General features: G+C 44.9%; 4 protein-coding genes across 9 annotated transcripts in view; 3 read left to right on the top strand and 1 right to left on the bottom strand.

Annotated features, from left to right (window-relative positions):
- PKD2L1 (polycystin 2 like 1, transient receptor potential cation channel) overlaps positions 1–4,334 on the top strand; it is a gene marked incomplete at both ends in the record, with an annotated part of 17,445 nt that extends 13,111 nt beyond the window's left edge. The window contains 7 exon segments of the mRNA XM_082311080.1: positions 365–463; positions 1,228–1,288; positions 1,291–1,348; positions 1,675–1,792; positions 2,037–2,173; positions 2,958–3,105; positions 4,122–4,334. Coding sequence (XP_082167206.1) covers positions 365–463; positions 1,228–1,288; positions 1,291–1,348; positions 1,675–1,792; positions 2,037–2,173; positions 2,958–3,105; positions 4,122–4,334 — 834 coding nt within the window.
- Positions 4,335–16,313: 11,979 nt separating this feature from the next.
- On the top strand, positions 16,314–36,237 carry LOC309589887 (broad substrate specificity ATP-binding cassette transporter ABCG2-like). Its single transcript, XM_082310594.1, has 16 exons — positions 16,314–16,643; positions 19,011–19,294; positions 19,873–19,932; positions 21,229–21,343; positions 23,733–23,885; positions 24,636–24,793; positions 25,892–26,043; positions 27,256–27,372; positions 28,220–28,485; positions 29,047–29,129; positions 29,513–29,602; positions 30,918–31,042; positions 31,410–31,564; positions 33,004–33,093; positions 34,343–34,455; positions 35,370–36,237. The coding sequence occupies exons 2-16, from the start codon at positions 19,011–19,013 to the stop codon at positions 35,515–35,517; spliced, it is 2,109 nt and encodes a 702-aa protein (XP_082166720.1). The 5' UTR covers positions 16,314–16,643; the 3' UTR covers positions 35,518–36,237.
- Positions 36,238–37,150: 913 nt separating this feature from the next.
- BLOC1S2 (biogenesis of lysosomal organelles complex 1 subunit 2) lies at positions 37,151–48,283 on the top strand. 6 transcript variants are annotated; one of them, XR_014228094.1, is made up of 7 exons: positions 37,151–37,256; positions 38,158–38,274; positions 39,152–39,271; positions 39,768–39,872; positions 40,417–40,565; positions 44,337–44,564; positions 48,187–48,283. XR_014228094.1 is itself a non-coding variant. In XM_082310950.1 (5 exons), the coding sequence occupies exons 1-5, from the start codon at positions 37,205–37,207 to the stop codon at positions 40,446–40,448; spliced, it is 426 nt and encodes a 141-aa protein (XP_082167076.1). In that variant the 5' UTR covers positions 37,151–37,204; the 3' UTR covers positions 40,449–41,010. The 6 variants fall into 6 exon arrangements, 2 of the variants coding, with proteins under 2 accessions (XP_082167076.1, XP_082167077.1); XR_014228095.1 differs by lacking the exon at positions 48,187–48,283 and adding an exon at positions 45,902–45,985; XR_014228097.1 differs by lacking the exon at positions 48,187–48,283 and adding an exon at positions 41,049–41,175 and having other exon boundaries at positions 40,417–40,524; positions 44,337–44,415.
- A 331-nt stretch (positions 48,284–48,614) lies between these two features.
- Positions 48,615–56,858, bottom strand: LOC309588943 (cytochrome P450 2H1-like; the record flags this gene model as incomplete). The annotated part of the gene is made up of 9 exons (XM_082308758.1): positions 48,615–48,816; positions 49,305–49,446; positions 49,930–50,117; positions 50,403–50,544; positions 50,980–51,156; positions 51,565–51,725; positions 53,554–53,703; positions 54,577–54,778; positions 56,814–56,858. The coding sequence occupies 9 exons, from the start codon at positions 56,856–56,858 to the stop codon at positions 48,635–48,637; spliced, it is 1,389 nt and encodes a 462-aa protein (XP_082164884.1). The 3' UTR covers positions 48,615–48,634.
- Positions 56,859–69,949: the final 13,091 nt, after the last annotated feature.

The following is a 69,949-nucleotide window of genomic DNA, read 5'->3' as shown; positions in this document are numbered from 1 at the left end:
GCTTTCTAGACAGTGGGTACAGAGGAATGCTCATAATGACCAGGTTAAATACCCAGTCCTAGGAATCCAAATGTAACCTAAGGTCTTGCAGGAGAGGCTACCAAAGACGGTATTTGAGCTTGGAACAAATGTACCTTCAGCCACTGCTTTAACTGCAGGGACCCCCTCCCCAGTAAGAAAGCACTGTGTGGCTGAAGTGGGCCTTCCCTTCAACCACTTTAATTTGTCCAAGGGATACCCCGTGTGGAAACAGCTCCTTGTTTAACTGAGCCCTGCACAGCTATGCCTGTCTCTTGCTGCTTCAGCTGCTGGAACAGGCAAGATGCCTCATGCTTATTCATCTCTTTTCTTCCCCTTTTTCTAGAACATGTTTCTGGCCATCATCAATGACACCTACTCAGAAGTCAAGGAGGAGCTTTCAAGCCAGAAGGATGAGCTGCAGCTCTCGGACATCTTGAAGCAGGTGATGAATAGTGAAAGCTGTGCTACTTTCTAGCTAAATTCTGAAGCATTTTCTGGAAGTCCCTGACCTACATGGAATTTACTAGAGAAAAACAGTGGCTGCCAGCTCCAGATCCACCTTCTTGGTGCACACAGGAGTCACAGTTCCTTTCTGGGATAAATCAAGCTCCCAGATCCTTTGGCAATGGGAAGATGAGAAGGGGGAATCCTGTTATTTGAGCATGTTGGTCATGTTTCTGAGAGACTTTTCTTCCTTGGACAGTCTCTGGACAAAGGTCTTTCAGTCCTTAATAGAATGTACTTTGATTAATAAAATGGCAGGTCCTATTTTGCTAAGCTGAGCATGTTACAGTGGTGCAAATGTAGTGGGTTACATCTGGGTTTCCCATGGGCAAATTCCAGAAAAGGTCCTGGAAGTTCACAACTCTGTGCTGTGGGACCAGATATTCTGCAAAGACTGGTATTTGAGACATTATCTTAAACAGCTGATGACTGGGAGCTCAGATAAAGGGAGAGTCAGGAGGAGAAAAGCAGAGGGCAATCTTTATCATGGAGACCCTGGCTACCACGCTGGTGTTGCTTTGATGGTGTGATCCTAGTTTAGAGATGGAGCTCATTCAGCAGTGTTGTATTTTTGCTTCTGGGAAGCTTAAAATCTCCCTGTGTTACTCAGAATCTGCTTACCCGTATTGCATTGTCCACACTGCCCTATTTTTCACTGTTCTGCCTGCATGATTCTGTGTCCGTTTGCACCTTTGGTAACAGAGCTACAACCGGACGCTCATGAGGCTGAAGCTGAAGAAGGAGCGTATTTCTGATGTGCAGAAAGCCTGCAGAATGGAACGAAAGAACTGGACTTTGAAGACTTCAAGAACAGCTTGAAGGAGTAAGTGAGTCAGCTTGAGGGATGCCCGCTTATTCCTTTCTCTTGGTCATACAGGTAATTTAAATTTTCTGGTTTTCAAGGCTGGGAGAGCAGTTAGCTCAGATCTGGGCAATGTAAGACTCCAAAAAAAAAAAGTTATAATCTTTCCTCACATGTTTAGTCTCCTGTTCTAAATGGGTTTGTGTTGCTCTCTTTCGCGTTTGGGATGTTTAGATTTGTCACTGGCAGAAGTAAACAATACACTGATTTCAAAAGGCATGCTCCCACAGTGTTAGAGCCTAACAGTGTAATTCTGTGCCTTGAGCTTTCTCCCTGTTCTTTTACAGACTGGGCCATGCAGACCATGAGATCACAGCAGCCTTCTCCAGGTTCGACAAAGATGGCAATCACATCCTTGATGAAGAGGAGCAACAGCAGATGAAGCACGACCTAGAGGCGAAAAGGGTAAAAAAAAAAGGGGGGGGGGGGGGGAGGAAGGAAACCCTCTGTTTGGTAGAGATCACTCCAAAGTGGCCTCAGGAATTTTTGAGTTTGTGATATAAACTAAGCAGGCAACTCAAACACAGCTCCAACTCTGCCTGGATAGCAGCTGAGTATATCACTGCCTGTGAAGGTCTGTGTTATTCACAGTGAAGCTGACACAGAGTTAGTACTCAACTTTTCAGGAGTTTCTTTATCTATCTTCTAGGCTGCTCTGAATACAGAGATTGAAAATTTGGGGAAATCCTATGCTGACAACAACCTGGATGAGAATCTGACCTATGTGGAAGCAAGGAATAACCATGCCAATAAGGCCAGCTGGGTCTCCAAAGAAGAGTTCCAAGTGTATGTTTGTGCTGGCAGTAGTTTAATCCCTCTGTAAATGAGGGGTCTGATACCCTGCTGCTTCCTTCCCTGATGTAACTGTTTACATTGGTGCTGAGCAGTTTCAGTAAGATCTTGTCCCTTTTTATCTTGCACACGTGTAAATGAGCAGGTCAGGAGAGAACTGGACAGTTCTTGTAATGTAGTTTGCTTGTCCCTATGAAAGATTGGGTTAAGAAATTTTGCTTTCTGCCTCTTGAATAACCCCTGCAGCTGTCAGCTGACCACAGGCAATATGCTGTCATGTTTCAGGTCAGAAGGTAGCCTGGATAACTGGGCCAGGGGAAGTTGATACCTTTACAGAAGGTCCTGTGGGAATAAATATCCTTATTTATAGCCTAGTTGGCCTTCATCCTCCAGGTCGGAGAACAACAATTGGCTGTTTCTTCCACAGCAGGAGCATGGGATAAACACAGCACAGAGAATCAGGAGATCCTGATTCTGCTCCTGAGAAACACTGAGCAATCCACAGAGGGCCATATCAAAGGAGAGGCAGGTGCAATATTTAATAATGGGATTATATTGTGATCCAAACTGGTTGGGATCCATCCTAAGCAGAATCACTAATTACAGATGAAAACATAGTGTACCAGGGAGTTATGTCTTCAGTGGGTACGAATCAGTTCTCCGATGTGGAGTATTCACTCCTGTTTGAGGTCTGGCCCATTGTCCATAAGATTTCTGCTGCAAATCCTGCTGTTCATCACAAGAGAAAGCTTGCAAATGCTCTCCATGTCTTCCTCAGCCTCCTGCAACGTGTGCTGCAGCTGGAACAGTCCATAAACAGCATTGGCTCCAAGATTGATGCAGTGGTGAACAAGCTAGATGTGCTGGAAAGAAACAAGCTGAAGAGGAAGGACCTGTTGGGCAAGCCGCTGGATAATGTTAGCAAGGTTGGTAGCCCTCCACCATGCATTTGAGCCAGCTTCAGGGTGGGTGACCAGCCCTGCTATGTGAATGGACCTGGTATCATCTTTGCTTTCCCAGTCCCCATTGACATAAGACAAAAAGGGTTAGGCAGGGTCAGCATTTCTTATGATCAAGCCTCTTCTGTTCAAGCACAGTGACAAAAAGCTTCTTGCTTTCATGTCCCCCCAGTTAACCATGGTACCCTTAAACACACCTTCCATCTCCTTTGAGGCCAAGCTCATTCCTGTGGCAGTGGATGCAATTCACTTGTCTTCAGTTTCTTTGCACCTACTTATCCTCAGACATCAAAAAAGATCATACTAACCTTTCCAGCAAGAGCAGCTCATGATAGTGTTGTGGACTATGATCTTAACATCTGGCCTGTGGATTATTTATCATACATGAGGTGGAAGATTGTTAGCGGTGTGCCCATAGCGCCTCATTGCAGGCTTGAGTCTTTTGCCACAGACTGCCTGTATTCAGTCAACCAGCATATTTTGGGTCTCCAGCTTTAAAGTCAAAGGCAGAAAGGCATACAGGAGCCATGTCATTGCTTCATGTCTTCATGGCTTTCATAACAAGAATAGTCCAACAGCACACAGTGACTTAGCTGAGTCAGAAAGAAGCCTCTCTCTTTTGCAGAGTAGTTTTGTGATCCCTTCCCATCTGAAAGAGTAGTTTGGAGGGTCCTACTTCTCATGTGAACGTGCCTGAAAGATTATGTGAGTGTCTGCTTGCAGCTTTGCTTTGCCCCGGAATTTCTGTGAATGTTCTTGTGGAGGGCGAAAAGGGATGACTGTCTAATGCTTAAATATACATTCATCAGTGTATTGCAGCAAACGGTATATTGGATCTTTAACAGACAGGCAGTTTGTACTAATTTCTGGAAGAATCTGGGAAGATATTTAGTATCATGCACTCCTTGTCTCTCTCCTGGAGTGTTGCTAGACTTCTTGGTAGCTTGCTAACGATACAGGTCACTCTTTCTTCTGGTTCACAGGAGGAAGAACCCAGTCAGGAAGAGCTGCTCTCCCAGAGCCTAGACCAGCTGGGGAAAGAAGAAGTAGAAAGCTGGGGAATGGAATGTGTACAGGAAAACAACCTGAGTGGCAACTGTTCCCAAAATGGGGTCTACACCATCTTGTCCAGGTCAAGTGTGCCGGGGTCGCAGGTGCCCAAAAACATCCAGCCACAGTCTGATGTGCGCTTCTAGTGAACAGTGCTCCCAGTCTGCCTCCCACAGTACTAAGCCACTGTTGGTTGTTTCCCCATTGTTAGAAAAATCAGGACAGCTGGATGCAGATACCACTATTGCCAGAAACCGGTGATGTGAAAAATCAGGAATGCTTTTTTCCAGTATAATGATGTGTAATGTCACAGAGCTAGAACTTCTCTGGAGTAGGCAGCAATTTGGAACCAGGTGTTGTATTAGTTTTCTGCCTCTGAACAGGCCAATGTAAAGTCTTTTATCTGTCCTTTCCCAAAAAGTAGAGACTCCAGAACTCTGTGAACACTTATGTCCAGAGTGGCACCTTGCAACTTGTTTCCAACACAGACAATTGTCTGCATGACAAAGATGTGGTAATCATGTAGACAAAGAAGAATGTAAATAATAATTAGTGTGAGATGCAAAGGAGAAATTCAGTTATTTGTGTCTACCTGGTTACCGGCAGTTTTGTTCTGTTGTAGTTTGTTTCCAGAACGCTTTGGTAACCCTCTCTGTACCTGAGATTCAGATGTTGAGAAAAGAGGATACTAACACCTCAGTCTGGATAACTAAAATGAGAGTTTGGGGGAGATCTGAAATATCATAAACAGAGAAGCAGTTGTTACTGGTAGAGTCCAATGTCTGAGTGTTAGGGAACAGACCTCTGGTTATACGGTTTCTAACACAGCTGTTGACACTAAGAAATCTCGTTATGTTGCCTATTTTCACATTCCTTAAATTGCATTTCAAGCTACTTCACAAAATCAGCACGACATATAGAAAGTTGTGACACTTCTCATTTTTGTCAAGGAACCAATTTTGTTTGCAGTTGTGGGTGCTGACACCATTTCATTTTAGGAATATCGTGAAAATGAGATGAAAGTTAGTTTTTCAATCACATGCAAAATACTTCTTTTCCAGGCATTCTTCACTTCGCTGAGACTTTTTCCTTGTAATTGGTGCAGACTATTGCAGCTATTACAGGACCACTGTAAATGTATTTCAAATATCTTAGTCACTGGTATTCTGCAGTAGTTAACTCCTAATAGGCTCTGTAGGCTTAAAGCCAATGGAAATGCAGGTTGTCCCAGACCACTGCTAACAGCTCATATTAATACTACACTGTTTGGTGTGCTATGCAGTGCAGTGATAGCTTTAGTGGGGACATTGTGCAGTGGGGTTTTGTATTGCCACCTTTTCAAGATGGATGTGTCACTGTGTTCTGGGGGAAAGCCTCCCTGGGAATGTCTGAAGGACCTCAGGATCAGCCCTGTCCCCAGATGGTCCAGGCTCCAGGGCTGTCACAGCTACAAGATATCATTGATAAACTGACGCAGAGGGTCATTCAGCTGCCAGAGCCTAGCAGGAGCTGTGAGACCTTGTCACCCAGCCCACAGGGAGCTTAGATTTCAGCCAACAGCTGTGGATGCAGGAACTGCAGGGTCTCACAGCTCACTTCCCATCAGCTGCTCCTGCTGTTGGGGATAAGACTTATCTGTAAGACATTGCCATGGTTCTTGACTCCTAGTTCCACTGAATTCAGAATTGAGCAAGAGCTTCTTACCTTCAACTTTTCCAGCTGAACTCAGAACAATAATGTTGCTTATTTCCTCCTTCAGTAGCATTGAGGCTATTGTCTTATTCAGAAGCAAACACCCTATGTCAGGAGAACTTACTGAAATAGGCCTTTTTTTTTGTGCAATTTTAATTAAACAGAAAATCCATATGCTAAGTTGTAATTGAACAGAGGAGTTACGTGCTCTCTAATGGGCTTGAAGAGTGCACACAGCCCCGTGCGGTTAATGAATCAGGTGCTCTGTGTGTTGAAAGGCACAGAGGAAGGTTCTTCCTTAAATTCATTTGTAAGACCTTGTTTTAGATCCTGGCTCAATAGCAGGCTATGGTTATTGAGGCCTAATTGCAAAATAAAAGATACAGGCTGGTCTTTTGAAGTCTCTGAAGGAGTGCCTGCCTTTTCCAGAGACTCAGAATATTGGGTGAGGTCCTGAGTCTGCGTTACTGCATAGATATCAAATACCTGGGATATTGATCTGTGAAGAACTAAGTCTGGCACCGTGGGAGAGATCCAAGCAGCAACTGTCTGTTTCAGGGAGTTGATCCTGTGCTGGTAGAGTCAGTGGAAGATATGTTGCTGGATCAGGCTTAGCTCCTAAACATAGCAACAACTGCTGTGAGGACAACAGGATCCTGAACTTGGGTCCTGCCAAGAAAATGAAGGTGAAAATGATTATCTGTAAGGCCTGGCTTTATAAAGCCTCAGATTTCTCACAGGGACAGTGTTGCTTGGTTGTTCTGCTCAACAGAAAAGGTGGCACAAGGCCTCCCTCTTTGCATTGCCCAGTGTTTCTGTCCCCTCCTCAGCTGTGCCAAACATCTGCAGGACCAGCCCAGCTGTGAACTCACCCACTGAGGCGGGGATGCTGCAGCCACTGCAGCACAGCACAAGAACCCCGCTGTCACTACACACCAGGAGGCAACCTCTACCACGCTGCTGCTTTCTGCACAGGGACCTCCATAAGTGTCAGGGGAGGCAGGTGAGGCGAGAGGGCAATGCTGGCAGCTGGGCTCAGATCCACAGGACAGTGACCATTAGCCTCAGGCAATCAGGTCACAGGCAATGTGGGACGGTCTTTAGGGCAGCAGGAGGAGCAAAACAGTTGTGTTTGTGCTGCAGGGTTTGTTCATGCCTGAATCCCGGGAAGCCACCTCTCCCCTGCAAAGGGAGAGCATGGAGTCCCCACGGCACCGTTGCAGCTGGGAGAGATGCCTGCCCCTCACTCTGCCTGTCTGTGGCGCAACCCCAGGAGCAGCAAGCCCAGCTTGCCAGGGCTCCCCCCTTCCCACTGACAAGAACAGCCTGGCAGCCTCCTCTCCTTTGGGGCGAGGGACAGCAGTCAGCTTGTCCTGCTGAGGAGCCCTGAACCAGCTCTGGCTGGGATCAGACAATAACCACAGGCTGCAGTGGTCTCCTGGGTGTCATCAACAGCCTGGTCAGTGAGCTCCTTTCCCCCTTTCTGGCAGAAAGACCAATCGCTTCACCCCCATGCTGTGATTTTGGTGGTGCCAGTGCTGCTCAGTGTAAAACACGTTCTGTCACTCAATATGCCTGTGCCTGCATTAGTGTCTTCTCTTACTTGTACACCTCCATACAGCTGTGCCTTGTCTGTTCCTTGTCAACATGCTGTCATGTATATGATGTGCCCTAGCGTAGGGCAAGGCAATTACTTGTCCCCAGCAATCGCTTGTGTGTAATTGTCAATCGTGTGTTCAAGATGGTTGAGAAATAACATAAATACACTGACTCTTTTCAGATGTGTGTTGTCAGGTCTCCCATCAGGAGCCGGCATTATTTAGATGGTATATGTCTCATGGCGAAAGTAAAGTATTTTTTCCTCAATAGCAGTTGCATGGCTGTGTTTTGTGCCAATTTGCCTTCCAAACTGCCACGTCTGCCTGGAAAGCCCCTGTCTTGCAGAAGACAGCTGTACCTTGAGGTGGTTAAAAATCTTCAGGAGGAAGTTTGGAAAAGTATAAGGTGCTCTGAAGAGATATCACCACCATGGTTATTTGTGTCAGCAGTCGCAGTGGCCAGGGTCCGAGCCCCACTGTGGGAGGTGCTGCATGTGCTCCAAAGGGGCTGCTTGCCTTAAGGAGCTCTTGGATCCAGCCAAGGGGGAAGAAAGCAGTGCCCTAACCACGGTGTCAAAGCACAAGTGTGGCACGGAGAGATTCACTGATGTGCGGAGGGAGGGGCACGGTAGAGATGTCTGAAAGCAGGCTCAGGCATCTGGCAAGGCGCAGCCCCAGCCAGCCGTGGCCATGAGTGCAGAAAGCTCCGGCAGTGTCCGGACTCCCCCCCCCCCCCCCCCCCCACCCGCCAAATACAGCCCAGCTTCTGGAGTTACCTTATCAACTGTGTTTATTTTACCAGTAGATGTCAGTCAGCACCACTCACAACCCTTCACATCTACAGACCCTTCTCTGTTCCCTTTTCAAACGAGGTCGGGAGCAGATCTCCCCTTTGTTTTACTGAGAGAAACTGAGACACAGAAGAATTACTTTCTCAGTGCCAAAAAGACAGAAGCAGAATCCAGGGTTTCCCAAACACGCTTTATGATACTAGATCCTTCTACCCAAATATTTGTTGCAAACTTTGCCCATCTCTGGCAAGTTACAGTTCTCCTGTCTCCAACCTTTCAACAGGGTTAGTACAGGTTTTGCTCATTTTTTGCAGTCTTGTGAAAAGCCCTTAATAAGTGCTAGTATTAGCCTACAGCTGCTGCTGGCCAGTCAGCATTTAGCACAGGAGATTGTTGGCTGGAGACCATCCTGCCCCTGCCTGTTTTACGAACACATCATAGCAGGAGTCACTTATAAAGAAAAGAGCAACATCAGGTAACAACTATCAGTATTCATAGAGTTTATCAGTAACTAGGAAAAAGGGAGGGGAGAAGCCAGCATCATCTGATGAGCCAGCTGATTACAAACCCAGATGAAATGCCATGCCATCCTTTTGCTGGTCACAGAAGCCCTAATTCAGGGCCTCCAAACCTGAAAGCAAGGAGCTCAGCACTGGGAGAGCAGTAGAAGTAGGTGGAATTTCAGTGGGTGCCAGGTCCAGCTCCTCTCCTGAGCTCAGAGGCCAAGGCATACATTTAAAAGAACATGCTAGGTTTTGGAGAGAGGTGGCAGAATTCAACGCTTGAGGAACTGACTAAGAAGTCTTGCTCGTGGCCTGGTTTCAGAGGTGGCAAATGCCAGGCGTAGCTCATTGCCAGCCAGCCATGCTGTGCACGTGCCAGGCACCTAAGCAGGTGGCAGAAGGGTGCCAGCCCCTGGGGTGCGGTGAGCCAAGGCCAAGCCCTGAACTGGGAGTGCTAAAGGAGGAATGTGAATGCTCAGCTAACAAAACAATGTGAGTGTTCGGTGATGGGTCTCCAGCCTGAGGTCACGCCAGGCTTTGCTGAGGCATGCCAGAGCAAGTTACCCAGAGAGCCTGTGCACCTGGCAGAGTGACAGGGCTCTGCAGCACAGGTTGTCCCAAACCAGCTCTGGATGGTGCTGTATCCCGACCACTGCTGTCCCCAGAAGATACCAGTCATTTCTTTGTGGGCATGCTCACCTCTAGGTGCCACAAGGCACAGTAGCAGCCTAAGAAACAGCCCGTCAGAGCAATCTGCAAGGCAGGAGCTTGAAGCCAGCTGTGCTTGTGCTGCCTGAGAAAGGGCTGACAAGCCATCCTGTCATTTCTGTTGGCTGTGACTACCTACAGGGTCCCCTTATGCAAAAAGCATCAGAAATAACAGCAAATGGCTAGCTCAGACATAGAAAAACTCCATATATGCATGCACACATTGCTGTAATGTGTTAAACCACCCAGGTAGTTCAGACATGTTTAGAGTTCACAAAGGAAAGCAAGCTTTGAACTCACATACAAAGATTTCTGAGACAAACAAAACAGCAGAGCTTTTCCTCAGTTTCCTATAGAATAGACAACTGTTACGGCAATGAGAGATGTCGGTCTTTCTGAATCCTTTCAGGAATACAGCCTCTTCTGCCTCAAAGGGTTTTATCCTGTAGAGGCCCAGAAGAAGCCATGCCAGCAGCCTGCTTTCTCCACCATGTATGTATGGAGACAAGGGCAGCGGACCAGCTGAAGTCCTGTAGCACCAGGGTCTGGTCCTTGAGCTGCTTACTGGGTCATATTGGGATGTGTGACTGGGAGTTTGCCTTCAAAAGAGGCAAACAGTGGTGGAAGGTCGCTTGTGACATCCTACACACGTCTAGACTTTCCAAGAGCAAGGTGGAAGGGAAGTACACTACAGCACTGAAAAAGCCTCCTTGATCAACCTCTGTTAGGTTTGGCAGGATTTGTGAGAGAGGGCTGGGAGACCTATCAGGAAGGAAAACCTCAGGGACTGTTGCATGCTTGCCTGTTTCTTGCACTAGGGAGGAGAAGGAAGGTCTTCTACAGGAGTGGCCCAACCTGGTGAACAGACCTGTGGGGCCCTGGCACTTCAATGGAAGGCAGTGGTCTGTGGGCCATGCTCTGGCCACAGAACTGGGCTATGGAGGTCTTTAGCACTAGTGTGAGACATGAGTGGCCTTGGTAAGGGCTGTGCTGCTGAGGAGCTGCTGAAAGTAGAGCAGAAGAGACAGCTGAATTGGACAGAGATCAGTGCAGAGGTGGGCAATGCAGGCACCAGGACCCGGGAAAAGAAAAGCAGCAAAGCTCAATGGTTACTTCAGTTTAAAACAGAGCCAATGGCACTCACTTCTGTTATCTTACCTGCGTACTCATGAGCACCAAGAGATGTGTCCAAATGGACGGCTCAGAATTTGGGCACCAAGGTCTGTGTCCAGGTGCTGTGGTCAGGGGTGCTTGCTATGATACAGAACAAGGAATACCAGTTACGGAGTTCTCATTTCTCAGTTCTCAGTTACGGAGTCTTCTGCATTCCTAGCCTGGTGACCATGGCTTGTTTTTGCACGTGCCTTTTCATACCTTTTAGAAGATGACAGTGCTCAGTTTCTTACACTGTCCCTCCCCTGTGAGTCATTAAGATTTACTTAATGTCCTTTCTTTCTCAGTCTGAGTGCCTGGAGGAGCTACCCCTAAATGTGTTGATGTCCTGGTGAGCTGCTAAGCTCAGCACCATCAACATCTGTCACTCCTGGTGTTCCACACCCAGGCTTTCATCTACTCTCCATTCAGATCTTAGCTTTTCTATTATGATTCTCTACTCCCCCTGCCTTTCCCGAATTACTGCCAACTGCCTCCTGCCATAGAACACCTAGCTGCCCTTCAGTGGTTCCTGGGTAGCTCTGGGCTCTCTCTGCCCCTTTTGCATGCACTAGTCATCCCCACTTACACAGCAGTTTCCAAATTAGAAGGGAAAAATTACATCTGGAGAGGAGCAGAGCAGCACTGTCAAAAAAACTTGAGAAGCCCTGGCCAAGGCAAAGACCAGGCAGTGGCTCTACTGAAAGAAATAGCTAAGTATTGATATGCACCTGGGACCTGGTGGAACATAACCAGTTGGGCAAGCTGGAAGGTGAGTACAAAGAGCTCTGGCGTAAGTAGCTTAGGAGTGTGGAGCTTTTTCTTGTGGCAATACTGGGTGAGCTGTGCAACCAAGTGCTTCCTTCTTGTTCTCCCCTTCATCTATGTTACTGCCTTCATCCTTAAGTCAAACATCTAGTGTGGCCTACTACTTTGGGGGTTTTTTTTATAACATTTGCTACCTGGTGATTCCCTGTCTTTTTACCTCAGTTTCCCCATTGGTGAATGTGATTTTCCTGCAGTCTGCATCAGAGTAGGGGACAGCTGATATTTCTGAGCCTTTGCACTTTGCCTTTTTCTTCCACCTACCATGATGCTCTGCCCTATTTTGGAAGGGCGTGGCATGGTCTGTCAAGGTCTTACAGCACTGTTAGGCACCTAGGAAGGCACAAAGGAAGGGGCAAGTTATGGATGAGACAGAGCTACTTTCTTATCTCTCCTTCTCCAGAATACAAGCTGTTTACTGTCACACTATCTCACGTTCTGCTGTTGTGCAGTGTCCCTTCGGGGAAGGGCACTCTGGGACTTGGTGTACAGCCACTACTGCAAGAAAAGCCTGAATCTGTTCGGGGCTGCCACAACAAATACTAATGGTAGCAGCTCAGGCCTTGGGAGTGGATAAAAGTTAAACAGTTTTTAGGAATGGCTGGGGCAGCAGCCTGGACTTTGCTCCTGAGGAAGGAGGTGAAATGTCTACATAACATTGCGTATGTCAACATTCATGTCTAGGGAGGGAGCTGATCTCTGGAGAGCTGAGTTGGGACAGATAAAACACACTTTAATCCTGTTAACCTCCTGCGGACACTGAGGCCCTCAAAAGGGAAGCAGAAAGATGGAGTGCCCATTCCTGACGTGCAAATAGCAATACAAACTGTGCTTGAGGGAGTCCTGTCCCAGGAGCTTGGGCTGAGCGTGGGAGAATCTGGCACTGGGGAACTTGTGTTGCTGCCCCAGCTTAGCCTGGTGCTACTTCTTAGTGGCAGTCCCAGGCTTTGTCCTAAAGGTGTAAGAGTATGGGGCTGTCACGGCTGGTGTGTCTCCAGGTCAGCTTTGTTAGAGAGGACATAGGAGCTTCCTTTCTCCTTAGCAGGCTCCTAAAGCTTACCTCCCTAGTAGCTGCTATAGAGTGTGGCTAAGGTGTATCCTTGGTCTAGGCCTCTATTCCCAGCTTTCTCATCAGACCTCACCGTTTCTGCTCCCTCTGCCTGTGTTAGCTCCCTCTCTTCGTCTATCTAGCTGGTGAGGGAAAGCAGTGTCTCTCTGTATTTTTATTGTACATCTTGTGGTAGTCCTAGGTTCTGTGTAACATTACTAACAAGAGCAAGCTGGAGCTGTAAATATCTGAGCACATTTATGATGTTAGCTTTTTAACTACTGAAGAACTGCAGTGGTGGTTTAGATGCGCTAGATACTTTAGAGTACAGATATTATATCCTTGTCTGATTACTTGCTTTACCCAGATAACACCTGTGTGTAGTTCTATTGATCCTATAGTTTAACTGTTCGTGATTTCTGTCAGTCAAGCCCATGATATGTCAGTGTAGCGCACTAGTTAAATATTGATTTCCTTTACTCTTAGACCTGCTTGAATCCCTTATCTTTAACCAATTAAGGATTTACTGCTACTATGAATTCAGATAATGGACTAAATGATTAACAAAACTTGACAAAGTCAGATTTCTTTGACATAATCTGCAAGTCTTGCAAAAGCCAACTTCCCCAAGGCAAGCAGCACTTTAACCAAGTAAGGGAGGCCTTGTCAGCACTAGCTTTGACATAATGAGCAATCAGGGTGGCAAAGGCATGATGAGATGGTTTTTTTGTGCCTAGGGTGGCCAATTTGTAGATGCAGCAGATTCAGCACATGTGTACACATCTGTACAGGGTGTGTCTTTTAGAATGGTTTACTGGACCTTTTGGAAAAGAAGAGCTGGAAAATATCTCTCACTCCTGCACCATGGCTGATATTGCTGTCTTCTGCATGGATCTCAGAGCTGCTTTTGTACAGAGAGCATTGAGATCTGCTTCTTGCTGCATTCGGTAGAGAAGGCAATAGTATGCAGTTCCTCCTGCACGTTTCTCATGCACTCCCTTGCTGGCTCAAGTCCCTGAAATATTTTACGAGCTTTACGAAATTCATCATGAGGCAGGATTAAAAAACAACCTGGATCCTCTGGGCAATGAAAGCAGCATCCCAAAGAAAGCAGTGGAAAAACAGATCTGAAAATTTTGTGCCTGGCAATTCTGCTAGACAAAGCCATGCCTGACTTGATCAAGTGGTGGCAAGTCTTGGTGCAAGTGGAAAGCCGGGCTAGAGAGAACCCACAGCACCCCCTTCAAACAGATGTTTCTGTGGTGCTGTGGCTCAGGCTGCAGGAAGACGGGAAGAAGAGGCCAGGACCTTCAGCAGAGAGTGGAACTCATAGTCCTCAGTAACTTCTTATCCACTCTGCGTGCTGGGGCACATGCGGGACACATCTAGGGTGACCAGAACCTGTAAGAAGGGAGCAATGTTCAAATTAGCTGCAAAGGAGAATGATGCTTTTCAGCAGGGCTCCTCAAAGCCTGACTTTCTGCTAGGTCCCTTCCGCTATGCCCAGCACAGTGTCATGGTCTCTCCTGCTCTGTGACGCTGTAGTGGCAGACAGATCAGAGGCTCAAGGCAGCAGGGGCTAAGGAGAAGAGCAAAGATCCCAAATCTGTGCTAAAACCTGCATGAGATCTCAAACATGATCCAGGTTGCTCTTGCCTTGCTATCACAGTGTATCAAGGCAAGGCCTGTAGCATTATTTGTTTAATGTCACTCAGTAAAAGCAACAGGGCTTTGTAGCTTGGTGCTTGTTGGAGCTTTACGCTGGGCCGCTGCCTTTGTTGTCTTTCTGTAAAGACTACATCTTTTAATCAGAAGCAAAGGCTGACAGTTTACAAGCTCCCTCTCTGTGGAGCTGCAGCAGAAAGCAGTGCTGGCACCCACCAACCTACAGAGTGGTGCAGTGAGGGAAAAGTACAGTGCATAACATCAGGCTCTCCTCAGGCTTGTTACGAGTATTCGTCTTAAAAAACCACATCCTGGCCACTGTTTTCTGCCCTCTTACTGACAGAAATCTTCCTCAGCAACAGTATGAGCTAAATCAAACGGATCAGTAGAATTACACAGTTGAAAAATACTCCCAACTGGGGTGGGAGATGGAACAGGCTGAGGATGAAAAGGCCCTTGAAGAAGCCCAGAAGACTGTTGCTTGAAGAATGGGCTAGAGGAAAGCCAGAGCCTCCAGACAGATGCTGTAGTTGGCAGATCTGGTTCCTCCCCATATCTCAGGTCTCTGTCTATTTCTTTGCCATCGGGATGTGCTTAGGCACAGGGGGTTGTCCATGAAGCGTGTGGGAGGAGCAGTGCTTTTTCCTGAAATTACCAGCATGAAGGCATCCATCACCTCTGTCTGAGGAGCAGCTGAGCAACTGAAACCAACTGTCAAGAGTAACCTGAACTTTTAATTGTGCTCCTTCAGCGAGTTGTTCTCCTGCACCACTGTGCAGGCACTATGTGGAGCAGCAAGTTCATGACTCAGAAAATGCTCACCTCTGCTCCCCAGAACACAGGCTTTTTTTTCTCACTGTCCCAGGCACATCATGAGAGGATTGTCACTGCAGCACATTGAGGGCTAGCGAGTATTTAAGGCTGAAATACGCTTGGAGACAGAGAGATGTGTGTGCTTGGTGAAATACTAGGGCAAAAGTCTTCAACGTAGGCAGATTTTCCTCAAAAGAGGAAGTTAAATCACAAATGAAACGTGAACTCAAGCCCACTTCTGACCCATAGGGTGACTGAAGATAACATTCTTATTCAGCAAGCCTGATCCTTGGGTGTACCTATGGCAAAACTTGCTCTCCTGACAGATCTCTAAGGCTATTTCAATATCCCCATAATCCCACCTGTTCCGGACTCCTGTCAGCTCTGTAGAGCAATGCAGCTGCATGAGATGTGAGTGTCTTCTGCTTAGTGCAGCAAATGCATCGAGTGCATTAGCATGCCTGGAGGGAGGCAGGTGTCAGAAAGGGGATAGGTGAACCTTTGGAGTTTTTATTATTGATATGGGTTGGGTAGCTAGAGGTGCGCTTTGGCTTAGCTGAGCCTTAAATTGATCTAGCAAGAGGTGTTGTTAGAAAAAAGCAGTGCTGTACAGAACTGCAGAGGGTAGTCAAACTGGATGCAATTAATATGGTGACTTGACAGCTCTGCTATAAATCATATTTATAAACCACAAAAGCGGGCTTTTCCTGCATTCACAACACCAAGGAGTCTGGGGAGAGCGAGCTTATTTCTAAAGACAATAGTGCTTGGGAACACGAGGCCAAGGAGAAGCCTTGACAACAAGCCGAAGGAAATCCTATCTTCCTGCTTTCACACATTCTCCTAGCTGGGAACACATGGCAGCACAGAGAGGCAGCCCGATGGACAACGGGTAACCCCAGCGGGCTGCTGTCACCCCCTTGGGCCCAGCGGGCAAACACCTGAGGGGCACACTGCCTCCGCAGGTGTGAGGTCAGTGTGGCAGTGTCACCCTTGGAGGGGCTCCCAGCACAGCCTCTGGCCTCAGCTGACCCAACTGGACTGGAACCGTCCCCTGGGTGTGGGGACCTTTCCAGAAGGTGGGAGGGCGGCAGACAGAGCGGGTGCTGCCTCCCGCCCCCCCGCTGTACCCCTCTGTGCCAGGGACCTGCAGGGGCCGCGGGCAGTTTTCTGGGCACCTCACGCCCGATGCCCGTTCCCCCCTCCGGGGGTTTGCAGCGCGAGAACAATGTCGCTGTCCCCCCCGCTCCTCCTCTGCCCGCCCCAGGAGGGCGGGGTAACGGCGGGGTAACGGCGCGGGGCAGCCCTCGGCATCCCCGCGGACGGGGGCTCGGCCGCGCCGCCACCCCGCCACCGGCCGGGGGAACCGGCTTCCCCCAGCGCGGGCCACGCAGCCGGGGGCGGCCCGGCTCGGCGTCGGCGGCGGCACCGCCCCGGGGGTCGCGCAGCCGCGGGCCGGGCCGCGCTGCCGGGCGGAGCGGGGCTCCATCGCCGCCGCCTCTGCCTGCGCCCCGGCGGGGTTTGCGTGACAGCGCCGGGCACTCCCCGCCGCCGGTTTATATAACCCGCCGCCCGGACCCGGTTATAAAACGCCGCTAAGGCAGCGCTGTCGCCGAGACCCTCGCCGCCGCCGCCGCCGGGAGCGCCGCGGCAGCCGGAGGTAACGGCGCGGCCCGGGGCGGGGTGCGGCGCAGCGCTCCGGAGCCCTCCGGCGGGCAGCGCTCCCGGGGCGCGGGGCTGCCGCGCTGGCGGGCGGGGGCCTGGGGAGCAGAGCGGAGCGCGGCCGGCCCCGTCGGTTCGCGGCTCCGGCTTAGTAGCGGAACCGGCCCGTGGGGCGAGGGTGGGGGACTGGAGGGGCGCTGCTTGTGAGGGGCTGCTGCTGCCTGATCCTACCTGTAGCCTCTGCTAAGCTTTTCTCATCCTCCCGTCATCCTTGCACGTACCCGCAGCAGTGGTTTAGCTTGCCAGTGCTAGTCAGTAGCTTTGCAAAAACACGTATAAAACGGTTCATGGTGTAATAAACTATAGAATCTATCCGGAACAGATGTGAGGTATACAAGACAGTCAAATGTTCAAAAGTCTAACCAGGTCTTTGCCCCTGGTGTCACTGCCATCCTGACTTTATTTTTCCTTCTGACTGTTGTGCAACCTTTCAAACATGTAAGCCTTCTCTTGCTGATGTAACCAGCGTATCCTTTCTTGTTTCCCATAAGCAAGGCTTTCCCAGGGGTGACCAGCCTTAGAGTTCAGGACGTGTCCAAGCTAAACAACCCTTCCTTCTCCCCACCACTTTTCCTTTACTTATATGGGAAAAAACTACTATATCTTCTTGAGCTTTAAGTGATAGGAAGAGGCAGAGAGGAAAGGGCAATTCCTGTTTCTTTAAATCTGGCTCTTGCAGTGCCAGTTTCTTAAAAGCATGACCACCTCTCTCCCTGAGAAATCCACTACTTCTGCGGTGGTGGATATTGTTGGTCCTACTGGTTATCACCCTCTCAGTCCTGGGAGGAAAGTACAGATAGTGGGAAAAGGGTGATTGGTAGCATACATCTACCTTCCCACAAAACTCAAGTAACCAGCAATGGATGTCTTTGTGGGCAGTTCTCTCTCCTTGCTCTCTTAGTTAGCCTGGTGACTGCCTTGGCTTTCCACAACATCACAGTAAATTTTTAGCTTTCCAACAAACACCGTCATGCCAGCAGCTAGAAGGGAAGGAAATGATTAGACTAACTTGTGTTAGTCTAACCTGTCGTGTTCAGTTTCTGGAAGGGGTATGTAGTAATTCCTCTCTTCCTTGCTGTAGTTCCCTGGAAAGGGGACAGGAAGGTTTGCAGCTGCAACGGCACCTGGCGAAAAGGCAGGGTACAAGTTATGCCCAGGCCTTGCACAGGCTGCAGAACTTGGGGACTGCAGGGTTTCCAAGTTCTTCACGTGCAACATCAAGGCAAGAACTTTGAACTTTTTTTTTTTAATGAGTGAAGGGATTCAAACTTGGTCTCCATCAGTTATAGCAACAGAAAGGAAAGCAGCCCCTTGACAAAAGAGCTCTGCTGCTGTGACTAATAAGTGAATCAATATTAATGGTTATACCCATATTGATATATTTCCTACTATGTAGGCCCTGATACGTGGACAGGGAGAACAGTTCCTTCCCTTTGCTGTTGACATGTCCTCCCTTTCAGGTGCTCCCATCCTGGGCTACAGAGACAGCTTATCTGCTTGAACCAGAATGCTTTATAACTTTGTGATTATAATAGATACCATATTTAATTTTGCTTAATGCACCAGTTTGTACCATGTTTTTCCTTACTGTGGGATGTCCCAGATAAACCCCTGTGGGCAGGGGAACTCCTACTGTTCTTCAGGCTAAATGATGCCTGCAGACAACCCCAAATTTCTCTTCCTATTTGTAGTCGTGAAGTGTCCTGATACTGGCGTGACTGAAACATGATAAGCAACATGTGTAATTGCTATTATAATCACATCGGTATCTCTGAGACAAACTTGTGCCAGCAAACAAGGTGCATGTGACTGGCCTTCATTTTCATAAGCACAACTGTTTTTCTTCCTGTGGTTCTCCATACAGGTTCATCAATAGGTTATCTCTGCTGGCTTTGTGGGGGTGTGAGGGGAGGTAAGCACGTTACACCTGGAGGAGGGGAGCTTGAGTCTCTCTAGCTTAAGTGGTAGCAGCTTGCGTTTGTAGTCCCTGCTGTGTTGAGCAAGATGGTGACCATCACAGATGGGCTTGATTCTTACCTCATTAGATGTTCTTTGAGCTAGCATCACTTCAAGAACATACATGTCTCCTTCTGAAAGGCTATGCGTATTGTTCTAAATTTGTGGGTTTCCGTGCCTTTGGGGACTACTGCATGTCTTCCAGCGCGGATGTCCATCCTTTTGGAAACTTGGCACATGTAAGGATTGGTGTGGTGTGCATGAACTTGTTTTTCCAAGACACTTTCTGCAGAAACCTTTGCTTGCATGTCTCCTTCCCTGAATGTTTTTGTGTTCTTTGTCTCAACAGATGGGAACTGCTCAAAACAACAGTGACCTCAAAAAACTCCATGCAGTGGAGCTTGACCTGTGTAACAAGGACATGATGGCAGATGCATTCGATCACAGTATTATTTCTGTTGGGGAAGAGGAAGGAGCAGGCAATTTCCAACGTTCTATTCCAACACGAGAGTCACTCCGGTCCCCTCGGGGCTCTGTTGTGAGTTTCCATAACATCCAGTACTCTGTTAAGCAGTCCAGTGGATTCCTATGTAAATGGAAAACTGTGGAAAAGAAGATCCTTCATAATGTCTAGTAAGTTCTTGCTTAAATAAAATACCAGAGGGTAGTAATTAATCTGCTGCTGTGAATTGATGACCTCAGGGGCACCTTCCAGATCCAGCTGTGCTGGTAGAGAAATGACTACCCTCCTGCCAGTCTGCAGTTCATGTGAGCGCTTTCTAATCTGCTTTTAGGCAAAATAGCCAGGATATAGCTGGAGCGGTTTCAATTATTGATTTGAGCAAATTAGGATCAAACTTGTCTGAACTCTTCTGCCAGAAGATCTGAGGGTTCCCTTAACTATGGTTCAAGCTGCAGTGGGAGGAAATAGGCAGCAGAGAGCAGTTGCTTATTCTTTTCAAGACCCAGCTCAGCTGGGAAGACACTTAATTTCTGACTTTTGTAGATTGCTTTTTATGTCCAGCTCTGGTTCTGTTCTGACTGGCAGTCTGGGACAAGAAAGGAAAAATGCTTATTGATTTCAGATCTAAGGAGAAGTTTTTAATAATCTCTAAGTTTTCCTTTCAACAGCATTTTGTTCACACCTTACCTCTACTATGAGCTGCATGTGAACAGTCCTCCATTTGGAAATAACTCTTTCCTTCTTCCAGTGGCATTATGAAGCCAGGCTTGAATGCTATCCTGGGGCCAACAGGGAGCGGTAAATCTTCGTGAGTACTTTCTTCTGCTCCTTCAAATGGACAGTCAGCTGTGCAAAGAGGATTTGGGACGCTGAGGGTTGGGGAAGATGTGAGGAATGTGCAGGCTCAGACCTTTGAGTGCCTGTGAGAAATCTGGTGATGCAGTCTGACCTCGTGGCCCTCTGCTGTCAGCTTTGCTGGAGCTCTTGCCCTGCAGCAGTGTCACACTCCTCATCTGCTCCAATTGGTGGTCCATATTACTGCAGTCACCTTTGGTGGTGGCCTGAGTTAAGAATACCAAGCTGAACTGGGGTGACTGGACCTCAGGTGTAGGCTCTGTCCTAGACCTGTCATGAGTTTGGGAAGGGGGGCAGGCTTCTTTGAGGGCAGGAGGGATGTTGTCCCCTGTGAAGGTGCTGCAGCAAGACTTCCTTGAAGATGCTAGGCCAAACCCCTCTCTGACAACTGACAGGAATACGGTGTAATGTCAGGCTGTAGGATGCTTTGGATCCTCAGCTCGACTTGGCTGTGGTCTGGTGGTGGGGGTGCACATGTGAGTTCTTTGGATGCAAGCACAGAGAAATACCATGCAGACTATCTCCAGCCAGTGCTGATGCTGATTTCTCTCCCGTATAACCATGGTAAGAGAGCTCTTTGTCACTCTCTGCCTTTGAGAATGTCAGAGACTGGCAAATACGGCCATTGTTCACACAGGTGTGTCTTTGTGGTGACCCTTGATCTTCCCCTCTGAGGAGACTGCTGGCTAATCAGCATGTTTTCAAGAGCAGCACTTCATCAGGGCAGTGTTTACTTAGCTAGCAGACAGGCTGGCCTCTGCATTGGCAGTAAGGAGAATCCAGTGATATGTTAAAACAAAATTACTTTATAGAATTAATCCTAACTCTAGTCTTTTTTATACCCATTTGGATTCATTTCCTTGAGATCAAAGTAGTTACTTCTGTGCTCCCCTGGCTGGAGAGCAGGCTGCAGCTACTTGGCGGGGTGCTTTTGTCTGTGTGCATTTGAGGTTAGCTGTTAATACAGAGACTGATTTTATGTCTGTAGGGGTTGACTGCTGTGAATTGTGAGGTTCTGTATACTACCATACTGCTGTGGCACACCTTGTGCTGGAAAATCCTGTATCTACACCAGGCTTTCTGTACAAAGAGCTAAAGCCCCCAGAGTAGAACAAGCCCATTTCTGTGCCCTTTGGTTTGCAGCATGCCATGAGCAGGCTGTAACTGCAGTCCTGACTGGTGGTACTTATCCAGTCAAAGGTAAAAGCAGCTGTTATGGTAAAACCTAATGCCTGATGTTTGTCTGAAGTCTCCTAGATGTGCTGGCGGCCAGAAAGGACCCAGCAGGCCTGTCTGGAGAAGTGCTTATAGATGGCATCCCACAACCTCCAAATTTCAAGTGCATCTCAGGATACGTTGTGCAGGTGAGTAACTGCCTTCAGTGGAGGCCTGGGAGCCCTTCGGAGGGAAGACCGCATAAGATGAGCAAAGCATGAACTACTAGGTTAGGTAATTTTCAGTGATCCCTGCAGAGTTTAATTTGATAACTCAGATGTTACAGTATTTAGTATTTTTCTGGGATATGGAAGACAAGAGCATCAAACTGTTACTCCAGCCGAGTCAAGCACAGAGGTGTTTGTCTTCCCAAAGCCACATGGATGCTCAAACCACTGGGCTACTGTGGCTTGTTCTTTGGGCTCTGCCCTGAAGTACTAGCAAGGGTTTAAAAAAAAAAAAGGTGAGGAAAAACCCACAACACCCAAAATCTCTTGTTGTAAAGCTCAGAAGCAGTTCTAGCTGGCAGAAGTACTTTCAAGCTATCAGGCAATAATTCTAGGAAGTAAATAGACCCCTGCTGTTCTTCCTCTGATTCTGGCTGGCTGGGACAGAGCTTCATTCCACTCAGAGACAGGAAAAGCCAGCTGAATCTGCGGAAGTGGGTGGAGGCCTGGACCAATAAATAGACCCTCAAAGCCCTGGGGGAGCAGAGGAGAAGGGGATTCTTGGCAGCAATATGAGCAGCCAAATCTGGAAACCATCCAGGCTTCTGACTGCAGGCAGATGTGAAATAGGCAGCTTTTCTGAAAGCTGCCAGCTGGGGGGCTCTGGGAGGATGCATCTGATGAGACTGATGCTGAGTCTTGATCCTGCAGGTCAAAGATCCCCAAATCCTCAGTGTTTCATGAATGGCCAGGAAGTTTCTTGCAAGTGGTCCCATTTTGAGATATCTGTCTCTCAAACGTCCAAAGCAACCAAACTTAACCTTAAAATGACAGGCAACTAGGTGAGAGATTAGTCTCTCTCCCCTCCCACCCCTGTGCAGTACTCCCTAGATCAATAACGATGGCCCAAAGACTACAAACAACACTTAAGGCCTAAATACATAAATACATACATACTTGTAGGGTCAGTTTTATGCAGATTGAGCATATAGACATGCTAAGTCATATGTTATCCCTATAAAACTGCTGGTGGCCTCTCCACTCATGCCTTGCAAGTGAGGGTGTCATGCCACAGTTTTTTACATTTGGTATTAAGGTAGCTTAAATTCACAGTTTAGTTTCCAATCAGATGACCCAACAGTTGTATTGGTGGATCTGAGGATGGGGAATGGGAGGCTAGGATGAGAGACTGAGGGTGTGCAGGAAGGGAAGTGATGGTAGGAAATTCCTAAACCACCTCTGGCAGCAAAGCCAGTTTATCATAACAATACACCCTGAGTAATCTGTCATATACTTCTAGCACAGCAGCACCTTCAGTCTTCCTCTGTTAAGTCCAGTGCCAAACATGGTTGGCTGGCACATCCTTTGTGCTGCTGATCAGCTACAACTGATGTGGAAGGATTCTTGCCAAAGCAGGCAAGAATCTGCTGCCCTGCAGCTTAGGAGCTGTGTCTTCCAAAAGGGCACTAGATTTGAAAGGTGCCTAATTAACAGGCATGTTTCTCAGCAGCTGCCCAGTGTTGCAGCCCTTCTCCCATCATATGGTGGGATGCAGAATTAGCTCGAATATCAAAGCAGGGGTAATGGAGAGGCATGGAGCTCTGGATGGACCTGACGTCAACTCTGTTTGGCTCATGGGTTGTTAGAGGTTGGTGCAGGCTGCCCAGATGTTTGTCAACTGGATAGATGTGATTCTTACTCAAAATGCACATGACTGTTGAAGCTTTTCTAAAGGGGTAGCCCTTAGAATAAGGTCTTGTGCCCAAGAGTTATAGATAGTTGAGACATGGAAAAAATCAGGAGCATCTTGGTGCAATACTCTTGTTTCTCTGAGGAGCTGCTGCCAGCGAGGAGCTGGGGAGAGCTCCTTCTTGGCAGCTGAACTTGGCAGGTGGTCTGGACCACAGCAAGATATGGCTTGCAACCGGGAACAGAGCTGACTTGGGTGATCCCCTGAGTGTCTCTACCTTGAACACTGAGCACTAGCAATGTCCATTGGCTTCAGCTAGACTGGCAGAAGTTTAACACTTTACAAAAACAGCTACCTGCTCTGCCTCCCTTTGACTGGTAAGGAAAACGCACATGCAGTACAAAATGGTACTGTCTGCACTTGAACTCCTGAGCCTGAAAGCAGGCAGAGGTGGTGCTTGGTGTAAGCTGGGAGCCTGCAGAGCTGCATTCTCCCCTTGAATGCTACTGAGTGACCTTGAATTTCATGTCATGTAAGTTTTGAAGCAGGGGTTGTCCCTCAGTCCAGTTTCCACTATGGTCCACAAACAGCTTATCCAGCAACTGCCACTACAGGGACTCTGGAGCCAAGTCAAGTAGCTGAGAAGGAGGCTTTCCAACTGTCCATATGTACTGCTTTCAGGATGATGTTGTCATGGGCACAATGACGGTGAGGGAGAACCTGCACTTCTCTGCTGCCCTGCGACTCCCCAGCTCCATCAGCGTTAACGAGAAGGAAGAGCGAGTCACCCAGATAATCAGTGAGCTGGGATTAAGCAAAGTGGCTGATGCTAAGGTGAGCAGTGAGAATACCTTTCTCAGAAATCATACTACCTCTGGAAACTGAACTAGTTGACTCTGCACAGTATGGCGTACATAGTGCATCTACTTAAGCTAAGCAGGAACCTGACTAAACCATACTGCACACAAGAAATCAGTCTCCAGCTCAGGAGGTAGCTTGGAAAGAGGTATGTGTATTTGCTACTAAAAGGGGAAGACTTTTGGACCATGTCCAACATGTTGTATAAGTTCAGAGGGGAAAAAGTTGCCTAGTCATAGCAGCTTGGAAAGCTGCTCAGCCCCTTCCTGGCTTTGTGGGACAAGACAGGGAATTGTTTTTACTGAGCTGAAAGCTGGCCTGTGATGGGGAAGTTCTGTGTAGAGCTTGTTCCTTCCAGCAACATTTTTACTCTTACTTTACTTTTACTTTACTTACCCCACTCTTGAGCAGCAAGTGAGCTACCAACAAAAGGCATCCCTGAACACCAATGCCACCTCTGACTGCTGTGGCGTCATTCTGGCTCTTCCTTGTCAGTGTCATCCTTGTTCCCTGAAGTCATAAGATGCTTGGTACCTCTGAAAATCAGGCTCTGCTTACTGCTGCACAGTCCCTCACACTGAGTCAGACCCATCATCTGCTGCTGGCCCTGGAGTTCACTAATGGGACTCTGAAAATGAAAAGGGCTGCTGGGCATGGAGAGCCCTGAACTCCAGAGCATGCACTGACCAGGTCTTGTTGCAAATACTTGATTTCTTCTGCTTGTAGGTAGGAACTGAATTGATCCGGGGAGTGTCTGGAGGGGAACGGAAGAGAACCAACATTGGGATGGAGCTCATCACAGAGCCACCCGTCCTTTTTCTGGATGAGCCAACAACTGGCCTTGATGCCAGCACAGCCAATGCAGTCCTCATCCTCTTGAAGAAGTAAGTCAGTTCTTCAGGGCTCTGCTGCAATTTTGTTGTCAGCTCATTAGTAAAAAAAGGAATGCTTTTATAACTGAGTGGCTACAGTGCTTTTTTTTTTTTAAAAAAAAAAAAAAAAGCTAGACAAGGAGACTCAGAAGTGGTAGTAAATTCTTTATTTGGGTCTTGTCCAAAGCCATTTGAAGTTGATGGGAATCCTTCCACAGCAAGCATTGGACTGGAGCCCAAAAAGCAGATGTAGCTTGGACAGCTTCCCTTTGCCACAGAGAGGGGTGGACTGGGAGGTCAGGCCTTGCAATCATAATTTCTTGGCCCTCCAGCTGAGTCTGTTACAAAGTCTCTTCTGCCACTCTGGCAATGGCCTTGAACTCAGATCAGACTTCACCTGCAGATTTACCCTCAGTGCCCCCTCTGTTTTGGAGATGAACTGTCTTCTGGTACAAAGAGGACCAAACAAGGCTTATTTAATGAGAATGAGTTCCTAACCCTCCTCCTGGGTTTGTAGCATGTTGTCTGGTTTGTCTTGGGGGGACATTTTGCTCTGCTGTTTGTGGATAGAGGTCTTTGATCAGCAAGGATACTTGTTGGGCATCAGTGCTAAAGCACTTGAAAGAGCGTCTGGCAAACCTGAAGGAAAACTAGTTTTGACTTTTCTAGACAGTAAACCTTCAGCAGAAGAGCTAGGAGAAATCTCAGCTGACCAGACTACCACAGCCTGTTATGTAAAGCCTGGTACTGCCATTGAGTGCAGTAGGACCATTCTGGTTAGTCAGGTTGGAGCCTGGTATAGAAAACATGTAAGTAGGGTTTATACACAGCTGTGGCCTCAACTTTTGCTAGCTACAGACAGCATTGTACTTTGTCTACCTGGACTGCAGTGACAGTCTGTTGTAATGATGGGTGCTGTCTTGAAGGTCTTGTAGCCAGCATCCAACACAGTGACAGAGAAGGGGGAACTAGAGCTTTTCTGGGTCGAGACCCTGAGAAGTTGACAAGTATTTGTCTTGGATTTGGATATGTATTTTTTGCTTGTGTTAACATGACCTTTCTGAAATGCAAAGTGTGGTGTATTTGAGAGATGTTTGGTTTCTATTTCAGGCTCTCAAGAAGAGGGCGAACCATCATATTTTCCATCCATCAGCCCCGCTATTCCATATTCAAGCTGTTTGACAGTCTGACATTACTAGCTTTGGGAAAGGTGCTGTACCATGGTCCTGCAAAGCAGGCCCTGGAGTACTTTAGTTCTATTGGTAAGTCTTCTGTGCCAAGAGCAAAGGCAACTGGCTAATGAGTTTAATCTGTGGGTAGATTCTCACCCTAGTACTGGGTAACAGTCCTGTGCTGTTTTATCACTAGGATACTAGAGGCTGCACACATACAGTCTGAACAGTGTTATGTTAGAACAGCAAAAAAAACCCAAAACGATAAAACTGAATTTTTCCAGACAACACAGAGCATAGCTCTCTCCTGCCTTTGTTTTGCCTTGCATCAGGACAAAAACCCAGAATTGCCTGGACATTTAGAAGTACGGTGCACAACAGACAAGATGATGCTTGTAGTTCTGCCAGGCCTAGGTGGCAGTCCCAGTGGGTTTTGAACCACAGCCTGCAGATTGGCAGGAATCTGTAGGGGCTGATCCAAGAATCTGCTCTAGTCTGAATGCCGGTGGGTTACCGAGAGGACAAAATCATGGTGTGTCTTAAGATGGGTTAATAATTGGTGGCTGCCCCTTCTCCAAGTAAGCAGGGTGAGGGTTTCTGACTATAATGGACAGAGAACATGGAGTGAATTTCCAATCTAGTCTAGATGCAGCCATGGACACATTGGATTGTAAGCTTTCCCTAGCTTTAAGGGAGATGCTTTAACCAATCTCACTACTTTTACTCCTCCTCTTAGTACCTCACCTCACTTCCTTTCTCACAGGAATGCTATAGAATAAGCATCCTTGCTTTTTGGTTTTTTTATTTCCTCCTTGTCCCATAGCTTGAACCATATTATAAGAAGCCACTCTTGGACAGCCCTTCCTCTTCCTTGTGACCAAGGAAACACAAGCAAGAGTTGAGCTTCTGGAGCAAGCATCTGAGGCTGTAGAGCAGACATCCAGCAGCCTCTACCGAGGAACTGTGTCTTTCAGAGTGGGATGTGGTTGAAATAGCACTGGGAAGGAGGCAAGAGTTGTCCATGCTGAGCTGTGTAGAAGCAAGTTACAGATTTCTTCTCACCTGAAATCAGGGGAGAATAAGCAACTTTGAAGCTCTGTATAGATACCTCAGATTCACCATCTCCTAAATCCTGTCCATTGTACTGCTGTAAACTAATGCTCATGGGCAACAGTGAAGTTTTCTTGCAACACGGTTGTGGAAGAGTGATATAGTATTAGACCTGACCTTCCAAGCTGTGTTCTGTGCAATACAAACATGTTGTGTGTGTGGTGTTTGTTTTTTTTTTTTTTTTTTTTTAAGGATATGAATGTGAACCCTTCAATAATCCAGCTGACTTCTTCCTTGATATCATAAATGGTGATTCAACGGCTGTGGCAGCAAGCAAGGAAGATCACGGACCTCTGGACACAGGAAAAGGTAAATTGTGCAGGAGAAATCCACTGTTGGCTGGTGTAGAAGGGAAGTTGTATGTGGTGATGGCAAACTTTTATTCTCTGGGTTTCCTCCAGTCTAAGGGTACTTCATTATCTTTTTATTTTTCCTACTAATAGATATACTTTGCTTTGGGCTTCTTTAAAGAGCTCAGAAAACTTTTAAAGGTATTTTTTTCTTCCTTCAGTAATATAGGAGAGCAGTGATAAATATCAGTAATTTACAAAACCTATGTGGGAAAGACTGAAAAAACAGAATTCCTTAGTCTCAGGAGACAGCTGAGAGAAGACAGAAGTTTTCAGTCACATAAGAGGCCGCTGCAGAGAAGACAGGGTAGATAGGCTAAGGAGTAATGGATTTACAGGGCAGTGAGAAAGACTGGAACTAGATTAGAGAACAAACTTTCTAACAATATAGTGAGTGAAATGTTGGGAAATCTTTGGGGATGCTGTAGCATATCCATGACTGAAGAACTATAAGGGAACAGTTTTCCTAATGGTGCTTTTTGGGGATGGGGAAATGGATCAGAGTAAACATTGATTTCCCCAAAATTCAGTGAAACAAAGGTTTTCTGGTGCCTCATTCTAAGAATATGGCCATTTTTGTGCTACAAAGAACAGGCAGATTAGCTAGGTTTGATTAAAACTGTAAGGAAACCCTCTCACTCAAGCTAGCCTCTTAAGCTCAGAGCTAAGGCTTGAACAATTAAAATTCTCTGGGCATTCCTGTTTTTTTTTATTCAGTCTCCAAAGTGGTTGAGCGTGTTGATGGGCCATGTCTGAAGGTAGGGTTCATGGGGAATCACAAGCCATATCTTGTCTTTCTCACTCAGAGGTGAGCAGTGAAAATGGAGTGGCAGAAGATAACGTGGACAGCAGTGTGGTAGATGTGCTGCACCAGAAATATCTTAACTCCAGCCTGTATCAGAGCACAAAGGAAGCACTGGGGAAAGTGGAGCTTGGACGGGGAAGCAGGCAGAGAGTCTCCAAGCAGGGACATAAGATCACCTATGCAAATGGATTCCTCACCCAGCTGTACTGGGTGTCCAAGCGATCCCTGAAAAACCTCATCAGGAACCCACAGGCCTCCGTTGCACAAGTAGGTAACAATTGCTAAAAGTCTCAGACTCCCTCTGCTCTCAGTCCTGCAATCTGCAGTTTGTAGGACAGACTTTTGTTTTCAAAGGCACCTGGGGAAACAGCAAAGTCCTGTGCTGCTGCCACTTAAGTGGAATGAGATGCCCAGCTACCTTTGTTGTCTTTGAAAAAAAGTCTCCATTTTAATTTAGTACAAGGACTACTGCACTGAAGGTTGGGGAGTGGGGGGAAATGCTCCATTCTCTGGTTCACATGGGGAGCTTTTAGGGTGATGTTAATTTTGTGCCTCACTTGAAATTTTAAGCTGGGTTATTCTTTGAGTGTGCTTCTACTAACCTTTCCCAGCCAAAGAAGATCAGAGGAAGGAGAAAAGTGAAGAGGATAAGCTTGGAAAATTTTCCATAAGGCTTATAATTGTGTGCGTCATAGGTATACATTGACTCACAACAGGAAAGTTGTAGGCAGGTGTGAATCTGAAACCCTGCATATGCCTTAATAATAAGTTTGTCCCTATTTACTTATCTGAAAGACTCCCTTCTCCCTTTCTTCTTTCCACTTCTAGATTGCAGTGACTGTAATTCTAGCCTTGGTTGTGGGTGCTATCTTTTTTGGTGTAAAATTGGATCGAAGTGGCATTCAGAATCGGTAAGTTGGAAAGCCACAGCTTTGCTCATTTTTGTATCTGTAGCAGACAGGTTTCAGCCAGAGGGAAGGCCTTGGGATCTACTTGGACCACAAAGGAGGCTTGGGTTCCCAAGCCTCAATGCACTGCAGCATGGTATTGCCAGAGGTCCTAAAGGGAATGCAGTTCTGTCAGGCTCACACATATGTACAAAGGAGATGTGAAAGGGAAGATAAAAGGAATAAACCTGGTTTTACAGCTAAGATCTACAGTGGCACAATGAAGTATCTCCATTCTGTGAACAGAGACAGAAAAGCACTGACTTGATGGTATGATGATGTCTGAGGCTGCCAGTGTTAATCTAGGCTGTTTCCTCACTTTTTGACTGTTCTGTTTTGCCTTCTAGGGTTGGATCCTTGTTTTTTGTCACCACAAACCAGTGTTTTTCCAGTGTCTCTGCAATTGAGCTGTTCATCAGAGACAAGAAACTATTTATGTAAGTAGTGAGGCACTTAGACTGTCTCAAACCCTGGAGTGAGGCGGAGGGGAGTATCTTACAGGCTAAACAAAATTATTTCCACCACAGACTTGATTGCTCCCTTGCAATATCGGATTGTAATAGTAATGCTAAACTGGTCTGTGGAGCACGGAGCTGAAATGCTAAGAGGTGGGGGAAGGAGGGGAGAAAGAAAATGCTTTCACATGCTTGCTGTGTCACAGTTTATTGAGAAGTGCTTTTCCTAGTCACTTTTGGTAACAGCTGTTTTTGAAGTCTGCGTGTGAATCCTGCAGTCTGTGAACCCTGCCTGCCCTCTTGCTGACAGGGTTGAAATGCTGTCTTGCCATGGTCCTAAAGTGGTAAGACTGTGCAAAGACGAAGGGAGAGTTCTTGGAAAAGCTTCGCAAGGGTTGCTCAGATGAAGAGGGCTGCTGGCTGACTTATAAGACCTCCCTAATAATCAAGCGCATCTCTCTATTTATCTATCTATATATGTATATGTATATATTATATACACACATGTATATATACATACATATTGAAAATGTAGTTTGGAATAGCCTCCAGCTCCTGGGATGAAAGGGCAAGAGACAGATCCTATGCAGTAAAGAAGAAATTGGAATTTGTGCCTGGAATGCACGTGTCCACCCACAAGTTGCTCAGAGCAGCTCCCTATTGCCCCTAACAGCTGCTCAGGAGTGAATCTCCCCCACACTGACATCTCTTGCCAGTCTGCCATGCTTACCAGCTTCGTTTACCAGCTGTGTCAATGGGCATTTTGGCACCTCACCAATTAATGCATCTTTTCATGAGCTCTATTAAGCAGCAAAACAATCATAATGGCATTTAATTGCCCTGTGAACTGGAGGTGAGTTGATGTCCTAAGGGTGTTTTCCTATTGCTGGGTATCATTCCTTCTCCCCTGGAAGGAGCTGTATGAGTTAGGTGTGGATGAAGTGTTTCTTCAGTTAATAGCAGTCTAATACTTTCCCATGCTCTTGTGTTAAGGATCATTCTCTTTTAAAAGAGATTTAGGAGCTTTTATCCAGTATGTTACTTAGCAGTCACATAGCCTTTCATTCACTTTCCTCGGAGAGCTCTCAGTATGACTGCAGGGCCTGTGAGATAGGTCAGCCCGTACTTGACAGAGTGGGAAGTGGTAGCACAGAGAAAATAAGCAACTTGCGTGTAGGGAAGGAGTCGGTGGCAGAGAGAACAGAAACCAATTCAGGATAAACCAGACACGTACGCTGAGCCTGCTTCGTAGATAACCTCTAAACCTGTACAACTCCCCTCCTTCCTGTCCTCGCAGCCATCAGTACACCAGTGGATATTACCGTGTGTCTGCCTACTTCCTGGCCTTGATGATAGGAGATCTGCTGCCCATGAGAACTGCTCCAGCCATCATATTCTCATGCATCAGTTACTGGATGATTGGTAAACAATTGATGCTTTCATTGAACCTGTCATCTTCCAACACATTTGATTTCTGACTTAGCCAGAGTTTAATTCCGGTATCTCTAACATGAAACTAATTGAACCTTCAACTGATTTAAGTGCTTGGCATCATAACTTCAGAGGACTCTGGGGCAGGGGCAGAGACACCAGCAATCTAAGACAGGGACCTGCTTGTCCACATCTTTCGGTAATGCTCTTTGGGCCTTTGGAGCATGCACAGTTCCTGCCAACTCCAAACTTAGTCTTTCTTCCTGCTTTCCCTGTTTTGTATAGGAGTCCAAGGGTACCTCTCTGGGATTCATAATGTGGTTGTTTACTGGACGCTTTCCTTTCTGTTTTTTGACAGGATACCAAGCTGTTGCTGGCCGGTTCTTCTTCTTCATGCTGACCCTGGTACTGGTGTCCTACACTGCCACGGCCATGTCTCTGGCTATCAGTGCTGGCATGGACGTCGTGGCTGTGGCCAATCTGCTCATCACTGTTTGTTTTGTCCTGATGCTTGTAAGTATATAAGGGTCTGTGTGCTCCTTTGGTGGAGGTGAGGAAGCAGCTGAGACAGGCTGAGAGGACTGGGTTGAGCCAGCCCTAAGCAGGCTGAGAATCCACAGTCCAGTAGCATGTCAGCCCCATGCCTGTGATTTTATTGTCGCTACAGTCAAAGATGTACTTCTGCCAACTTGTAATCTAAGGGTCAAGTCATCGCTCAGGTGCAATTTAGTAGGTGTGATGCCACCAGACCTTTGCAAACATTGTGCCCCAAAAAAGTGTTTTGGTTTTTTTTTAAATTGTCCTTAGAAAAATTGATTAAAAAAAATATCTTGCATTTCCAGTATTAGAAATCTAAGTGATCAACTGGATCATTTAAAAGGAAAAAATCTTGAAATAAACTTTAGATTGATTGATTGATTTTATTGCATTATTTTTTGTTGCCCAGTGGGATTAGCAGCAGCATACCCTGTCTTTACTTTAATTCAGTATTGCCCTTGGGTTTGAGAAATTACTTCAATACTCTTCTTCAAGGACTTCTAAGGAAGAGAGTAAGTGAGAGAGAAAGGAATTTTGACTACTCATAGATGAGGGATGTGAATTCTTTTTCAAAGAGATAATGTAAGTGATGAAACTTCTTGACTGTGAGGCCTACCAAGTTACCTTAGAGTAAAAAGTACCTTCTGTCAGGTGATTCCTGCTAGCTGCCTGTACATATTCTGAGCCCACAGTGCATCCCTTGTTCTTCGATTTGCAACTTAACCTGCTTTTGCAATAAGCTAAGTGATAACGTATCACTTCAAATGCTTGCTGTGGGTGAGAAGTGTGTGTAGTGAAGGGCAGTTAATGTACATTGACTTCAGTCACAGTATATAAGGAATGGCACATGCACATCCTGAAAGACAGCAGGGTGAGCACAAAAACACTTGTGATAAAGCACAGCCTGAAGCGTCATGTTTAGCTATCAGGTCCAATTGTGCTAAGAAGTAAAGGAGCAAACCTTGTTCCAGCCAGGAGAGAGCACACGTGTAGGTCAGAGGAGAAAGCTGAAACAGTAACAGCCCTTAAGGCTCCCCATGGTTTCCTTCTTGTTTCTCCACTTCCTCATCTCCCAGTCATCCTTCTTTAACCTCTGGCTAGCTCTACCATAGGACACAGTCCTCCAGAGCAAGAAGTTGTTAGCATGCATGCTTGTTAGCTGACATGTGGATGTAGAAAACCTTTCTGACCTCTTTGCAAGCAGTTCAACTGGAGTACTTGGGTGTGCTGTTGGGCCAGCTGGCTGGGAATGCTGCAAGGTTTGAACCTCATGCCTGTAGGCACAGGCATAGCGGCAGCAGGAGGTCCGTCTTCCCAGCACGCCTCTGCTGGGCAACTGCAGTATCTGTGCAGGAATGGCACTGTTTGCAATAAACAGAGCTTGTGACTCATTAGCCTCTTCTGTTCTATTTCAGATCTTTTCAGGCCTCTTGGTAAACCTCCCTTCTGTAATGGGCTGGCTGAACTGGCTTAAGTACTTCAGCATCCCCCGATATGGCCTCACTGTGAGTAGAAAGTAGCATCGGTCTTCTGTGTGTAATGTAGCCACACTGCTGCTTCCTGGAGAGGTTTTGAGTATAAATGAAGTTCTCTTAAAAGTCAGATTTGATTTCTTTCCTTGCATGAACATGGTGAAAGAAGAACAAACCAGCCAACCCCAAAAAGGAAGCAAAAGTTAATCTCTGTGTGAGAGGTGGAAGTCCCAGAGACTGAACAAATCCTTTGCGCCACAAAATTAGTGCCGCTTGGACAGCGGCAGAATGAGCTGTCCAGTGAGGCACTAATTCCTAGCCTGAGTAGTTGATCCCTATGGTTTAGAATAAAGTCAAAGATTGTATGGCCTCTCCAGAGACTGCTGTTTGGGTGGTCAGTCTGAGGTTAATGACTGTCCAACTGGTTAAAGGATTTACCATAATGCCTAAGTGTCTCAGTCTTCAGTGTGGCTTCCTCTGAAGTGAAATGTGACTTACTGCCATTTCTGAAGAATAAGGAGCTGGTGTACCAGAAAGCTGAGGGTGCAGCTGCTTGAAGCGCAGTAACTAGACATAGTAGGTCGCCCACTGGTCACAAGTGGGAGTTGTGCTTCCATCCCCTGTCTTCATCCTGGCCAAGCCTATTTGAAAGGAATAGTTTCCTACCTTTGTGTAAAAATGAGTGAAATGAATGCCGGAGCTGGTGCAGGGTGGTGTGGGCCGGACCATGTTGACTGGCAGTGGAAGAGAAAGGTAGGATCAGGGAGGGGGGGAGATGTGTGAGACCTCCCCTGTTTGGATATCACTGACATATTTTATCAGTGTTGCTGAATATGGAAGTGTCCCCTGAGATTGCGGTTAGCCCAGGATGCCAGTGCAAGGGAACCCTTCCCCTCTTGCCTTGGCTGACTGTGCCATCTGCTTCAGTGTGCTGGTGCTGGGGTGTTTGCATGCAGCCACGTGGTTTTCTGGGTCAGTAAATTGACCCGGATGAAAGTGGATGAACAGGAACTTGTAGCTGGCAAGACAGAAACCCATGGCTAAATCACTGAAATGCAACTTTGGAGCCAAAGACTCAGACGCCAAACCATCCTGCATGTAGAACTTGGAGCAGTTCCTCAGAAAGGCGGTGATTAAGAGCCTCAAAATAAAAAGGAACATAAACATACGATTCCAAGAATGGTGATACGTGTCTTCTAATAATCAAGTTCCTTTGAGGTGTTTCAGTTTTAGCACCCCAAATCACTAACTCTGTAAAAATCTGATGTCTGCCTCTCCCTAGGCTCTTCAAGTGAATGAGTTCAGAGATCTTTACTTCTGTGGTGAGAATAATCCAAATGTTACAGCGCCTGTGGGAGATTCAGGCAGTTGTCCCCCTGATATTTCAGGAGAAATGTAAGTCTCTAACTCATGGTGGTTCTTGGGCCTGAATTGTGATGGCTTGGTTGAAGAGAAGTCTGGCTGTTTCAAGTGTTTATATTGTTCATAGAATAACCACTCACAGACCAGTCTCAAGAATATGTCCCAAAATAATGTATTCTAGGATTATATAGTAAAACTTCACAATTACCCAAGAGTGAAATAGGGATGACACTTTACTCCTAAAAATAGGCAGATGAGCTAAATTAAATTTTGTTTTTGATGACCTAGCCCTGGCTTATCAGTTTTCTTAAACAAACCCAGGGTCACTTAGCAATGGAAATGCAACGTGTGGACAGCTGCAAAGTTGTTGGGAAGCAGTAGACCTGTGATCAGAAACATGCCTGCTGCTCAGAGCTTGTTTGTACATATTAACCTCCCTGCAGAGACAGAAGAGAGCCAAGGTATCTATCTCCCGCTGCTACTGCCCCATTTGAAATACTCTTGACTATTGATACCTTAAGTTGTAGCAATGCAGGTATTTTGTGACACGTGCTAGAGGGCTAGCGAACTGAGCTTATTGCAGGGAACAGTGCTAGAGCACTGTTTCCACAGCTTTTGGACTGCAAACTCCTGCTATGGACCTCCAATGGTTGCTGTGTGAAACTAATGCTTTTGTACTTACCACGGTTTAATGTGGTTCTGAGTTTTACTCATAAATTACCAGCTATCTATAAACAACGAGGATACTACTGAAAAATTATGAGAACCAGAGATCTAGATTTGTCCCTTAAGCTTTTTTTAGTGATAAGTTATGAAGTTACTCTATTTCTGTCACCTGTTTTGCAGAGTTGAGGGTAGAAAAATCTTCATGGAACAGGAATAAAAGTAACTACCCGAAGACTTGCACCACATAGTAATACTAACTTCTGCCCCATGCTTTTCTGCAGGTGTTCTGGTGAAGCATACCTGTGCAGCCAAGGAATTGCACTTACCAACTGGGCAATGTGGGAGAACATAGTGGCTCTCATCTGCATGACTGTTATCTTTCTTATCATTGCCTATGCAAAACTCCGGTTTATGAGAAAGTTCACATAGATTCCTGCGATGCCTTGCTCTGCAGCTTCTCTGGTCTTAAAACTGCAAAGCTTGTTAGGGCCTACTAGAGATTGCCAAAAGATTTCAACTGACTTTACTGGACTTCAGATGGAAACCCTGTCCCCTTGTTTCTGGAGCATGATCTCCACATGGTTGTATGATTTTGGTTTTTAAGAAGAAATGCATTAGTGTATATTGCATAAGTGATTTTTTGTAAAAGAATATAGTTCTTATAATTCCTTAGGTACATATCAAACTATATATTGTAAAGCATTATTCTTCTGTGGCCAACTTATACAGGAAATGTTCAAAGAGAAACATTTTCCTTTGAACATGTGAGCTTCTCCATCACAAATGGTATAAGATGATGATGGCATTTATGCATTGATATGTTGCCCCTTGTTAGTGCCTGTCACATCTGAGGAGAGCCAGGGACCATTCGCAGCGTGTTGGAGATGCATTTGAGTATGAAGTCAGTACAGGGAATGAGCACTCCTTGCTAAGCAAGAACAGTTATACTTCTAGTAGCTTCTCCATGGAAGCTACTTGCAGAAACAACTTTTGCTTGATTAAAAGCTAAACAGCAGTGGTGTAAGACATCTCATCTAAGAAGACTGGGAAATATATACTGTTGTACTGTAAAAAAAACAAAACAAAAAAACCAAACACAACCCCCCAAAAAACCACCAACAGCAAAAAATACATTTACTGCTTAAGAGGAGGGGAGGAAATTCCCTTTCTTTTTTCTTTATTTAAATAAAAATTTGTATATGTAGCAATGGCAGATGTTTTTAACAGACTTAATGCTTAGCTGCACCATCTATATATAGTGCTACTTACACTATGGACTGAAAAAAACCCATGTAGACAGTGCTGTGGCAACTACAGCAATGCTTACCACAGTCACCACAAGACAGACTGTAGCGTGCCAGCAGTTGTCTCCTGACCACACCATGAGCAAAAGCAGAGCTGCTTTTAAGCCGCATTAAGACCCTCAGATGCAAGCGGACCAGCTAAGACAAAGGAAAACATCCTCAAAGACAAGGCTGGAGAGCTTGCTTGTGAGGGCCGGGCTAGCAGCAGCCCTTGAAACTGGCCTGCAGTGTGAAGGGGCTTCTGTTGCTCCTGCAATAAATGGTTCAGTCGTGGTGTTACGGAAATACTCAAACTGACGGCGCAGCCACCCCGAGCACAAACCGCGCTCTTTCTGTGCTGCTTCGCTGCCTTTTGCGGCTGGTAAACAGTAAACTCGTGCCACGTTTTCCATCTCGGTATCTGTCCTTCTCCTCCTGCCGTGACGAAGGCTGTTTGTTCTTGCTTGTTCCCGCGGCAGAAGCTGTCACCCGTCGCACACCTGCTCTACGCGGCAGCGGAGGCCTCCCCTCACGACGCGGCCAAAAGCCGCGGGGGTGCCAGGTCCCGGATCTACGCGCGGGGCGGCCGTCAGGCCCCGGCCCGCTCCCGCCGTGTCACGCAGCAGCCGGGGCCGGGACGGCGGCGGCGGCCCCAGCGCCCAGCGCCCGGCGCGCAGCCCCGCGGCCCGCCCCGGCCCCCGCCGCCGCCGCCTCCTCCCACCGCCCGCCCTCGCGCCCGCAGCCGCGCATGCGCCGCGGCGGCGAGGGGCGGGGCCGCGGCCTTGCGCCGGGTCGAAGGCGGAAGCGGGCGCCGCGGGAGGGGGCCCGTCGCCATGGCGACCGCGGCGGAGGGGCTGCCCGAGGCCGGCGCGCAGCCCGCCAAGCGTAAGGGGCCGGGGCCGGGGGTCCGTCTGTCTCCGCCGTCTCCGCGTTCCCCCCCTCTGGGTTCGCCCCTCGGCCGCACGGCGTTGGCCGGCCCCTGCCAGGCCGCGGCCTGCTCCCGGCGCGGCGCAGGGAGGAGCCGCCCGGCGGGGCAGCAGCCGTCCCGCGGCGGGAAGGGCTCCGGCGGTGGGGTGGGGACCGGCTGCGGGGCGGGCCCGCGGGCTCGCCTTCGTCGGCCGGCCGGCTGCTCCCCTGGAGCCCGGCGGCTGCGTCCCGCCAGGGGCTCGCCCCCGTGTGCCTGTCACCCCCCCGCGCCGCCGCTTCGGCCTCGGGGCAGCCTTGGCCTTCAAGCTGGCAAAAGCTGCCGGCCAAGGAAGGAGCAACCTTTCAGGTTGAGGAAGAGGTGCTGAACTGCTCCTGCCAAGAGCAGAACACGGGCAGGTTGCGGTAGAAATGGGTTTGGAGAAGAAAAGTGGTGATTGTCACTTTCCACAGGTGGGGATCTGTTGTAGACCCTTGAGAAACGGACTGGGAGGCCTGTTCTTCTATTCTGAATCAGTGACTAGAAATAAACATCAGTAGCATTGTGCACAAAGTCACTCAGAAGTTCTCCCCAAATGCCTTTCATGTCGTCTAAGCAGAGGAGGGGGCTGATACTTGCAAGTGTGGTCAGGCCAGGTGCCTGTCCCTTAAATGCTCCCTAAAGTATTATTTTGAAATAATCTTGATGCTACTTCAAGGAAACTGCCTAGGTTTGTTGCCCCTTAGTGTAAAGTAGACAACTTATATGGAAAGTAGGTGCAGTCAATCTGAGGGGAAAAAAAACGGGACCATTTAATCTTTATGGTGTGTTTCTGTACCTGCTAACTTTCCCCTAACCCTGTAATGTCTGTATCTTGATTAGAGGATCCTGCTGTTGAAACAGCGGAGGAAGCTAAGGAACCAGCAGAAGCAGACATCAATGAACTCTGTAAAGACATGTTCAGCAAAATGGCCACTTATTTAACAGGTGAACTGACAGGTAAGGCACTGCAATACTGAAATACTGACCTGCCAGTAAGTTTTTGTTTCTTTTGATTTTCTTTTGAAGATATCTGTTGTGTAGTTTGTCTGAACTGTACCTATTTAGATCATATCTGGCAAGACTGGCAGTTGAAGTCTGGCATGTTGCTAAACTACTAACAACACTGAGATTAGTCATATTAATGAAGTCCCAGAATAGCACATTTCTCAAAAGCATTCAGTATGCTATCAGCAACTTAAAAAAAAAAAAAAATCTTTTTAGTTTTGCAGAAGCTTGTACATGGAAAAATAAACAAACAAACAAAAGGGGTCTAGATTAAGAAGGACTAGAAGAGAAGCACAACTGAGAGTGGAACGTGCAGCTGTTTTGTTTCTGAGTGAGAGCAAGGATCACACACATGTTTTTCCAACATTCATGCTTTAGAATAAACTGCTGTGCAACATTAACTGGAGCAAAGTAAACTGCTCAACAAATTAGTGGATTCCATAGGCTCTAATTTTGAGAGCACTCCGCAGCACTACTGATTTGCATGGACTTGAAGGGTATACGGTACAGATTACCAGTTTGGATTTGTGCTATCAGTTTTGTAAACATAAGTGTTTAACTGACAGAATAAGAGTAGAAATGTGAGGAATTAGTCAATTTTTCTCTCTCTCAAAAAAAAAAAAGCGAGTTCATAAGTCCAGTTGATTTTTACAATTCACGAAATGTCATCTCTCTTTTTGTAGAACATTATACTAACACCTCTATTACCATCGAAACTATTCTTTGTTACGTTTGGCTATTGGTTTGAAATCTCTTGTCCTCTTGAAGAGTCTGCACCCAATTCAAACCGCATCAACTTTTAGTTAAAATAAACTCTATTCTTTTTAAGCCACCAGTGAAGACTACAAACTCTTGGAAAACATGAATAAGCTGACTAGCTTGAAGTACCTAGAAATGAAAGATATTGCTATAAACATCAGTAGAAATCTGAAGGATTTAAATCAAAAATGTAAGTAAACCAAATAAGGTAGGGGTATAATGAACGTACACTTGTTTGGGAGATGAAGTATCTAGGAGTCAGATAGTTTGCACTCCACTAGGTGCTGAAGGAAGGAGAACTCCCTGAAATAGACATACTGCTGTACAATGCCAATCTTGTATATTTCTTTACAGCTATAGACTATGTAGACTACCATAAGAGAAAACACATCTGAATTTGTGTCCTGTTTTACCCCAAATTTTGGATCTGATAGGATATAACACTTGTTTTGATTCACATTGTATTGTTACTTGCGTTGAGTCTAGCCAGTACTCTTAAACATTTCATACTTTCCTGGAACATGGCTGTCAGTATCAGCACTTGATTGTGGGGCAGGGGAAGGAAGGAGCTTTTAAATTGTTCTATCTGAAGAATGTCATGAAAAATTCTTGTGTTTCAAGTGTGAACTTTTTCTTTGAAGTAAATTACTGAGAACTGACAGATATGATTTTTCTGCTTTTTTAAGATGCTGCTCTTCAACCATATCTGGAACAAATCAACCTAATTGAGGAACAGGTTGCGGCTCTGGAGCAGGCAGCTTATAAATTGGATGCATATTCCAAAAAACTTGGTAACTATTGTCCTGTACTGTTACTACCTAGCAGCATAGTCCCTTGCAAGGGGATTTAAAAATACAAAGTAAACTCTTCCTGTATTTAACAAGCCTGAGCTGCAGAGTTGCGTATGCTGCTTTTGAGCAACGAACATTGTATATGAAGTGGCAAGTGCTGGGAAAAGATTAATATATCAAGATACATGGAGGTGGACTAGTACAGGTATTATTGAACTACAGCTTATAAGCGAGGCTTGATTTCTCTTTTACAATATGCACTGACCCAAATTTTAAAGACAGATGTTTAATCCTGCAAATAGAGGGATTCATAAAGTTCCACCATGCACCCAAGTCCCCTTGGCTTAAATTAGTATTAGTTGTCTGACTTAAGCACCTGGTTCTTAAAATTTTCTTGTACAGTTATATTTGCCTAAATGCTTTAGTAAAAAATGACCCTGAATGATACTGTAAATTAACTTGATTTTTAAGATGTATAGCAGCTTACAGGATTCAAAGCTTTTACCTATCCAGTCCTAAAATATTGTTATTTTTCCTTCTGCAGAAGCCAAGTACAAAAAACTGGAGAAACGATGAAATTACAACAGTCTTTAAGTTGGAGTTGGGCTATGAGTCAGACTGATCCCTGTTTAAGTTGCACAACAGCAATTCTGTATGTTGACAAGGAATTGGTTACAGCTAACATCAAGACTGGTAACTTTTTCTGCCTATTGAATACAGTAGGCTGTATTCAGGCTTAAGGCCAAATAATATTTTCCTCTCCTCAAGAGGTTCTGTTGCCTCAGCTGTTCTGCAGTGAAAAGTAGAAGCCTGTCCCTCATATTGGCTGTCTGTGTGTTAGTCCCGTGTCCCATGTGAAATACTTTAGCTAGGAAAAGCCCTCCATAACCTATAAAGACATTTTCCCTCAGTAGCAGCAGGACCTAAACTCATTTTTTCCTTCACTGAGCTCTGCATTGAGAAGATACCCGGGCCTTTGGAGTAATGAACATGGTGTTGAAAACACTTCCTTTTAGTATCCACCTTTATCTGTTTGAAATAGAGAGACTAATTATTATAAATTTATAATAAAACAACTTGCTGCATTTGTCTCTCCGGAATCTCAAATTCCTGTTTGGAAAGATTATGTGAATTGTCTTTTTTTTTTTTTTTTTTTTTTTTTTTTTTTTTCCAAAGGGTCTGTTAATAAAGACAAAGTCCTTCCAGCTACTGGAGATCATGGAAGAGAACATGTTTTAAACTCTGTGTCGAGTATTCCTGCAATTATATTCTTTGACTATCTGGACCTCGGGTGAAATTACAAGTATTGCTTTATCACATGCTCAGTTAACTTAGCAGCTCCTTTCTCTACTTTACCAATGAATTTTGATCCTAGTAGTTTTTGAAGAGGCATGCCCAGCACGAAAAGCTGTTTCTCTACCAGATTAACAGTGTTCCAAATTGTTAATTTAGCAGAGCCTTTCTTACTGAACAGGTACTCCTACTCCAAGTGTGGTGTTTTCTTTTTTTTCCATAACTATTGACCCTGACTAGTTCAAGCTGGCTTTTGAGTGAGTTGCAGTCGAGGATAGTACAAGTGCCGATGTAGGAAAGAAGTAGTTCAGGCTTCCTACAGGCTGTTTAGAAGAATGTCCTGTCAGGTGCCAGTGTGGTAACGATCATAGTGCTGTCAGTCAGTGTACAGCCACTGTAAATAGTCAAGATGGACACTTTTCCCTAGTGCTCTTTAAAAGCAGTGGAGCAGATGACCTTTGAGAGCCTTCACCATCACTTTAAAAATCCTGGGTTTAACATAGAAAATACTATTCTATATTGCCTTGACGTAGGATTTGAGAAAGGGGTGAGTTCACTTTGAAGAAAGGTCTTTTTGGAACGAGCATCTTTAAAGAACAGGGTATTGTTCATACAATACAGCATCTGTATTGCTTTTATCCATACTTAGCTCACTGATGACTTTTCTATCTATGAAAGCAAATTAGACATTTTAGTATTGTTACCAAAGCAACATCTTGCAACCCAACAGGAAGAGGTACCAACAGATGAGTTATCATTTCTGTGTTGGAGGAAATTATGCCATGTACAACAACAGCCTGTTTTAAAATCTGACAGATCATCATCTTCTCAGGATTCATGGTGTGTTAGCAGCTCTGCTGTACAAGAGGATCTAGCCAGCCAGATGTAAAGTCTTCATGCCTAGAGACTGGCGTTTGAATGACAGCCTGAACAGTGGCCTGCTTGGTGATCTGTAATGCTGGGAAGTGGTACCACAAGGTGGTAGATAGTCTAGAAGTCCTGTTTCTCCGGTGTTTCATGTGTCTGTAGATTATACAAGAGCTAGATGTGATTCAGCCAGACTCACCAGTGTTTTTGATAGTACCATCCTTTCTGTTTGCGATTGTGGAGAAGAATCACAGGTCTTTGGCTGCTGATGTAAAAGCTTGAGAGTGCTGCTTGGAGCTCCTCTGTTCCCTGGAAGAATGAGGATTTTCATTACAGCATACAGTACTTGCATGTGGCTGGGAGCTTAGTCCCTGATCCCCTGTAAGTCCTCTCCTGGCCTCTGCCCATCTCTAAGAACAGAAAAGTTACTGATTCATATCTGGTTGGAAAGGGTTCTGGACATCATCTAGAGCTGACCAGCCACTGAAATGCTTACCAGGGCATGTTGTTCTAGGACTGAAACAAGATCACTGATCTTGCAGCCTAGTGATCTCTTTGATTCCCAGCTCTTTCTGGGAAGATGGTACTAGAGGCACAGAGTGGATGCTGGCACACACAAAGGGATTGCTTTCCACTGCAGGGATGCAGCTGGCCCTGCACTCTGGCTCTGTGCAAGAAGCCAAGGGGTGACAGGGTTGTATCCCAAGGAATTACAATGGAGAGCTGGACATCTGCTGTCTAGAGAATTATGATCATCTCCATGTGATAAGAGTAACATTAAGCCCTAAGTGCCAGTGACTTGTCCTATCGCGTGGCAGCAAGCCAAATAAGTTCTGCTCATGGCAGATAACCTGCAAATCAAGTAGTGAACACAGAACAGAACATGGCTGGGACACGCTCCATGCTCTAATGGCAGCACACTGCCAACGTAGTTGCAAGTCCACTCCCTTATTGGATGTGGACCATATGCTTAGATCCTTGATGGGAGGCAGACTCCACAGGTCTAAGCCGGGTACGGAACTGGATGTATGGCAGCCCTGCTCTGTCTTAAGATGAGTCCCAGTCACCTTCCTTTTTCCTTAACACATACTGTCCACATTTCAGTTGGGATGCTGAAACTCATAGTTCCATAGTACGAAGGATTCAGTGTCACTGGGATCATAACAGCAGCCTTGCTGTGTAAATTCCTGAAGTGGCCAAGAAGAACAGCGCGGCTCTCCTCTCTGTTTTGTGTTTACATCCTCTGGCACTTCCAACTGCCTTGGACCCAGCAGGACACCTTTTTGTCTTCAGACCATGGGGAGGCACATAGTAGTGAAGGTGTTTCAAGGCTGCTAGTCTTTCTTAATAGAAAAGAGACAGTTATGTGCCTCACCCTTCTTAAGCATGCTTTAATGTACCAAGCTCATCCTGCAACAGCAAGACTTTCCTGCCATAATGTGTACCTGGAGCATGCTATGTTGCCAAAGGCAGCTATGGACATGACAGCAGCACAGCAGGAAGTTTTCCTAACACGGGAGTTGGATGTAAGGATTGTCAGAGTGTTTGGGCAGAAAGCATTGCACTCAAGGATAGGCTAGTGCTAGCTAAGCAAGAACACATTCTCAGGGGCACGAGGGCTAGAGCTTGTCCTCTGCTCAGCAGAGAACTGGAAATTTGTGATTATGCAGATTGTGACTGTACAAAACACCACTCTGGAGTACACACACAGTAGCTGTAAGCCCTAATCACTTCTCAGGTCTCCGAAGACACGTCTGAATGCAGAAGATGATGTCAGTGTCATGACTAAAATTAGAATGATGCCCTCTAAGACAGCATCCATGCAGCTGTTGTTAGCAGGTATTGCTCCTCAGCCCTCAAGGCCAAGGGGACTGAGTGACGGTGGATCGGTAAATACGGTCACATGAAAGTAAAACCATCGTATCTCGTTCCCTGGGTACTTACCTCACCTGGAGAATGCTCAGTCTGTATGGAGCTTCCTGGCCTGCCCCATCCCATCTCTTCATAATCAGAGGCCCGGTGTCTGGTTTGTATGTTTATAGCAAGGAAAAGAGCAGGCTCAAGAATAGGTTTAAATATACTCCAGTGACACCCCTCTTTGGATCTCGTTTTGTAGAACTGCTGGCTTAGTCATGTCTTGTTTTAATCACAGGTGCACTTGATAGCTGCTTTGATGAAGAGATCCACTCACCACATGCAACCCAGCATGCTATTGGAAGGTCTAGGAATCTGTGTGATGGGGGCATACAAAATTTCAAAGAAAAATAATATGGCATTTCTCTGCTCATGGTCTTTCCTTGACAGGATTGCAGGAGGGCCACAAGAGGGCGATGTGTCAGCAGAAAAAACTTCCACACGATAAAGCAGTAAAGGCAAAGTAAGGACCAAATCTTGTTCCTGTTGAAAAAGTTCCTTTTCTACGTATAGAATATACAATCCTATTTTAAAACTACAAAGATGAAAACCTCCAGGAACTCTGAAGATGGAAATCCATCTAGCCATGCATTGCCAGCAAGCACTTTTTGTTTTCAGGTAAGAGAGCTAAGAAATAGCAAATTCCTTCACAAACTCTTGAGTATCCCACCTCTAGGAAGCAGAAAGGGGAAGAGGAGCTTGCCCCACAAGTGACTTTTTATTGGGAGGAAATTTTAGAAACTGACTACCTGGCTGCCTGGAGGATTGTGTGACAGTGGCATCCCAATTAGGCCAAGAGCTGACAGCTGTGTTCCCAGTTCTGTCTCTATTGCCCTCTCTGCCCGAGGGCCGTCTGTGTGACTGGTAGAATCCAAATCATGGCAAGGATGGCAGGTCCGTGGAGAGTAACACCACAGAAGAGACATAGCTAGGTGTGTGTGAACAGCATTGTACTGGGGAAATGTATAGTCCAAATATAGTATAGTATAGTATAGTATAGTCCAACAGCAGAGGCACAACTTGGTTGCTGCTCAAACATTTCACCTGGAGAGTCCGTGAGAAGTTCCAGAGGAGGTACGGAGGTATGGGGGGGAGACAAAATCTCTATCTCTTCTCTTCTGCAGCATTTCCTGGTGGGAAAGATAATAAGAAAGTAGCATGTGCTTGAAGAGAAGAGCACGGAAGAGAACAGAGGAAAGGGAGGGCTGACAGATGAGTCAAGGGACAAAGTGTCTCATCAAAGCAGTCTGTGCGGCTGCTTCGGAGCTGAAGCAGTTCTTGAGCACTTGGACTGCAACTGCAAACCAGGGGGTGAAAATCAGCCTAGAAAACACAGCTCTTTAAGCAGAAACAGAAAAGTTCAGTTCCAGAGGAGGATTTTTTTCCCTGGCACCTTGAGACAGTTCTGCCTAGCTGCTCTAACAGGTTATTCTGAAGTCATCCAACTTTCAGAGCAGTACTTTGTGGAGATGTCCACATATTCAGAATGGGCTCTTAAATCATTAGTGGAAACTGCAACATGTCCAACAGCTGAAAAACAGTTTTTCTAGAATGGAGTATACTTTTAAACTGGAACTCTGTATTCAATAGAAATGTTAAAAGATATCCAATGGGATGATAATCAGAAGTGTTTATAGTTGCCTGAAGATAAATACATTGTTGTATTTGCAGCATCTCATCAGAAGACAAACATATAAGTAGTAGGCAGAACACAGGCATGCTATGAAAGTACGACAGGGTTTGTTAATGCAAGTTTTGTTAATGATTAATGTTTGTACCTGCTTTCTGATATTAGAGTAGAACAAGGTTGACCTTAAAAAGGCCACAAAGACTTAAAAATTAAAGCAGTTCATCCAAGTTTGTTGGCAGCGACTGATTTTTTCTAATGAGTATGTTTAATCCAGAGGAAACAAGAGCAGCTATGAGTTACCTTTGCACTGTTGTTTTTACTGCAGGCTTCATAAAGTGAGCCTTCCAGGATGCAGCTTCAAGCCTTCCTGATCCCACATCCCTGTTCCACATTGCAATGGAACCCCTGGGAGTCACAATCATTTTCTTGCTGGTTTGCATTGCCTGCCTTCTTGTCTGTTCAGTGTGGAGGAAGATATCTAAAACAGGGAAGCTTCCTCCTGGGCCATTTCCTTTGCCCCTCATAGGAAACATGCTGCAGCTGAAGAATAACTTGCCTGAGGCAAGCGGATGTAACTTAAAAGCCGTGTTCTTTTTTGGTAAATTGTTTCAGCTCAGTAAGAAGTATGGTCCTATGTTCACAATATGTTTGGGCTTAGTCATGTTAATTTATAATAGCAGCTCAGGTAGGTGCTGTTGTCCTGTTCTGGGGAAAATGCTCAAGCACCTTTGTTTGCTTCATGGATTTCTTCACCGAGTTCCTCACTTGGAGACAACTTTAGTGGGTTTGAGAACTTGCCAGTTCTTTTCTTCATGAGTGGTTGCCCAGCTGACTGTTGCTTCTGTAGCTGCTTCCCAGCTTCTTAGAAACATCTTAGAAACTTGAGCTCACAGAGGTGCTTATGTTCTGTGAGAGGTATTTGGGGACTAATAGCAACAGTGTGTGGAATGGATTAATTGAGTTTGAAAGCCACTTATTCACGTGGCCAAGTGGCAGGACGTTGTGTCAGGTTTGCCGTAGAAAATTCATATAGCCCTGCCTAGTCCTGCACATGAGCAAGCAATGCAGTGTCGGTACAGTCCCAGCAGAAGAAAAAGTCCAGGCAACGCCGAGTGCTAGCAGGCAGGGAGAGAGCGAGCAGCATGGCTTCGTGGGAGATGTAGAGCTTTTCAATGATGGTTAATTTTTTAAACTGATGATTTTCAGTTTAGTGGTCAACAAAGGCTGATGAGCTAAATCCTATTCATTAAGCATTGTAATTTTAAAAAATCTCATCCTTAGTCTCCCAGGAGGTTGTAATATTACTTGGTGCTATAACAAGTTAACCCGGAGGAATTGTGAGCAGTTATAGGTTATGATTGCACTGCTTTTTGTACCACAGGTTACACAAAGTGAGGCTTCCTGGACACAGCTTTAGTCCTCCTCTAATCTCAAAGCCCTGCTGCATATTATGGTGGAGTCTCTTGGAGCTAAAGCTGTTTTCTTGCTGATTTGCATTGGCTGCCTCCTTGTCTTTTCAGCATGGAGGAAGATGTGTTGAACAGGGAAGCTGCCGCCAGGCCATTTGCTTTGCCTATTTTAGTCATGGCACAGCTGAAGAAGAAGTAGGGAGTGCTTTCTTCTTTTTATCTGTTGAGAAGACCTGTAATAGTTGATCCTCTTTGGTACATGGTGATAAACTAGATGATATTTTCATATATCTTTCTTTCATTCATATTTACGTGATTCTGTGACAATTGTGACTTTTGCCTTTGCAATGCCATGCTACCAACTCATGGTACATCTATCTTATTAATACTTTGAAAGGAAAGAAGTTGTGCCTTTTTCACATAAACAGTTAATGCCATTGTGGTAATATTACAGTTGCTGTCTTTTTCCACATAGCACAGCTTCAGCTCTCTGTCTTCACTGTAATCACTATAAATTATACCTTGCAGGGAATGTGATCAAGTTAGGAAACGCCAGTCCTGTATGTGTACATGTATGCTTGGCAACTCATGTAAACTCTTTTTGTCTTTTTTTGCCTGATTATGACATTCCTGTAGTGATCTTCACATGCTTCATAAAATAATGGGAAGGTGCAAGTGGCTGTTCATCTAGTAAATGGCACTGGGGGGCTCCCAGTATTATTTAATATGTCCTCTTTTGCCACAAGGGACAGCTCTGTAACCACAGTTGTGGTTCTGGTAGGTCTTGTGAGGTCAGTCCAGCCTTCTCCCACATTGTCACTGAGAATGGAAGTTTTATAGGTCATTGGCCTGCTGAGTCTTCAAGCCATAATACATTTCATATAAATGAGCGAAATGAAGCGGTCAGATATGTACAAGACTTGGAAGACATTTGGGAGTATAAGCTTTGTGGAGGCAGGTTTTTTACTAAAACATGTTCTTCTGGAATCTCAGAAAAACAACAATTCAGTGTAGTACTTCTTTATTTTGCAATATAAATTGCAATTTCACAAATCTTCATTATGATCACACAGGAGAGGACCCATATGCCCAGTCACTTATAAACTCCATCCCCACCACAGGAGACAATATGTATTGGGGCAAGAATACAGTAGATGATCATCTTCTAACAGAAAAAACTGTTTTATACCTTTACAAATAGGTCACAAACAAACTTAAAATACAGAGGAGAGAGGTACCTCGAGCAGAGTCTGTGGAAACCCTGGAGTACAAGCATCTGTTCCTGCTGTGCTGAGAGGATCAAGCGACAGGGACAGCAGCAGCAGGGCTCTCAGAGCACTAGTCCATACACCCTGACATGTCAGGATATCAGGAGCCAGATAGGAACCTGAGCTAGGTGAGGTAGGTGCAGAGGAGAGCCTTTATAATTTTGCACAGGGAGCTGTCTCCTTCCCCATGCAATTGCCTACTCTGTCTCTGTTTAGAGCTGGCTGTGGTGATTATAAAAGCACCATACAATTTTCTTTTCTAAGCATGTTTCTCTCCATCTAGCAAATGATCTGAGTGTTTGAGTCTCAACAGATTGGGAAATGACTGTCATTCAACCAGAGCTTTCATGAGTTTGGGAGCTGGCGACTATCTTCACTTGACTAACGTGGAAGAAAAGAGACCTCATAAGGCCGGGGCATGTTTGCCAGAGTGCTGACTATCGGGGAAATGTCTATGTCCTTGTGATCCACAACAGATTTCAAAGTAAAGTTCTGCAGGATGGCTGTTAAAAATATGAATATCTCCATCCGGGCCAGACCTTCTCCTGCACAGATGCGTTTTCCTGCAAGCAAAAAATAATAAAATGTGAGGTGACAGTGGAGTATTTTGCTGGTAACTTATTTTAACCACTGTTCCATGAAAGTTCAGACATCAGAATGGACAGGCAGCGCTGCAGCATTTTGGGGAAGCAAATTAATTAAACTAGGAGCTAAGTGTCTACAACAATGACAGTGCTCAGTGGGCAAAGGCAGTTTGAAGGCTTCGGTTTCTCATGTTCTGCTGCTGTTTGGTAAGTTTGGAGAGAGGGAGAAGTTGCATGGCTGAGTCCCACTTCATACATCTCTTCTCATAGGATGCGTTGGAGGAGCTTTTGTGATTGCTAAAAAAGGAAGTCAACTGAAACTCTAGTACATGGGTTGGAGCTGCCCAGAAGTGACTCTAGCAGATCACCAGACATCACTGTACAGACCATGGTGATGGAGCCACTAAAATCTTCAAAGAGGTCCTAGGAGAGGATAGTCTAGCATCTGAAATAGAAAGACGTCTTACCTGCAGAAAATGGCATGAAGTAGTCACTCTTCTTAAAGGTACCATTTTCATTCAGGAAATGTCCTGGGTCAAATTTTTCTGGATTTGGAAATTCCTTGCTATCATGTAGGACAGAAGTCAGCATAGGGAATATGATAGTGTCCTGAATTAACAAAGGGAGGAGAAGAAAGTTAAAATGGAGACATGCTAAAGCAAAGCAACATTGACAAGTTCCCAGAGCTGAATAGAAGGGTAGTCAAAGATTAAACAGTTTAAAATGAGCATTTAATGAATAATAATATGTGCCATTGGTATGGCAAAGATGTTTTTTTAATGGATTTTAATAGTGAGTCTGATGAGAGTATTTAATATTGCTTCCAAATAAATTAGAACTTTGATTGCTTGCATTTACGTGAAAAAAAATAGAAAGCCCTATCTCCCTCTTCACATAGAAGATGAAGTCTTTTTTTTTTTTTTTCAAATACAAGGGGTTAGCCTCAATGACTTCCAGAATCCCCTTCCAAACAAAATTATTCCAATTCTATATCACATTTCAGTGGTTTTGAAAATAAAATAAAATACAGTTAATAGAACACATCGTTGTTTTCAAGAGATTATGACCTTTCTCAGACACAGTGGAACAGACCTTGGGGATAAAATAGCCTCTGAACTTGGTGTCTTTGATCACAGTATGTGGGACATTAAGTGGAAGGAAATCAATGAATCTCTGGATTTCATGGACCACAGCATCTGTGTAGGGCATCTGGCTCCGATCTGCCATGCAGGGGCTTCGGTCTCGGCCGATCACACAGTCAATCTCCTTTTGAATTTTCTCTGTTAGGAAACAAGTGATGAATGGGCAAGTCACCCATCTGTTTGCCTAAACCTCTGCCCATATTTACAGCAAAACTTGCTTTTAGCACAGCACGAATATACAAATGTACTTTACTAATATCTCTTTCCTGTGAACAGAACTAAGACTAATACACATTTCCACACGGCAAATACATGTTTCCTTAGTCAGGGGACCATTGCCACATGTGGTAGTGACAGGAATTGTCCAAACTGATCCCATGACCTATTAAAAAGTTTTCAATTATTTGTTTCCTTTTCTATTACCTACTATCTCTGGATATTTCTGGAGAATCAGAAGTCCATGTCTCAGTGTGATGCTGGTGGTCCCTGTTCCTGCAAGGAACAAGTCGAGTGTCGTTCTGCTCAAGGTCTCAACGGTGAATTCTGAGTGACCATTCCCTTTCTCCTGGAGGAAGATTTGGCAGAACATTTTGAATGACAAAGCTAAGCAGCTTGTTTAAAAAGGAAAGTCCTGTACCAGTAATGTATGTTTTTAAACACATCTAATGTCCTTTCAAAAATATGACGTTCACTCTCCAGAACACCAGCATTTATGTACTTTTACTAAATAATACTATGAACCTTTTTAAATATGGGAGGAGCATTGAATTACATCAACCAGATTGGTCTTCAGCTTTCCTAACTTTGGCCAGTGATGTTAATTCTGTGTTTAAAAATCCTTGATAAAAATATGGAAAGGATAGAATGAAGTTGATGTACCAAGAAAAGCAAGTTCCCCTCTGTATTTGCAAAAACCCAGGGCCTTGCCACAACTGAAAAGAAGCTGGGATTCAAGCAGTGGTTTTCTTATAATCCAATAAATCTCTCGCTCTTACGTTACCTGTTCCATTTTGTTAAGAAAAGCATCAACAAAATCTCGAGGACAAGTGGGATCCAGGGTTTTCTGGTGTTCTGCTATGATTTCTAAAGTAAATTCATCAATTTTTCCAGTATTTTTTATCATTTTTTGATGAGGCCCAGGCAAATACTCCATGACAGTTGGGAAGAAATTGTATAGCTGTAAAAATAAAATGATGGAAGGAAAGCACATTCTGATTAATGTGGATACAATAAAATGTTCCCCTACCTGTAACTATGAAAATGGGACAATTAAACTGTTTTGGAACAGTAGGTCTTTTTTATTCAACTGGATTTTAATGCCTTTTACTTTATGGTTTTACTATATTCAAGGATAGACTTCACTTGAGCAACTTTTGCAATAATATCCTTCTTTGGACATACAATGGCAATTCCATAAGGTAAGAAAAAAACAACAGGAATTGGTTATTTAACTGCCTTTTTGGCTTTCAAAAAATTTCTCCAAATTTAGGAAAATCCACTCCAGTTAAAAATGAATAACATGAATAAATATTCATTAATAAAATATTATAATAATTAACAAATTATTAAATAAAACTGTACACACCTGTGTTTGTATAGAGTTCTGGAGCTTGTTGTTTTCCTCTAGCAACTCAATTAAAGTTAGAAATTTCTTGTCCTCATAGTCAAACCGATCCCCAAAGACGATGGAGCAGATGATGTTGGAAACAGCATGGACTAGGAATTTGCCAGGGTTGAAGGGTCGCTCTGCAACAACAACAACAACAAAAATAGTATCTTGCTTTCAGTATTTCAGGCATCAGCCCCTCCTCTGGTACTACAGGGAAGTTTTGTGTCCTCTTGAGACCCAGAGTTTTGCAGTCCTTTGAAAGGATGGTGAAGGGCTTATCCAATTTATTCTCCTCTACTTGAAGTGAACTAATTTCCCTGTTTGAATGGTTTAAGTATCTCTTTTGTACTGTTCTCAGCAGAACACTGGTCTGAGTGGCTTGGCTTCTCTTCAGCTGACACATGCCTGTCTGCCTTATAGGCTGTTTATTAGAAATGGCCTTTATTAGAAATGGCCTTTTTTCCTACCAAAAGCCAATGAAACCATAAGGACTTTGCCTGAGCCATGTCTTTAGGTTATCACACCATGTTTATGAACTCTATTAGCGTAACCTCAGTTGTATAAGCCTCTCCTAGGGGTTCAAATGCCTGTGATCAAAGTCTAGTTTTGATAGCACAGCTGCATAAGCTTCTAAGAAGAGAACGACGGTGTGATAAAAAAATGAGATTAGACCCAAGAAAGAAAGGAAAGGTATAATTGCAGGCAGTGATAGGGTGCATCTCAAGGTTTCAAGAGGAGAAACAACAGCATGAATAGGTAGTTATAAAATCCTAAAATAAAAACAAGGATTCAGAAAATGGCAACTTGGCAACATTGAGGATCAGCCTATTCCAAGGAGCAATGACACCAACCCTTCTCTGCTTGACTGATGACTCCCTGGCCATTGAAGACTCAGCAGATGTCTCATCAGAGGTGGGGAGCATATAATGCTAAACCTAGCTATTCCTAGCTATTTATTATTTGCATTAAGAGTAAAAAATGGCTTTATACTTTTTAGTTGTACATATCTTGCTTGCAAAGCCTTTGCAAAGCCTTTGCAAAGCCTTTTAGTACACAGTAAAAGATGCCGTAACAAGGTGAGCCAGAGATGGAGACTTGCAGTAGGGCATAGGAAATACAGTATTACCATGCTAGTGAAATGATAAGAGCAATGCAGGTGAGAGTGTTTTCTCTGATTTGTAGCAGGAATGTTTATGACTGAATTTTCTAGTGGCTCATGGGAAACAGTGATGCTTCAGCATCCTTTTAGATCCATCTGCTTTTTCCCCCTTACAGAATAAGCACACATTGAAGGCTGGCTGTGGAAAAGAAGCCTCTGGTCCAGGCTGGTACTGTGCCACTCTCAGGGGAAGTACTTAGAAGTAATATTGTCTTATATACTACCAGAAAACATATGTATAGGTTGAAACCAAGGGGGTTACCTTATGCCCTGCCTGCAAAAGCAGCTTATAGTCCCTGTTCCCATTGCACACCCCCACCAATACTAGGAGGTATTGTCTAGTGTTCAGATGGACTGGACCCAACCCCAGATAACTGTAAATGAGTTCTCTGGTCACCCACTTTTTCAAGATCTGTTTACTTGGAGCTGCAGGAGACAAAGCAAGGAAGTGCATGTCGCTTGGTTACCTGGCAGTGCCCAGCCCTGTCTCTGTGGCTGAATTCCACCAAACCCTTGGCTTTGGGGCCAAGCCATACCCTTTGCCACTTCCTGTCTTGTTCCTCAAGCAGAACTGGTTAAAGGATGCTTTCCAACATCGGTCTCCTACATTTATCCCTCCATACTGTCACAGTGCCTTTGACTGACCCACTCCCAGCAGTGATAACTTTGCCTATTGGAGCAGGGAGCAGAAACAGCAAACACATGCCCACTTTTTGAGTCATAGATTTGGTGAAGCAGCTCACACCCCTCATTGTCTCATTGAAGATACACAGGGTGTCCCAGCAGGCACAAAGCCCATGTCCTACCATGTGTGTTCCTGATCCTCTCCACCAGAAAATTAGCTTCCTCCTGGATTCGCTCCTCAATGCTTTTCTTCCCCATCCCAAAATCCCGCAGGGTGGTGAGTGCAAATCGTCGGAGCTGCTTCCAGGTCTCTCCATTGCTCGTCACAATGCCTGACACAGGAAGGAAAAATAGACCTCCATGAGGAAACAGATTTTTTTCCCCTGAATGGGAGCTACACTGTAAGTACTCAACATGCAAAGACAGCTCTCTGTGGAGTTATACTGCAATTGCTATATGTCCAAAAACGTAATTTCTCTGCAATTCTGGAGGTGACAAATCTGATCCATCTGTCACAGCACTTTGAGTAAAGCTGAGTTTATTCCCAGAACAAGAAAAACTACTTTAGGATTTAAATAAGAAGGTAACACTGGTACTGAATTGATCTTGGCCACAAGCACATGGCCTTTACACTGACATAACTGCTCAAATACTCTGCTATGCACCTTCACACAGCGTATCATTATTGACAATACCATTGATACTGTACTATAGTACCATGGAATAGGGACTATTTACCCAGATAAATGCCATACTGAGAACTGCCCTGGTGACTTAAGGTCAGGGCCTAATCTTGAATGTGGCCCTTACTGGGACAGCCTATATTATCTTGTCTTTGTTGTGCTGTGGACTTTCCTTTTGCTGGTTGCTTAGCTGTATGTATATTGTCAATATTTTCAGAAACGGGAGAATGAACATAAGATCTTAGAGGCACATTTAACGAACAAAATTTTAGCCAGAATTTGAAGCATGCTGAAAATAGAAAGGCACTCAGTGAAGCCAACCTGGGACCTTAAACAGTTCTCCAGGGGTCCAATTTACTCATGGGTCCAAGTAACGAGTTGGGCTTTTAGTCTTTTATTGCTAATTTGTATGCATGAAAGTAGCAAATGAAATCCACCATTCCCTCCTCCACTGCCCTCTCAGCTGTGGTCTTGAAAGACTGAAAGCCTCAGTTTTTTGTGCTAACATTACCAGGGACATACCTGTGCCTTGGAAGAGTTTTTTAAGCAGTGGTAGATTGCCTCTTCCGCTGAAGTCATCTGCCTGATCAATCAGAGCTTCTTTCAGAGCATCATAGCCATACAGCACCACAATCTTTTGTAAGCCTAAATGTATTGTGAAGACAGCACCATACTTCTTGCTGAGCTGTAGGAAAGAGGAACACAAAGAACAACATGTCTGAATTAATCATATGAAAAGAAGTTTGTGGCAAAGGGATCTGAGGGGAGGTGTGCCATTGTCCCAGCATCACTGAGAAGTGGCATTGATTAGCAGCAGTGCAGAGATCTTTCAACTATGAATTACAGCTGGGGAAGAGGCAATTATACAAGAAATAGGGGATATGAACAGAAATGGCGAGGTGTGTTCTGGTTTCAGCTGGGATGGATAGAGTTAAGTTTCTTCTTAGTTGCTGGTATAGTGCTGTGTTTTGGCTTTGGTATGAGAATAATGTTGATAACACACTGATGTTTTAGTTGTTGCTAAGTAGTGCTTACACTAGTCAAGGACTTTTCAGCTTACTATCCTCTGCCAGGTGCACAAGAAGCTGGGAGGGGGCACAGCCAGGACAGCTGACCCAGACTGGCCAAAGGGCTGTTCCATGCCATATGATGTCATGCTCAGTATATAAACTGGGGGGAGTGATCGCTGCTCAGGGACTGGCTGGGCATTGGTTGACAGGTGGTGAGAAGTTACATCACTTGTTTTTCCTAGGTTTTATTTCTCTCTCTCTTGTTGTTTTCCTTTTCATTACAATTTATTATTACTGTTACTGTTTGTTATTGTTAATGTTAATTTTATATTATTATTATTATTATATTATTTTGTTTTGTTTTATTTTGTTTTATTTTATTTTATTTCAACTATTAAACTGTTCTTATCTCAACCCATGAGTTTTCTTACTTTTGCTCTTCAGATTCTCTCCCCCATGCCACCGGGGGGGGAGGATGAGCGAGTGGCTGTGTGAAGTCTAAACCACTGGGGCTAAACCACTACAGGTGTCAAGTCCAAATCCCAGGAAGCAAAATAGTTCTTCATAGGGCTGGCAAAACAGTCTGGAATGCCTTTCTACAGGGCACAGTGGATAACAGTTTACATGGGCTCAAAAAGCGATTATATACACTTATGGGAGGAAGCAAGTGCCTAAAGGGTTTTTGAGCACAAATATACCACAGTTGTCTCTAAAATCTCCTGGGCCACAGATCTCTGGAAACTGGGCGAGTACATCAGCAGAGAGTCACTGCATCCTTGCGCTAATCACGTACTCTTTCCCAGGCATCTGCTTTTGGCTACAATTGTAGAAAGATTCTTGGGCTACTTGGTCCAACCTGTAACAGTTCTTCTCATGCTCACTTTTTAAGAGCAAACTAGATATAGTTCCATTTTTTTTATGGTGGGAAACTGAACCACCTAGTGCTCTGAAACAAAGCAGAATGCCTATGAGTGCTCATGATTCTCAACATTCGCAAGCACAAAGGCAAAAAAGAGCTCATATGGGTATGTGTGCATCTGACGATACATGGTGATGTCAGCCATCACCACAATTTTGCTCTGAAGAACCCAAGGACACCTACCCTTCCCATCCATCTGCCACCATCCCCTCACAATCCCCTAAGGAACAGGCACTTCAGCTGAACTCCCTCCACCTATCCCCTCCTAGGCCTTGCAACACACAGGTTTTGTTTGACAGATGGGTGACACCAGCCAGGGGCAGGAACAGACAGCACAATTCACCTCCAAATTTTTTTGTTTCAACCCCTTCACTCACTACTTCTGCTGCCAGGAGATCCTACCTATCTGCTAGGGAGCAGAGGCAGCAAAATGGAGCAGGGTCCTCTCCAAAAAAGGGCCAGGCCATGTTGCCAGTGTGGTGAGGAGTTGTCCACAGGAGGAGTATAGCGAATATTGCAATAGCATCAGTGCCTTGGTTGCAAATCCACTGCAAATTGCAGTACTGCCATGAGGTCAGCACAGGAGTCATCATTAGTATGATTATTGCAAATATATAGACCTCGACTTGCAATATATAGACTTAAATATATAGATTATTGCAATATATAGACTTCAAAAGCATGTATTTCTGGGAAACCTTTTGTTTCTGTCTGAGTGTGACATTTGGTCAATGCAAATTAAGGTTGTGAATTAAGCTGAGACAGTCTGAATCAGTCTTTGCTTTATGTGCAATGGAGACAACATAGGAAAGAACGAGACAGTATCTTACCTTCTTCAAGCTTTCAGGCAAGTTCCATGGGTTCAGCTGAAGCATGTTTCCGACAATAGGGAGCGTGATGGGACCAGGAGGCTGCTTCTCTTTTTGCGATATGCTTCTCCATGTGGCAAAGAGAAGAAGGCATGAGATGCAGACCAGCAAAAAAATAGTGGTCATTCCCAGGAGCTCCATGGTGGGCTGAGGAAGAGAAGTGAAGTGTCAGAAGAGCATGATGTTTGACCTGTAAACCTGTGCTTATTTATATGCTGTGATACCAAAGCACATGGATGAAATTAGCCAATAGTGCCTCCCTATTCCTACTGAGATATGAGATTACTTATTAATCTGCTCAAGATAAGAATGAACAAACTAGGGATGAACTCCTTGTTTGCATAGTGATTTTTTACCTCTTTACAGCTTGTGTTCCTGTGGGTAATCATTCATGTAGGACTAAAGGAATCATGTTCTAATGCTGTCAAACAAACTCAAAATGCAGAAATATTTAGAGCCTAACTGCTGTGTATATGCTTAAACTCTCGCTGCTTGCCCTCATGCATGGATTGACATCTGCCAGCCCCTCTAGTATCCGAGCACAGTGGAGGGAGGTGTTGTGGTTGAAAAAGGGCATCGCTCCAAGTTCTTCCTAGGCATTTCACCTCCATGTCTGGAATGAAATTATGTAATTGTACCCAAGCCACACACGCAGATTTTGAGGAATAGACTCAGTTTATCCTAATCTGATATTTTAACCAAACAAACCATACTGTCTACAGCATTTGCATGGTCACAGGTTCTCCCCAAACCACAAATCCCTGCAGCAACCTGCAGTCTTCTTTCTGATGTTTCTAGAAACTAGTTGAAGATCCATAGAAGGTGGGAAGGCCCATGAAAGGTAAAGGCACCCTGAACAGAGCTTAATAGAATGATTGGTTTAATTAATATTGCGTATTTAATAGAATGTAAAATCTTAAAAGAAATATTATGCTTCCCACTCCTCCTCCCTACAGGAATCCAAAACCCTGCAAACAACGTAAGAACTGTGTGTGTTTTCTGGCAGAGAAGTAGAGCAGAAAAGAAGTGATTCAGTCACCTGAGACCGAAGATCCCAGGACTCTGTTGCCAAATCTTGTCTGTACATCAAACATAGTGTCTGTAAAGTGCTAGCGATCTACTGTAAACACTGTACTCAGACTCCTACAGCCCTTTGGGTCTAATGCCTCCCCCACTGTCATGGTTTAACACCAGCCGGCAACTAAGCACCACACAGCCAATTGCTCACTCCCCTGCCACAGTGGGATGGGGGAGAGAATCGGAAGGGTAAAAGTGAGAAAACTCGTAGGTTGAGATAAAGACAGTTTAACAGGTAAAGCAAAAGCCATGCACGCAAGCAAAGCAAACCAAGGAATTCATTCACTACTTCCCATCAGCAGGCAGGTGTTCAGCCATCTCCAGGAAAGCAGGGCTGCATCACGTGTAATGGTCACTTGGGAAGACAAACGCCATCACTTCGAACATCCCCCCCTTCCTTCTTCTTCCCCTGGCTTTATATGCTGAGCATGACGTCACATGGTACGGGATATCCCTTTGGTCAGTTGGGGTCAGCTGTCCCAGCGTGTCCCCTCCCAGCTTCTTGTGCACCCCCAGCCTGCTTGCTGGTGGGGTGGGGTGAGAAGCAGAAAAGGCCTTGACTCTGTGTAAGCACTGCTCAGCAATAACAAAAACATCCCTGTGTTATCAACACTGTTTCCAGCACAAATCCAAAACATGGCCCCGTACTAGCTACTCTGAAGAAAATTAACTCTATCCCAGCCAAAACCAGCACATCCACCATTCCCCCACTTTCCACTCAGCCCCAACTAAAAGGCATGGCATTAGGCTGTATATTTCCTTTTTATGTGACTTTGTGTAAGGAGATACTGATCCTTCCTTGGACATTTGAACATGGTAGCTATAGCGAGATGACTAGAGCAAGTCAGGGAAGCTTAGAGGAAACATCACTGTATACGGGGATGTGAAAGGGGCTGCACATTCAGCAGGCACTCAGGCTTGCTGCTGGCCAAGGCTGGGTGGATGATGTCTTCTTAAAACTAAGTAGGTATGCGAAGGAGTCTGAGTAACAGGTAAACCTTTCCTAAACTAGACACATAATTACTAAATAGCATAGCTCAGGTTTCAGGAAACCTGTAGTGCAGTAAACCAGTGAAGTAGGTACAAGGTGAGAAAAAGGAATTTAGTAGGTGCAAAATTATACTTAGTTTCTGACACTGTTTACATGTCAAGAGCACGGATTACTCTTTGGTTATTAAGGTTAATGGATGTTACTTGACTTTTGTGAGCCATGTAACAGTCCTAAAGCAATGTTAATTCAGACCCAGTGAAGCCCCAGTAGGGAAACAAACAAATGAGGGAAGAGGACATGGGATGTAGAGAATGGAAGCTGATAACAACTGCAGCTTAAGGAAGGGAATGGGAACATTACTGGAATAAAAAAACCAGTTAAGTTTCATCAATGAAGGACATCTCTGTGTACCAAGAAAGATACATGAAATTACTCTTAAACTCACTCTCGATGAGAATCAGTGCCAAAGGATATTATTTTCATGTTTATCTCTGATTAACAAAGGTCAGATATTTCCTGTCTATGAAACTGGTGCTCAAAGACAATGCAGTGGATAATGCTGGCAAGAAAAATGAAGTGGGTCAAACAGAGTTGCTCCGTAGCAAAATCTCTCTGGACAGCTCTTTTTGATACAGCTTGCTGTATCAAACCCCTGGGGGCCTCTGTCCAGCATCTATCACTAGTGGATGAGCATTAAATAGGTGTCAGTGTCCTCTGGCAGTGCCTGTTTCTCTCCACACACTAGAGAGGGAGCTCATCCAGACTTTCAGACAACTAATGTCAGATGAGACAGATCCCACCCAAATGACCACATCAGGGACCATTTCAGTTCCTCCGAGCCAGTGAAACAGGCTCTGCCACTTGCCAACTCTCAGCCCATCTCATTACATCTTTTGAGATACATAGCCAAAACGATACAGACCCCTTAGGTTGTGTGACACTGGAAGGAAGTGTTAAAACAGATATAATCTTATATATCTTATATATATCTTAGTCTTTTATTTGTCTCTCAGGTAATGGTAATGGGCTGTGAAAGGCATTTTCTTTCCTGCACCAACTCATTGGCTTAGAACTTGAGTCCACATTGGTTCAATCAGCTTTTGACGCTCACATCTGCACTTTCATGTGTACAAAAATAGCCAGATATATTGTGAACATCAGCCTTTGTTTTCTACTGAGCTGTCAAAATGGGATTTAAAGGATGGGCAGATTTTATCTTTATCCCAATTAGCTGAGGACTAGCAGATTCTGCAGCAGCAAGGAAAGAAATATTTCCCACCTGAATTTAGATATTAAAAAGGTAGGTGTACAAATCAGCTAGTCTCTCCTGTTAGTGGAGAAACACTGATACTTCCAAAGAACACGTCATCTGACTTTTCTTATGCACCTATTTTAGTGTGAAATGAGTCAGTCACCAAAGAAGTTTATTTGTTTCCCTTGACTACAAAGGGAGCCTCAGGAGACATACAGATTCACATGTCTGACTGCTAGGGATCTGTTCTGAGGCAGATTACTCTGATTCCCTGCACATCTCTCCTGCTCCTAATGATGTTTTTTATCAGCAACAAATTCTGCAGATTCTGGTATAACAGGCACTGCTCTGAATACTGCACACCAAGGGTATTTAAAACCAGAAGTGGGCAGATGAGTGAAATTGAGAGGAGCCTTCTAGGCTGTGTCTGGAGGGATGATTATATCACTGAGAACAGTCAGTTTTATTGTCATCAAGAAAAAACTGAAGTTGTGTGCATTTTCCTTTCCTTTACTTTTGCAAATAAGGTGCCTTGCATTCCTCTATTGGCAGCCCTGAGGGTGAACAACTGCTGTGAAGTCTAATGTGCTGGAAAAGCAGGGCTTTGCTCGCAGCTTCACTCCCACATCTGGACATGGCTTTTTTATTATTTATCTAATTCCTCACATAATCCCTGAAGGGTTTCAAAATGGTGTTGGGATAAAGCCAGAACTGCTTGGAGGGATCCGTGAGTTTCACTGGAAAGAGATTTAACTCCCAAAGGTCTTGGGCCACCTCTGATGACAGAAAGACAGGAATTATTTGAGTATGAAAGGCTATTTGAGTATGAAAGACTTATTTGAGTATGAAAGACCCATCCTGATACAGTTCACATTCGAAAGAAGCACCTGAACAACTCTGCTTTTTTCCCAGCGTGGTATGAAAGCAGATGCTGGGGCCTCTGGCCTTGTTATGAAATGGCACCATTCTCTGGCTTCACCTGTGAATTTGAGCTCAAATTGACAGGGTGGGACGCCACTGTATGAGATGATCTTTTAAAATCCAGGCCTTTCTCTGAATATCTTCTGGAGGCTGTTGCTTTGCTTGGCCTGCCTAATGGCATGTATGGGCCAGCTCCTGGGATCCCATCCTGTGTTTATACATAGCCTTTAATCTGGGACCTGCACTTACTGTTTAATTCACTTGCTTCTGTTTTACCCTACAGATTGGGTCTGTGAGAAAAAAGGCATGTTCATATCTCCAAAACAATCCCTTCAAGTATACTCACAGCTGTGCTGTTTTTGGCTGGTGAAGAGTTAATTTTCTTCAGAGTAGCTAGTACGGGGCCATGTTTTGGATTTGTGCTGGAAACAGTGTTGATAACACAGGGATGTTTTTGTTATTGCTGAGCAGTGCTTACACAGAGTCAAGGCCTTTTCTGCTTCTCACCCCACCCCACCAGTGAGCAGGCTGGGGGTGCACAAGAAGCTGGGAGGGGACACGGCTGGGACAGCTGACCCCAACTGACCAAAGGGATATCCCATACCATGTGACGTCATGCTCAGCACATAAAGCCGGGGGAAGAAGAAGGAAGGGGGGGGATGTTCGAAGTGATGGCGTTTGCCTTCCCAAGTGACCATTACACGTGATGCAGCCCTGCTTTCCTGGAGATGGCTGAACACCTGCCTGCTGATGGGAAGTAGTGAATGAATTCCTTGGTTTGCTTTGCTTGCGTGCATGGCTTTTGCTTTACCTGTTAAACTGTCTTTATCTCAACCTACGAGTTTTCTCACTTTTACCCTTCCGATTCTCTCCCCCATCCCACTGTGGCAGGGGAGTGAGCAATTGGCTGTGTGGTGCTTAGTTGCTGGCTGGGGTTAAACCACAACAACAGCCTACAAGGGTGTACTGGATCTGGATTCTTTACAGCAGCCTGTTACGGCGCTGTGTTTTAGATTTGTGACTAAAACAGTGTTGATAACAAACCAGTGTTTTAGCTGTTGCTGTTGAGTCCTTCTCAGTTGCTCACTCTTCCCCCAAACTGAGGTAGCAGGCTGGGGGTGGGCAAGAGGTTGGGAGGGGACATAGTTGGGACAACTGACCCAAACTGACCAAAGAGGTCATCCATGTCATCTAACATCGTGCTCAGCAATAAAAACTGGGGAGTTGTCTTTCCAATGTAGCCATTTCTCAGAGACTGTCTGGTCATCAGTCTTCTGGTGGGAGGTGGTGAGTCTTTGCACCACTTGTTTATTATTTTTTTCCTTCTCTTTCCTTAACTGTCTTTATCTTGACCCAGGTGTTTTTTTCACTTTTGCTCTTCCAAGTCTCTCTCCCATCCTGCTGGAGAGGATCCAGAATTTCCACAGTGGAAAGCTGGGTGCAGGCTATTAGCCAGTGTCTATTCCCTGGCTTCCAGATACTAAAAAAAGTAACAATTTTCAATATTTGTTCAATATTCAGAAATATTGCCCAGCAAAGGAAGCTATCTGGCTATCAACATTAACAACATCAGAATATATACTTTCTGGCTAATTATGCACTGGGGAGCATGATGGGTATCAAAGGTTCTAAGAACAGCTTTACATAGTGTAACTCTTACACAGGTACATGTGTACCAGAAGCAAACTGAGACCAGATCCAGCTTCTGAAAAGGACAGCTTTAGCCTTGAGCCCCAGGCAGTGGGATCTTGTACAGTAAGTTGAGAGGCAAGGAGATGCAATCAAATTTCTAGCATCAATACCCTTAATAACACACTTTAACTTCTGGTCAGCTCTGAAGTAGTCAGGCAGTTGGACTAGATGATCATTGTAGGTCCCTTCCAACTGAAAATATTCTATTCTATTCTATTCTATTCTATTCTATTCTATTCTATTCTATTCTATTCTATTCTTTCCTAATCACCAACTGTGCAAGCTCCAGCCTCTTTCAAAGGCCTCCTGGGCTATCTACTCCCGTCAAGCACTTTGTGAATGTTGGATAATATTTGTATGTACACCTTAAGACATCCAGCATTTGAGTCTCTTCTCACCCCTGAGACACAACTACATGTTTGACATGCTTTAATGAGGGAAGAAATAGGCAGGGAAGACTGGCTGGCTACAACAGGTTTTGGTGGGGAAAGGTCTTCCTGATCTCATGAAAACTGTAGATCAAACTACAAAATTATCAGCAACATTAGCATCTCTTTAGATAGGCTAAATTTCCCAACTTTTCTTAGCCTTTACAAGGACAAAGCGTTTCTACCCTTTCTTTTTGCTAGGTGGAGGCTGGGAGGTGACTGGGAGAAACAAGATGTGCAAAAGGAGTGTGCTGCGGCAGCCTTCCTTCCTACTGCCAAGGAGGGCAGCCCCTGGACAGACAAATGCAAGAGGCTTTACAACTGCTGAAGCCTGGAAATCTGCCAGCACTTCTAGAGAACATCCCAAAACCTTTGCTTTTTGGCAGATTGAGGTCATGGAAAAGGAGACCGTGTCAGAGTTTTTAATCATTATTTTTTCCTCCATTGTAGGCTGGATATTAAGTGGGCTCTATGCCAAGTAGGATGCCCAAAAAACCAAACCAAACATTAGGGCATCATTATGAAAAAAGGAATAGAGAACAAAAAGGGCACCTCTTTACAAGCCTATGGTGGACCTTCAGCTGGAATTCTGTGTGAAGCTGCGATTCTAAAAGGATGGAGTAGACATTGAAAAGCCTTAAAATAAGGCATTTAGGATGACTTAAAATCTGGAAGGTTAAATGGACTAGGTGTCCTTGGGCTGGAAATGATACGAATGAAGTGGATATAGCAGACATCTGTGAAACTGTGAAGGGTTTGGAAAAGGTAAGAAGGGAATGACTGCTCATATTCTCTTCCCATATAGAGCTATAGAGCACTAAAATAGCAACTGACAGGTTTTAAACAGGCAAAAGAAAGTGGTTCTTCACACACCATGCCCTTGGGCTGTGGAACGCCATTCTGAAAGATGTACATGTCCAAAAAGTAACCAGGCAAATTCATGGGAGAAAAATCCATTGAGGGTATTCAAACACAAAGATACCGCCGATGGCTCAGGAATCACTAGAGGCTGGAGCAGTCTGAAAGCATTTTCCTCTGTGATTGCCATGCTTTTATTCTGTTCCTTGAGAACTCATTTTTAAGCCACTGTTGGACAGGATTCTGGGCTGGCTTGACTATTGTCATGATTCAGTACATCCACCCTCAGACTCTTATGTCCTTACATTATAATGTGACATTTCACTGAACATTTTAATTGAGCAGATTAGCAGAATAGCCTGTGGAAATCATCTTTCCTGTTCTGCTGTGAATAACATCTCAGCTACTAAACTCTTACTACTTTCACATAGGACTTTCCTTAGTGCCTTGTAGAAAATCACAATATTAACATCTGCCTTATTTCTGCAATTTGACAAAGGATCTGCTGTGATCAGCATGTATTAAGGTTCAGTGATAACTTCAGCATTCAACAATTTGCATAACACCCACATTTGTAACATGCTACACTAGTACTAGAGATAAGATACAAACCACACCATTAGTTGTCAGATCATAGAAATGACATTTGGCCAGCCAGCTCAAAAAAATTGGTTAAATATTTGTGTATGAACTCACTGGACCCAAAATATAACTCACCTGAAAAGGATGAAGCCAATGAAGTTCATCAGTCATTTGCAATACATAGCAAATTGTTTGTTTAGTCTCCGAAAGGGCAATGAAATTAAGCTGATAACAGCCTTCCTGTGACCTGTACTGTGACTCCACCAACAGTACATCACTATGTTGCTGCTATAACCCATCATCTTTGAATAAAGCCAAGAAGCTTAGCTCTAGACTATGGTCAGCATTAATAAAGATCAGACCCTTCCTATGCCAGGCAGAAAAAAGTCAGGAAACAGGAAAAGTCTGTCCCAGTGCTATACATGGTAAAGAGAGGCAAGGAAGTGAAGGCTGCCAAATTGTAAAGAAGATGGCTGAGCTTAGTAGGGCTCCTGAGATTGCTGCTCCCAGCTGGCTGCATGGACAGTGGAGCTCCTCCTGACCCAGTTGCAGAACCACCACGGTGTACAGCAGGTACATGCCCTGGAAGATAAAGAAGGGGCAACTTTATCAGATGTCCGCAACTGTGACTTCATCATCACAGGGCACAGTGCCACCCTGCCTTTCCAAAGGCTGAGTCAGGAATCTGCAGTACAAAGAGGGCCTGAACATAGACCTGCTGAAACTTGGGCTAGGGCCTTAACTAGAGGCATTCAGCAACTTTAAAATGTTGCTTATCATCATCACAAAAGATAATGAAAACAGGTAACTTGCTGATAGTTTATAAATACTGAAAACAGTGCATATCATGAAGAAAAATTATTATGGAAAACCCCAACTGACAATTTAAAAGCCAAGAGAAATTTAGCAATCATCAAGTAACAAAATCTTTGGTTACACTTGGTGGTATCAAGTAACTACAGTGATAAGAAAAACAGATGAGAAATCATGCATTTAAAACATGAAGAAAAAAGTAACTGATGCTAATGGCAAGTGCTATAATGTATGCCTTTGCTACGCTTTTCAGTCCTGCCAGATACAGAAGCGCAAAAGTAGCAGAGTGGTTTGGGAAGTTAAAGGAGAAAATCAAAGAAACAGAACAGCCCTAAGAAGTGATCCCACCACAGTGGCACAGCCAGGACTGGACCATTCTAGCAGGAGGATGGTGATGGAGGAGGATTCTTCACTGTGGTGACACCATGTCCTTGTTGATTGTGTAGAAAGTCAGGCTATAGCAATTTCCTCAATATCATGCAAGAAACCCCTAGCACGATACAACACCAATGTCTGCAGGAGAACACACTAGTGGCTATTCTTCTCATCAGCCTAGTCTTCCAGAGAAGGTCCCACAGATGGATTTACATGTTTTCTTACCATTTGGGAGGCTTCATTTTTTTAATGGAGAAAATTCCAGAAACCAGCAGCATTTTAACTTCAAGTTTACAGGTATTAGTATTTGTCAGTTGGGCTTCTCTCTAACCATGCCAAAATACTGGAAGTGCAGTAAAAGTGTAAATCATGTTTCCCGACTCTAAATGATAACCAAGGAAATGTAGAATAACTTTAGAAAGAAGGGCTGTGTCAGAAAATGGAAGAAAGTGAGGGAAGGGTGTTTAATACACTACAAGTTAGAAAAAAGTGCAGAGAGCCCAGGACAGGGTGGAGGACACTGCCTGGGATGGGCCTTTCTCTGGAGAAGTCAGTGCCAAACCAGTGCGTATGCAGTGGGGCTGTGGGGTACAAGGGCAGAGACGGGGGTACCAGTAGTTGCCTTGGCCAAAGACTTCAAGTCATTCCCTCTGTGAGGGCCTACACCAGCCACATGGTGACACAGGGAAAAGAAGAATTTGCAGGGTTGAGGGGGAGTTTCTAGGACATCTTTTCCACTCATCACAGTGGAAACCAGCCATGAAATGCTCTGGCAGCAAATGGTGAACTGACACAGCTTGAACTTTCATGACCTGCATCCCACAAGGAACAAGAACTTTCTTGACCTCACAAGCAGTACCTGGGTAGCAGATGAAGAGGCAGTGCTTTCCTGCCAGGACACAAACGACAATAGCTTGGAAGGTTACATGCAAGATGAACTTGTCAATGAACCAAAGATGGAATACACTTGATTAAAGCAAAATACATGTGTATTTTGTGCTGAAGTGAGATTTTCTAAACCAATCATTGTATAGTAGTTTCATTTAATGTTTGATAGTGGTTGGATCAGAGCCCACAGGGACCATTCTCTTCTGTGGCAGCTGTCCAGATTCGGGTCTTGATTCTCTTGCCCCATCCCACCGCCAAAGCATATAGCAAGCTCTTCCAGTCCTCCTCCACTACAGGTTTCATACCTGGGACCACTTGGTGAACAAGGCCCATGTAAAGACTCTTCTGCTGCAGCTCTCATCCGTGCCTCCCTTAAGTGCGAAAGGTGGTTCATCCCATCCTCTTAGCCATCATCTGTCTTCTCCTGCACACATCACCTCCTCTGGAAATGATGGTGCCTAATGCCTTCTCTCTCATAAGCATGAAAGATTTTCCCTATCCTTTGGCTTAAACTCATTTAGAATAGTGGAAGAGAACATGAGCTATGATTTATTTTCCCCACTTGGGAGGTGTGAAATATATGCTTTTTCAAAGAAAAATTGTCAATAAAAAAAAATATCTGGGTAGGTACCCTTGCCTTCTTCCTATGTGACTTTCAAATAGAGTTACTAACTGAAGTAAATCTCCCAGTAGTGCTCAGGCAAAAGATGCACAGTGATTCACATGTGGTACAGTACAATACGTTCTGTTAGTATTCAATAGCTCAGATGATACAGCTGCTGGAAGCAAGGTAAAGTATGAATAAGAACTAACCAGACAGATTGCAAAGCCTATCTGGTATTTCACGGGGACTTCGCAAGAATGATGGTTGATTTATCAGCGCAAATATGTTGGTTAAATGTTTCTTAATGAACTCAGTTAATCCAGGCATCAGCTGAAAGGGTCCAACAATCAGACTTTCTAAATAGCTTTCATTGAAAATGAAGAGTGAACTTCCATGACCTCTTTCAATGTACCTTCCAATGTACCATGACCTCTTTCATTGTACCTTTCAATGTAAGGTACATTGACTCTTCAGACTAAAAGCTATTAAGGAAGGACTATTATTTATTATTTGATCCAGGTGTACTTGAGGTGACCTATAGATCAAGTCAGAGTGAAGGCCTGCCTAAAAGTACTTCAGCCTTAATAAAGGAAAATTAAAAAAAAAACCCCAAGGATCACCACCCTCTTTTTAAATAATAAAGTGTTTTTCCTAAGTCTGAATTGAGTTTCCCCAAGCCCCAGCCTCAATACTGGATTAATCCTTATGACATTGTGGTTTGTGCCACTATTGGAGGCAGAGTAATTTGTTTTGCTTTCCATGGGTCCATCTTTATATATTTTGCAGACTGCAGACTGCTCCCTTTGGGAAAATGAGACATTATGGCAGAAAATCATCAGCCCAACCACTAAGTGCGGGTCCTGAATTTTGACTGGCTCACAGGCTACGTACTCGCAGGCCAAGAGGAGAGGGGGCTCTAGGTAAAATATGACCTCCAGAAAGGCAGCTCCAAGCAGCACGGGTCCATCATCATTTCCCGAAGGAGATGTGTCAGAGGCAGAGGTCTCAAGGTGCTGCTGGCAGGAAACCTCAGCACAAAAACCTGGTCAGTAAGGAAGAATTATCTGGGGGTAGCGGTAGACAGGGTTAAAAGGCATTATGTGGCAGAATAAAGGCAGGATGAGTGTACAGACCATGAGCAGCAGGTCTCTTGGGAGGAGGGCAGTAGCTCCACTTCTGGGAGCCTGCAGGGGACTATGGGCTGCAGAGGAGGAAGAAGTAGCGAGAGATGCTGGTAGGTGTCCAGTCAAGGGGTCCCCTTTCTTTCCTTAGACCCAGCTGCACTCTACTTCTGGAAAGTGAGGAATTTACAAAAGTCAAAGAGGCACTTCTGAGGTGTTTCCCCTTCTGCCATGAAGGGAAATAAATCTTGGCTGATATAAAGAGCAATCGAAAGTAACAAACAAACTTAGATGAGATAAAGCAAGTATTTATAAAAACAAATACAGCTATCTGGATAATTTATAACCATGGTACACAAATTTTAAAGGGATTTTAAACTACTTGCCTCAGCAATTGTTTTTTAATTTAATTTTATTGAGATACATGGAAATTTGTCACCTACTGGTGTCATGGATATATAGTCTTGCTCTATCAGTGTGATAATCTGACAAGTAATAATCTGATAAATTGCTTATGGCTGTGCTGGGTTAAGTAAATTTTTGGCAAAATACAAGAAAAATAAAAAAAGCAATATGAATTCCTTTCTTTACATGCTTCTCCTCTCACCTCTCTCCATTTTTTCAACTGTCCGCTGGCAAAAAATATGGGCCTTTCCTTATATCTCAAAAATTAAAATAACAGGCTCCACAGCCAATGCATCTACATCCTAGATGATTGTCTACATGCCCACTAGAGTTAATGGAATCAGACAGGCATGTCTTGGGGATTGAATCATAGTTGAGATTAGCTATACCCTTGAAATACTCATTTATGATCATTCCACTGATGACCGTAAGGCCAAAACAATCAATATTTGTATTGAGGCATTTTTGGTTCTAAAAGCGGAGTTCAAAACCTAACAGGAACCAAGTGACCATAGCACTCTGAGGTTAACCTCTGCATTTAACCACTTTTTCTCCATTTTAGTCCAGCAGCAGAATGTCACCACTGGCAGTAAGCTCTAAAGAGAGGTAGACCAAGTCATACACCCACAGCCAACGATCTACAGCCAAAAAAACCCTTTAAGGAACCCTGCCTACGATTTTTCCTTGCAATATTGTCTTGCACTGATGTGGGAGAGCTTGGAGTGGCATCAGTAGGTTGCTGTTCTACCTCTTCCTACACAGAGGAAGGCCTTCCTTGCAGCGCATCAACAGCAGACCAATCAGTCATGCTACAAATATTTGCTTTTCTTATCCTTCTTTTTGCTCCCCAAAGACATATTTTTACTTCTCAAATCAAAACCATAAATGAGAATAAGCTTCAGTGACAGGTGGCACTGCACAAGGACAATGCAACATATATGTCACATTTTTCCCCTCTTAAAAGAGAAGAAATATCCCCAAGGGCCTGCAGACCTAGGGCCCTACAGATGCAGCAAGGCAATCTCCAACAGGACATTTCTGGGGCTCTGCACTGCACTGCACTGCTTATGGACCTAGAGATTTGTTTGCT

The sequence above is a fragment of the Platalea leucorodia genome (assembly GCF_965183815.1).
Source record: "Platalea leucorodia genome assembly, chromosome: 4".
NCBI lineage: Eukaryota > Metazoa > Chordata > Aves > Pelecaniformes > Threskiornithidae > Platalea > Platalea leucorodia.
This window is presented reverse-complemented; position numbering and strand designations above follow the sequence as displayed.

Excerpts from the sequence above, each read along its gene's own strand:
- LOC309589887 (XM_082310594.1), top strand. The coding sequence starts at position 19,011 with ATGGGAACTGCTCAAAACAACAGTGACCTCAAAAAACTCCATGCAGTG. Across the intron at positions 28,486-29,046 it reads CACAGGCCTCCGTTGCACAA|ATTGCAGTGACTGTAATTCT; the intron begins GTAGGTAACAAT and ends TTCCACTTCTAG. Across the intron at positions 31,565-33,003 it reads TTTGTTTTGTCCTGATGCTT|ATCTTTTCAGGCCTCTTGGT; the intron begins GTAAGTATATAA and ends GTTCTATTTCAG.
- BLOC1S2 (XM_082310950.1), top strand. The coding sequence starts at position 37,205 with ATGGCGACCGCGGCGGAGGGGCTGCCCGAGGCCGGCGCGCAGCCCGCC. Across the intron at positions 38,275-39,151 it reads TTTAACAGGTGAACTGACAG|CCACCAGTGAAGACTACAAA; the intron begins GTAAGGCACTGC and ends ATTCTTTTTAAG. Across the intron at positions 39,272-39,767 it reads GAAGGATTTAAATCAAAAAT|ATGCTGCTCTTCAACCATAT; the intron begins GTAAGTAAACCA and ends TGCTTTTTTAAG.